The sequence below is a fragment of the Hemitrygon akajei genome, chromosome 16 (assembly GCF_048418815.1).
Source record: "Hemitrygon akajei chromosome 16, sHemAka1.3, whole genome shotgun sequence".
NCBI classification, from domain to species: domain Eukaryota; kingdom Metazoa; phylum Chordata; class Chondrichthyes; order Myliobatiformes; family Dasyatidae; genus Hemitrygon; species Hemitrygon akajei.
This window is the reverse complement of record NC_133139.1, coordinates 31,895,053-31,967,141: the sequence shown is the minus strand read 5'-3', so window position 1 is coordinate 31,967,141 and position 72,089 is coordinate 31,895,053.

Below are 72,089 nucleotides of genomic sequence, written 5' to 3'. Positions count from 1 at the left end.
CCAAACAGTTCATGTCCAGTCACTGCAAGCTCAAACAGTTCATGTCTAGTCACAACAAGCCCAGTCAGTTCATGTCCAGTCATTGCAAGTCCAAACAGTTCATGTCCAGTCACTAAAAATCCAAACATTTCATGTCCAGTCACTACAGATCCAAACAGTTCATGTCCAGTCACTACAAATCCAAACAGATTATGTCCAGTCACTGCAAGTCTAAACAGTTCATGTCCAGTCACTGCAAGCTCAAACAGTTCATGTCTAGTCACGACAAGCCCAGTCAGTTCATGTCCAGTCATTGCAAGTCCAAACAGTTCATGTCCAGTCACTAAAAATCCAAACATTTCATGTCCAGTCACTACAGATCCAAACAGTTCATGTCCAGTCACTACAAATCCAAACAGATTATGTCCAGTCACTGCAAGTCTAAACTGTTCATGTCCAGTCACTACAAGTCCAAACATTTCATGTCCAGTCACTAAAAATCCAAACATTTCATGTCCAGTCACTACAGATCCAAACATTTCATGTCCAGTCACTACAGATCCAAACAGTTCATGTCCAGTCACTACAAATCCAAACAGATTATGTCCAGTCACTGCAAGTCTAAACAGTTCATGTCCAGTCACTGCAAGCTCAAACAGTTCATGTCTAGTCACGACAAGCCCAGTCAGTTCATGTCCAGTCATTGCAAGTCCAAACAGTTCATGTCCAGTCACTAAAAATCCAAACATTTCATGTCCAGTCACTACAGATCCAAACAGTTCATGTCCAGTCACTACAAATCCAAACAGATTATGTCCAGTCACTGCAAGTCTAAACTGTTCATGTCCAGTCACTACAAGTCCAAACATTTCATGTCCAGTCACTAAAAAGCCAAACAGTTCATGTCCAGTCACGACAAGTCCAAACATTTCATTTCCAGTCACTAAAAAGCCAAACAGTTCATGTCCAGTCACTACAATCTCTAACAGTTCATGTCCAGTCAGTACAAGTCCAAACAGTTCATGTCCAGTCACTAAAAATCCAAACATTTTATGTCCAGTCACTACAAGTCCAAACATTTCATGTCCAGTCACTACAAATCCAAACAGTTCATGTCCAGTCACTACAAATCCAAACAGATTATGTCCAGTCACTGCAAGTCTAAACTGTTCATGTCCAGTCACTACAAGTCCAAACATTTCATGTCCAGTCACTAAAAATCCAAACAGTTCATATTCAGTCACTAAAAATCCAAACATTTCATGTCCAGTCACTACAGATGCAAACAGTTCATGTCCAGTCACTGCAAATCCAAACTGTTCATGTCCAGTCACTACAAGTCCAAACATTTCATGTCCAGTCACTAAAAATCCAAACAGTTCATATTCAGTCACTAAAAATCCAAACATTTCATGTCCAGTCACTACAGATCCAAACAGTTCATGTCCAGTCACTACAAGTCCAAACATTTCATGTCCAGTCACTACAAATCCAAACAGTTCATGTCCAGTTACTACAAGTACAAACAGTTCATGTCCAGTCACTGCAAGCTCAAACAGTTCATGTCTAGTCACGACAAGCCCAGCCAGTTCATGTCCAGTCATTGCAATTCCAAACAGTTCATGTCCAGTCACTGCAAGTCCAAACATTTCATGTCCAGTCACGAAAAAGACAAACAGTTCATGTCCAGACACTACAATCTCTAACAGTTCATGTCCAGTCAGTACAAGTCTGAACTGTTCATGTCCAGTCACTACAAGTCCAAACATTTCATGTCCAGTCACTAAAAATCCAAACAGTTCATATTCAGTCACAAAAAATCCAAACATTTCATGTCCAGTCACTACAGATCCAAACAGTTCATGTCCAGTCACTGCAAGTCCAAACATTCATGCCCAGTCACTACAAGTCCAAATAGTTCATGCCCAGTCACTACAAGTCCATACATTTCATGTCCAGTCACTAAAAATCCAAACAGTTCATGTCCAGTCACTACAAGTCCAAACAGTTCATGTCCAGTCACTGCAAGCTCAAACAGTTCATGTCCAGTCACGACATGCCCAGTCAGTTCATGTCCTGTCATTGCAAGTCCAAACAGTTCATGTCCAGACACTGCAAGTAGAAACAGTTCATGTCCAGTCACTACAAGTCCAAACAGTTCATGCCCAGTCACTACAAGTCCAAACAGTTCATGCCCAGTCACTACAAGTCCATACATTTCATGTCCAGTCACTAAAAATCCAAACAGTTCATGTCCAGTCACTAAAAATCCAAACATTTCATGTCCAGTCACGACAAGTCCAAACATTTCATTTCCAGTCACTAAAAAGCCAAACAGTTCATGTCCAGTCACTACAATCTCTAACAGTTCATGTCCAGTCAGTACGTCCAAACAGTTCATGTCCAGTCACTACAAGTCGAAACATTTCATGTCCAGTCACCACAAGTCCAAACAGATCAGTTCCAGTCACTACAAGTCCAAACATTTGATGTCCAGCCACTAAAAAACCAAACAGTTCATGTCCAGTCACTACAAATCCAAACAGTTCATGTCCAGTCACTGCAAGCTCAAACAGTTCATGTCTAGTCACAACAAGCCCAGTCAGTTCATGTCCAGTCATTGCAAGTCCAAACAGTTCATGTCCAGTCACTAAAAATCCAAACATTTCATGTCCAGTCACTACAGATCCAAACAGTTCATGTCCAGTCACTACAAATCCAAACAGATTATGTCCAGTCACTGCAAGTCTAAACAGTTCATGTCCAGTCACTGCAAGCTCAAACAGTTCATGTCTAGTCACGACAAGCCCAGTCAGTTCATGTCCAGTCATTGCAAGTCCAAACAGTTCATGTCCAGTCACTAAAAATCCAAACATTTCATGTCCAGTCACTACAGATCCAAACAGTTCATGTCCAGTCACTACAAATCCAAACAGATTATGTCCAGTCACTGCAAGTCTAAACTGTTCATGTCCAGTCACTACAAGTCCAAACATTTCATGTCCAGTCACTAAAAATCCAAACATTTCATGTCCAGTCACTACAGATCCAAACATTTCATGTCCAGTCACTACAGATCCAAACAGTTCATGTCCAGTCACTACAAATCCAAACAGATTATGTCCAGTCACTGCAAGTCTAAACAGTTCATGTCCAGTCACTGCAAGCTCAAACAGTTCATGTCTAGTCACGACAAGCCCAGTCAGTTCATGTCCAGTCATTGCAAGTCCAAACAGTTCATGTCCAGTCACTAAAAATCCAAACATTTCATGTCCAGTCACTACAGATCCAAACAGTTCATGTCCAGTCACTACAAATCCAAACAGATTATGTCCAGTCACTGCAAGTCTAAACTGTTCATGTCCAGTCACTACAAGTCCAAACATTTCATGTCCAGTCACTAAAAAGCCAAACAGTTCATGTCCAGTCACGACAAGTCCAAACATTTCATTTCCAGTCACTAAAAAGCCAAACAGTTCATGTCCAGTCACTACAATCTCTAACAGTTCATGTCCAGTCAGTACAAGTCCAAACAGTTCATGTCCAGTCACTAAAAATCCAAACATTTTATGTCCAGTCACTACAAGTCCAAACATTTCATGTCCAGTCACTACAAATCCAAACAGTTCATGTCCAGTCACTACAAATCCAAACAGATTATGTCCAGTCACTGCAAGTCTAAACTGTTCATGTCCAGTCACTACAAGTCCAAACATTTCATGTCCAGTCACTAAAAATCCAAACAGTTCATATTCAGTCACTAAAAATCCAAACATTTCATGTCCAGTCACTACAGATGCAAACAGTTCATGTCCAGTCACTGCAAATCCAAACTGTTCATGTCCAGTCACTACAAGTCCAAACATTTCATGTCCAGTCACTAAAAATCCAAACAGTTCATATTCAGTCACTAAAAATCCAAACATTTCATGTCCAGTCACTACAGATCCAAACAGTTCATGTCCAGTCACTACAAGTCCAAACATTTCATGTCCAGTCACTACAAATCCAAACAGTTCATGTCCAGTTACTACAAGTACAAACAGTTCATGTCCAGTCACTGCAAGCTCAAACAGTTCATGTCTAGTCACGACAAGCCCAGCCAGTTCATGTCCAGTCATTGCAATTCCAAACAGTTCATGTCCAGTCACTGCAAGTCCAAACATTTCATGTCCAGTCACGAAAAAGACAAACAGTTCATGTCCAGACACTACAATCTCTAACAGTTCATGTCCAGTCAGTACAAGTCCAAACAGTTCATGTCCAGTCACTACAAATCCAAACAGTTCATGTCCTGTCACTACAAATCCAAACAGTTCATGTCCAGTCACTACAAACTCAAACAGTTCATGTCCAGTCAACCACAAGTCCAGTGAGTTCATGTCCAGTCACTTCAAGCTCAAACAGTTCATGTCCAGTCAGTACAAATCAAAACATTTCATGTCCAGTCACTACAAGTCCAAACAGTTCATGTCCAGTCACTGCAAGCTCAAACAGTTCATGTCCAGTCACGACATGCCCAGTCAGTTCATGTCCTGTCACTGCAAGTCCAAACAGTTCATGTCCAGACACTGCAAGTAGAAACAGTTCATGTCCAGTCACTACAAGTCCAAACAGTTCATGCCCAGTCACTACAAGTCCAAACAGTTCATGCCCAGTCACTACAAGTCCATACATTTCATGTCCAGTCAGTAAAAATCCAAACAGTTCATGTCCAGTCACTAAAAATCCAAACATTTCATGTCCAGTCACGACAAGTCCAAACATTTCATTTCCAGTCACTAAAAAGCCAAACAGTTCATGTCCAGTCACTACATGCCTCTAACAGTTCATGTCCAGTCAGTACAAGTCCAAACAGTTCATGTCCAGTCACTACAAGTCGAAACATTTCATGTCCAGTCACCACAAGTCCAAACAGATCAGTTCCAGTCACTACAAGTCCAAACATTTGATGTCCAGTCACTAAAAAACCAAACAGTTCATGTCCAGTCACTACAAATCCAAACAGTTCATGTCCAGTCACTGCAAGCTCAAACAGTTCATGTCTAGTCACAACAAGCCCAGTCAGTTCATGTCCAGTCATTGCAAGTCCAAACAGTTCATGCCCAGTCACTAAAAATCCAAACATTTCATGTCCAGTCACTACAGATCCAAACAGTTCATGTCCAGTCACTACAAATCCAAACAGATTATGTCCAGTCACTGCAAGTCTAAACAGTTCATGTCCAGTCACTGCAAGCTCAAACAGTTCATGTCTAGTCACGACAAGCCCAGTCAGTTCATGTCCAGTCATTGCAAGTCCAAACAGTTCATGTCCAGTCACTAAAAATCCAAACAGTTCATATTCAGTCACTAAAAATCCAAACAGTTCATGTCCAGTCACTGCAAGTCCAAACATTCATGCCCAGTCACTACAAGTCCAAATAGTTCATGCCCAGTCACTACAAGTCCATACATTTCATGTCCAGTCACTAAAAATCCAAACAGTTCATGTCCAGTCACTAAAAATCCAAACATTTCATGTCCAGTCACGACAAGTCCAAACATTTAATTTCCAGTCACTAAAAAGCCAAACAGTTCATGTCCAGTCACTACAATCTCTAACAGTTCATGTCCAGTCACTACAAATCCAAACAGTTCATGTCCAGTCACTACAAATCCAAACAGATTATGTCCAGTCACTGCAAGTCTAAACTGTTCATGTCCAGTCACTACAAGTCCAAACATTTCATGTCCAGTCACTAAAAATCCAAACAGTTCATATTCAGTCACTAAAAATCCAAACATTTCATGTCCAGTCACTACAGATCCAAACAGTTCATGTCCAGTCACTGCAAATCTAAACTGTTCATGTCCAGTCACTACAAGTCCAAACATTTCATGTCCAGTCACTAAAAATCCAAACAGTTCATATTCAGTCACTAAAAATCCAAACATTTCATGTCCAGTCACTACAGATCCAAACAGTTCATGTCCAGTCACTACAAGTCCAAACATTTCATGTCCAGTCACTACAAATCCAGACAGTTCATGTCCAGTTACTACAAGTACAAACAGTTCATGTCCAGTCACTGCAAGCTCAAACAGTTCATGTCTAGTCACGACAAGCCCAGCCAGTTCATGTCCAGTCATTGCAATTCCAAACAGTTCATGTCCAGTCACTGCAAGTCCAAACATTTCATGTCCAGTCACGAAAAAGACAAACAGTTCATGTCCAGACACTACAATCTCTAACAGTTCATGTCCAGTCACTACAAGTCCAAACAGTTCAAATCCAGTCAATACAAGTCCAAACAGTTCATGCCCAGTCACTACAAACCCAAACAGTTCATTTCCAGTCACTGCAAGTCCAAACGTTCATGTCCAGACACTACAAGCTCAAACAATTCATGTCCAGTCTCCACAAGCTCAAACAGTTCATGTCCAGTCACTACAAATCCAAACAGTTCATGTCCAGTCACTACAAGTCCAAACAGTTCATGTCCAGTCACTACAAGTCCAAACATTTCATGCACAGTCACTAAAAAACCAAACATTTCATGTCCAGTCACTAAAGATCCAAACAGTTCATGTCCAGGCACAGCAAGTCCAAAATGTTCATGTCCAGTCACTACAAACTCAAACAGTTCATGTCCAGTCAACCACAAGTCCAGTGAGTTCATGTCCAGTCACTTCAAGCTCAAACAGTTCATGTCCAGTCAGTACAAATCAAAACATTTCATGTCCAGTCACTACAAGTCCAAACAGTTCATGTCCAGTCACTGCAAGCTCAAACAGTTCATGTCCAGTCACGACATGCCCAGTCAGTTCATGTCCTGTCATTGCAAGTCCAAACAGTTCATGTCCAGACACTGCAAGTAGAAACAGTTCATGTCCAGTCACTACAAGTCCAAACAGTTCATGCCCAGTCACTACAAGTCCAAACAGTTCATGCCAAGTCACTACAAGTCCATACATTTCATGTCCAGTCACTAAAAATCCAAACAGTTCATGTCCAGTCACTAAAAATCCAAACATTTCATGTCCAGTCACGACAAGTCCAAACATTTCATTTCCAGTCACTAAAAAGCCAAACAGTTCATGTCCAGTCACTACAATCTCTAACAGTTCATGTCCAGTCAGTACAAGTCCAAACAGTTCATGTCCAGTCACTACAAGTCGAAACATTTCATGTCCAGTCACCACAAGTCCAAACAGATCAGTTCCAGTCACTACAAGTCCAAACATTTGATGTCCAGTCACTAAAAAACCAAACAGTTCATGTCCAGTCACTACAAATCCTAACAGTTCATGTCCAGTCACTGCAAGCTCAAACAGTTCATGTCTAGTGACAACAAGCCCAGTCAGTTCATGTCCAGTCATTGCAAGTCCAAACAGTTCATGCCCAGTCACTAAAAATCCAAACATTTCATGTCCAGTCACTACAGATCCAAACAGTTCATGTCCAGTCACTACAAATCCAAACAGATTATGTCCAGTCACTGCAAGTCTAAACAGTTCATGTCCAGTCACTGCAAGCTCAAACAGTTCATGTCTAGTCACGACAAGCCCAGTCAGTTCATGTCCAGTCATTGCAAGTCCAAACAGTTCATGTCCAGTCACTAAAAATCCAAACATTTCATGTTCAGTCACTACAGATCCAAACAGTTCATGTCCAGTCACTACAAATCCAAACAGATTATGTCCAGTCACTGCAAGTCTGAACTGTTCATGTCCAGTCACTACAAGTCCAAACATTTCATGTCCAGTCACTAAAAATCCAAACAGTTCATATTCAGTCACAAAAAATCCAAACATTTCATGTCCAGTCACTACAGATCCAAACAGTTCATGTCCAGTCACTGCAAGTCCAAACATTCATGCCCAGTCACTACAAGTCCAAATAGTTCATGCCCAGTCACTACAAGTCCATACATTTCATGTCCAGTCACTAAAAATCCAAACAGTTCATGTCCAGTCACTAAAAATCCAAACATTTCATGTCCAGTCACGACAAGTCCAAACATTTCATTTCCAGTCACTAAAAAGCCAAACAGTTCATGTCCAGTCACTACAATCTCTAACAGTTCATGTCCAGTCAGTACAAGTCCAAACAGTTCATGTCCAGTCACTACAAGTCCAAACATTTCATGTCCAGTCACTAAAAATCCAAACATTTCATGTCCAGTCACTACAGATCCAAACATTTCATGTCCAGTCACTACAGATCCAAACAGTTCATGTCCAGTCACTACAAATCCAAACAGATTATGTCCAGTCACTGCAAGTCTAAACAGTTCATGTCCAGTCACTGCAAGCTCAAACAGTTCATGTCTAGTCACGACAAGCCCAGTCAGTTCATGTCCAGTCATTGCAAGTCCAAACAGTTCATGTCCAGTCACTAAAAATCCAAACATTTCATGTCCAGTCACTACAGATCCAAACAGTTCATGTCCAGTCACTACAAATCCAAACAGATTATGTCCAGTCACTGCAAGTCTAAACTGTTCATGTCCAGTCACTACAAGTCCAAACATTTCATGTCCAGTCACTAAAAAGCCAAACAGTTCATGTCCAGTCACGACAAGTCCAAACATTTCATTTCCAGTCACTAAAAAGCCAAACAGTTCATGTCCAGTCACTACAATCTCTAACAGTTCATGTCCAGTCAGTACAAGTCCAAACAGTTCATGTCCAGTCACTAAAAATCCAAACATTTTATGTCCAGTCACTACAAGTCCAAACATTTCATGTCCAGTCACTACAAATCCAAACAGTTCATGTCCAGTCACTACAAATCCAAACAGATTATGTCCAGTCACTGCAAGTCTAAACTGTTCATGTCCAGTCACTACAAGTCCAAACATTTCATGTCCAGTCACTAAAAATCCAAACAGTTCATATTCAGTCACTAAAAATCCAAACATTTCATGTCCAGTCACTACAGATGCAAACAGTTCATGTCCAGTCACTGCAAATCCAAACTGTTCATGTCCAGTCACTACAAGTCCAAACATTTCATGTCCAGTCACTAAAAATCCAAACAGTTCATATTCAGTCACTAAAAATCCAAACATTTCATGTCCAGTCACTACAGATCCAAACAGTTCATGTCCAGTCACTACAAGTCCAAACATTTCATGTCCAGTCACTACAAATCCAAACAGTTCATGTCCAGTTACTACAAGTACAAACAGTTCATGTCCAGTCACTGCAAGCTCAAACAGTTCATGTCTAGTCACGACAAGCCCAGCCAGTTCATGTCCAGTCATTGCAATTCCAAACAGTTCATGTCCAGTCACTGCAAGTCCAAACATTTCATGTCCAGTCACGAAAAAGACAAACAGTTCATGTCCAGACACTACAATCTCTAACAGTTCATGTCCAGTCAGTACAAGTCCAAACAGTTCATGTCCAGTCACTACAAATCCAAACAGTTCATGTCCTGTCACTACAAATCCAAACAGTTCATGTCCAGTCACTACAAACTCAAACAGTTCATGTCCAGTCAACCACAAGTCCAGTGAGTTCATGTCCAGTCACTTCAAGCTCAAACAGTTCATGTCCAGTCAGTACAAATCAAAACATTTCATGTCCAGTCACTACAAGTCCAAACAGTTCATGTCCAGTCACTGCAAGCTCAAACAGTTCATGTCCAGTCACGACATGCCCAGTCAGTTCATGTCCTGTCACTGCAAGTCCAAACAGTTCATGTCCAGACACTGCAAGTAGAAACAGTTCATGTCCAGTCACTACAAGTCCAAACAGTTCATGCCCAGTCACTACAAGTCCAAACAGTTCATGCCCAGTCACTACAAGTCCATACATTTCATGTCCAGTCAGTAAAAATCCAAACAGTTCATGTCCAGTCACTAAAAATCCAAACATTTCATGTCCAGTCACGACAAGTCCAAACATTTCATTTCCAGTCACTAAAAAGCCAAACAGTTCATGTCCAGTCACTACATGCCTCTAACAGTTCATGTCCAGTCAGTACAAGTCCAAACAGTTCATGTCCAGTCACTACAAGTCGAAACATTTCATGTCCAGTCACCACAAGTCCAAACAGATCAGTTCCAGTCACTACAAGTCCAAACATTTGATGTCCAGTCACTAAAAAACCAAACAGTTCATGTCCAGTCACTACAAATCCAAACAGTTCATGTCCAGTCACTGCAAGCTCAAACAGTTCATGTCTAGTCACAACAAGCCCAGTCAGTTCATGTCCAGTCATTGCAAGTCCAAACAGTTCATGCCCAGTCACTAAAAATCCAAACATTTCATGTCCAGTCACTACAGATCCAAACAGTTCATGTCCAGTCACTACAAATCCAAACAGATTATGTCCAGTCACTGCAAGTCTAAACAGTTCATGTCCAGTCACTGCAAGCTCAAACAGTTCATGTCTAGTCACGACAAGCCCAGTCAGTTCATGTCCAGTCATTGCAAGTCCAAACAGTTCATGTCCAGTCACTAAAAATCCAAACAGTTCATATTCAGTCACTAAAAATCCAAACAGTTCATGTCCAGTCACTGCAAGTCCAAACATTCATGCCCAGTCACTACAAGTCCAAATAGTTCATGCCCAGTCACTACAAGTCCATACATTTCATGTCCAGTCACTAAAAATCCAAACAGTTCATGTCCAGTCACTAAAAATCCAAACATTTCATGTCCAGTCACGACAAGTCCAAACATTTAATTTCCAGTCACTAAAAAGCCAAACAGTTCATGTCCAGTCACTACAATCTCTAACAGTTCATGTCCAGTCACTACAAATCCAAACAGTTCATGTCCAGTCACTACAAATCCAAACAGATTATGTCCAGTCACTGCAAGTCTAAACTGTTCATGTCCAGTCACTACAAGTCCAAACATTTCATGTCCAGTCACTAAAAATCCAAACAGTTCATATTCAGTCACTAAAAATCCAAACATTTCATGTCCAGTCACTACAGATCCAAACAGTTCATGTCCAGTCACTGCAAATCTAAACTGTTCATGTCCAGTCACTACAAGTCCAAACATTTCATGTCCAGTCACTAAAAATCCAAACAGTTCATATTCAGTCACTAAAAATCCAAACATTTCATGTCCAGTCACTACAGATCCAAACAGTTCATGTCCAGTCACTACAAGTCCAAACATTTCATGTCCAGTCACTACAAATCCAGACAGTTCATGTCCAGTTACTACAAGTACAAACAGTTCATGTCCAGTCACTGCAAGCTCAAACAGTTCATGTCTAGTCACGACAAGCCCAGCCAGTTCATGTCCAGTCATTGCAATTCCAAACAGTTCATGTCCAGTCACTGCAAGTCCAAACATTTCATGTCCAGTCACGAAAAAGACAAACAGTTCATGTCCAGACACTACAATCTCTAACAGTTCATGTCCAGTCACTACAAGTCCAAACAGTTCAAATCCAGTCAATACAAGTCCAAACAGTTCATGCCCAGTCACTACAAACCCAAACAGTTCATTTCCAGTCACTGCAAGTCCAAACGTTCATGTCCAGACACTACAAGCTCAAACAATTCATGTCCAGTCTCCACAAGCTCAAACAGTTCATGTCCAGTCACTACAAATCCAAACAGTTCATGTCCAGTCACTACAAGTCCAAACAGTTCATGTCCAGTCACTACAAGTCCAAACATTTCATGCACAGTCACTAAAAAACCAAACATTTCATGTCCAGTCACTAAAGATCCAAACAGTTCATGTCCAGGCACAGCAAGTCCAAAATGTTCATGTCCAGTCACTACAAACTCAAACAGTTCATGTCCAGTCAACCACAAGTCCAGTGAGTTCATGTCCAGTCACTTCAAGCTCAAACAGTTCATGTCCAGTCAGTACAAATCAAAACATTTCATGTCCAGTCACTACAAGTCCAAACAGTTCATGTCCAGTCACTGCAAGCTCAAACAGTTCATGTCCAGTCACGACATGCCCAGTCAGTTCATGTCCTGTCATTGCAAGTCCAAACAGTTCATGTCCAGACACTGCAAGTAGAAACAGTTCATGTCCAGTCACTACAAGTCCAAACAGTTCATGCCCAGTCACTACAAGTCCAAACAGTTCATGCCAAGTCACTACAAGTCCATACATTTCATGTCCAGTCACTAAAAATCCAAACAGTTCATGTCCAGTCACTAAAAATCCAAACATTTCATGTCCAGTCACGACAAGTCCAAACATTTCATTTCCAGTCACTAAAAAGCCAAACAGTTCATGTCCAGTCACTACAATCTCTAACAGTTCATGTCCAGTCAGTACAAGTCCAAACAGTTCATGTCCAGTCACTACAAGTCGAAACATTTCATGTCCAGTCACCACAAGTCCAAACAGATCAGTTCCAGTCACTACAAGTCCAAACATTTGATGTCCAGTCACTAAAAAACCAAACAGTTCATGTCCAGTCACTACAAATCCTAACAGTTCATGTCCAGTCACTGCAAGCTCAAACAGTTCATGTCTAGTGACAACAAGCCCAGTCAGTTCATGTCCAGTCATTGCAAGTCCAAACAGTTCATGTCCAGTCACTAAAAATCCAAACATTTCATGTCCAGTCACTACAGATCCAAACAGTTCATGTCCAGTCACTACAAATCCAAACAGATTATGTCCAGTCACTGCAAGTCTAAACAGTTCATGTCCAGTCACTGCAAGCTCAAACAGTTCATGTCTAGTCACGACAAGCCCAGTCAGTTCATGTCCAGTCATTGCAAGTCCAAACAGTTCATGTCCAGTCACTAAAAATCCAAACATTTCATGTTCAGTCACTACAGATCCAAACAGTTCATGTCCAGTCACTACAAATCCAAACAGATTATGTCCAGTCACTGCAAGTCTGAACTGTTCATGTCCAGTCACTACAAGTCCAAACATTTCATGTCCAGTCACTAAAAATCCAAACAGTTCATATTCAGTCACAAAAAATCCAAACATTTCATGTCCAGTCACTACAGATCCAAACAGTTCATGTCCAGTCACTGCAAGTCCAAACATTCATGCCCAGTCACTACAAGTCCAAATAGTTCATGCCCAGTCACTACAAGTCCATACATTTCATGTCCAGTCACTAAAAATCCAAACAGTTCATGTCCAGTCACTAAAAATCCAAACATTTCATGTCCAGTCACGACAAGTCCAAACATTTCATTTCCAGTCACTAAAAAGCCAAACAGTTCATGTCCAGTCACTACAATCTCTAACAGTTCATGTCCAGTCAGTACAAGTCCAAACAGTTCATGTCCAGTCACTACAAGTCGAAACATTTCATGTCCAGTCACCACAAGTCCAAACAGATCAGTTCCAGTCACTACAAGTCCAAACATTTGATGTCCAGTCACTAAAAAACCAAACAGTTCATGTCCAGTCACTACAAATCCAAACAGTTCATGTCCAGTCACTGCAAGCTCAAACAGTTCATGTCTAGTCACAACAAGCCCAGTCAGTTCATGTCCAGTCCTTGCAAGTCCAAACAGTTCATGTCCAGTCACTAAAAATCCAAACATTTCATGTCCAGTCACTACAGATCCAAACAGTTCATGTCCAGTCACTACAAATCCAAACAGATTATGTCCAGTCACTGCAAGTCTAAACAGTTCATGTCCAGTCACTGCAAGCTCAAACAGTTCATGTCTAGTCACGACAAGCCCAGTCAGTTCATGTCCAGTCATTGCAAGTCCAAACAGTTCATGTCCAGTCACTAAAAATCCAAACATTTCATGTCCAGTCACTACAGATCCAAACAGTTCATGTCCAGTCACTACAAATCCAAACAGATTATGTCCAGTCACTGCAAGTCTAAACTGTTCATGTCCAGTCACTACAAGTCCAAACATTTCATGTCCAGTCACTAAAAATCCAAACATTTCATGTCCAGTCACTACAGATCCAAACAGTTCATGTCCAGTCACTACAAATCCAAACAGATTATGTCCAGTCACTGCAAGTCTAAACAGTTCATGTCCAGTCACTGCAAGCTCAAACAGTTCATGTCTAGTCACGACAAGCCCGGTCAGTTCATGTCCAGTCATTGCAAGTCCAAACAGTTCATGTCCAGTCACTAAAAATCCAAACATTTCATGTCCAGTCACTACAGATCCAAACGGTTCATGTCCAGTCACTACAAATCCAAACAGATTATGTCCAGTCACTGCAAGTCTAAACTGTTCATGTCCAGTCACTACAAGTCCAAACATTTCATGTCCAGTCACTAAAAATCCAAACAGTTCATATTCAGTCACTAAAAATCCAAACAGTTCATGTCCAGTCACTGCAAGTCCAAACATTCATGCCCAGTCACTACAAGTCCAAATAGTTCATGCCTAGTCACTACAAGTCCATACATTTCATGTCCAGTCACTAAAAATCCAAACAGTTCATGTCCAGTCACTAAAAATCCAAACATTTCATGTCCAGTCACGACAAGCCCAAACATTTCATTTCCAGTCACTAAAAAGCCAAACAGTTCATGTCCAGTCACTACAATCTCTAACAGTTCATGTCCAGTCAGTACAAGTCCAAACAGTTCATGTCCAGTCACTAAAAATCCAAACATTTTATGTCCAGTCACTACAAGTCCAAACATTTCATGTCCAGTCACTACAAATCCAAACAGTTCATGTCCAGTTACTACAAGTACAAACAGTTCATGTCCAGTCACTGCAAGCTCAAACAGTTCATGTCTAGTCACGACAAGCCCAGCCAGTTCATGTCCAGTCATTGCAATTCCAAACAGTTCATGTCCAGTCACTGCAAGTCCAAACAGTTCATGTCCAGTCTCTACAAGTCCAAACATTTCATGTCCAGTCACGACAAGTCCAAACATTTCATGTCCAGTCACGAAAAAGACAAACAGTTCATGTCCAGACACTACAATCATTAACAGTTCATGTCCAGTCAGTACAAGTCCAAACAGTTCATGTCCAGTCACTACAAGTCCAAACATTTCATGTCCAGTCACTGCAAGCTCAAACAGTTCATGTCCAGTCACTACAAGTCCAAACATTTCATGTCCAGTCACTAAAAATCCAAACAGTTCATGTCCAGTCACTACAAATCCAAACAGATTATGTCCAGTCACTGCAAGTCTAAACTGTTCATGTCCAGTCACTACAAGTCCAAACATTTCATGTCCAGTCACTAAAAATCCAAACAGTTCATATTCAGTCACTAAAAATCCAAACATTTCATGTCCAGTCACTACAGATCCAAACAGTTCATGTCCAGTCACTGCAAATCCAAACTGTTCATGTCCAGTCACTACAAGTCCAAACATTTCATGTCCAGTCACTAAAAATCCAAACAGTTCATATTCAGTCACTAAAAATCCAAACATTTCATGTCCAGTCACTAAAAATCCAAACATTTCATGTCCAGTCACTACAGATCCAAACAGTTCATGTCCAGTCACTACAAATCCAAACAGATTATGTCCAGTCACTGCAAGTCTAAACAGTTCATGTCCAGTCACTGCAAGCTCAAACAGTTCATGTCTAGTCACGACAAGCCCAGTCAGTTCATGTCCAGTCATTGCAAGTCCAAACAGTTCATGTCCAGTCACTAAAAATCCAAACATTTCATGTCCAGTCACTACAGATCCAAACAGTTCATGTCCAGTCACTACAAATCCAAACAGATTATGTCCAGTCACTGCAAGTCTAAACTGTTCATGTCCAGTCACTACAAGTCCAAACATTTCATGTCCAGTCACTAAAAATCCAAACAGTTCATATTCAGTCACTAAAAATCCAAACAGTTCATGTCCAGTCACTGCAAGTCCAAACATTCATGCCCAGTCACTACAAGTCCAAATAGTTCATGCCCAGTCACTACAAGTCCATACATTTCATGTCCAGTCACTAAAAATCCAAACAGTTCATGTCCAGTCACTACAAGTCCAAACAGTTCATGTCCAGTCACTGCAAGCTCAAACAGTTCATGTCCAGTCACGACATGCCCAGTCAGTTCATGTCCTGTCATTGCAAGTCCAAACAGTTCATGTCCAGACACTGCAAGTAGAAACAGTTCATGTCCAGTCACTACAAGTCCAAACAGTTCATGCCCAGTCACTACAAGTCCAAACAGTTCATGCCCAGTCACTACAAGTCCATACATTTCATGTCCAGTCACTAAAAATCCAAACAGTTCATGTCCAGTCACTAAAAATCCAAACATTTCATGTCCAGTCACGACAAGTCCAAACATTTCATTTCCAGTCACTAAAAAGCCAAACAGTTCATGTCCAGTCACTACAATCTCTAACAGTTCATGTCCAGTCAGTACAAGTCCAAACAGTTCATGTCCAGTCACTACAAGTCGAAACATTTCATGTCCAGTCACCACAAGTCCAAACAGATCAGTTCCAGTCACTACAAGTCCAAACATTTGATGTCCAGCCACTAAAAAACCAAACAGTTCATGTCCAGTCACTACAAATCCAAACAGTTCATGTCCAGTCACTGCAAGCTCAAACAGTTCATGTCTAGTCACAACAAGCCCAGTCAGTTCATGTCCAGTCATTGCAAGTCCAAACAGTTCATGTCCAGTCACTAAAAATCCAAACATTTCATGTCCAGTCACTACAGATCCAAACAGTTCATGTCCAGTCACTACAAATCCAAACAGATTATGTCCAGTCACTGCAAGTCTAAACAGTTCATGTCCAGTCACTGCAAGCTCAAACAGTTCATGTCTAGTCACGACAAGCCCAGTCAGTTCATGTCCAGTCATTGCAAGTCCAAACAGTTCATGTCCAGTCACTAAAAATCCAAACATTTCATGTCCAGTCACTACAGATCCAAACAGTTCATGTCCAGTCACTACAAATCCAAACAGATTATGTCCAGTCACTGCAAGTCTAAACTGTTCATGTCCAGTCACTACAAGTCCAAACATTTCATGTCCAGTCACTAAAAAGCCAAACAGTTCATGTCCAGTCACGACAAGTCCAAACATTTCATTTCCAGTCACTAAAAAGCCAAACAGTTCATGTCCAGTCACTACAATCTCTAACAGTTCATGTCCAGTCAGTACAAGTCCAAACAGTTCATGTCCAGTCACTAAAAATCCAAACATTTTATGTCCAGTCACTACAAGTCCAAACATTTCATGTCCAGTCACTACAAATCCAAACAGTTCATGTCCAGTCACTACAAATCCAAACAGATTATGTCCAGTCACTGCAAGTCTAAACTGTTCATGTCCAGTCACTACAAGTCCAAACATTTCATGTCCAGTCACTAAAAATCCAAACTGTTCATATTCAGTCACTAAAAATCCAAACATTTCATGTCCAGTCACTACAGATGCAAACAGTTCATGTCCAGTCACTGCAAATCCAAACTGTTCATGTCCAGTCACTACAAGTCCAAACATTTCATGTCCAGTCACTAAAAATCCAAACAGTTCATATTCAGTCACTAAAAATCCAAACATTTCATGTCCAGTCACTACAGATCCAAACAGTTCATGTCCAGTCACTACAAGTCCAAACATTTCATGTCCAGTCACTACAAATCCAAACAGTTCATGTCCAGTTACTACAAGTACAAACAGTTCATGTCCAGTCACTGCAAGCTCAAACAGTTCATGTCTAGTCACGACAAGCCCAGCCAGTTCATGTCCAGTCATTGCAATTCCAAACAGTTCATGTCCAGTCACTGCAAGTCCAAACATTTCATGTCCAGTCACGAAAAAGACAAACAGTTCATGTCCAGACACTACAATCTCTAACAGTTCATGTCCAGTCAGTACAAGTCCAAACAGTTCATGTCCAGTCACTACAAATCCAAACAGTTCATGTCCTGTCACTACAAATCCAAACAGTTCATGTCCAGTCACTACAAACTCAAACAGTTCATGTCCAGTCAACCACAAGTCCAGTGAGTTCATGTCCAGTCACTTCAAGCTCAAACAGTTCATGTCCAGTCAGTACAAATCAAAACATTTCATGTCCAGTCACTACAAGTCCAAACAGTTCATGTCCAGTCACTGCAAGCTCAAACAGTTCATGTCCAGTCACGACATGCCCAGTCAGTTCATGTCCTGTCACTGCAAGTCCAAACAGTTCATGTCCAGACACTGCAAGTAGAAACAGTTCATGTCCAGTCACTACAAGTCCAAACAGTTCATGCCCAGTCACTACAAGTCCAAACAGTTCATGCCCAGTCACTACAAGTCCATACATTTCATGTCCAGTCAGTAAAAATCCAAACAGTTCATGTCCAGTCACTAAAAATCCAAACATTTCATGTCCAGTCACGACAAGTCCAAACATTTCATTTCCAGTCACTAAAAAGCCAAACAGTTCATGTCCAGTCACTACATGCCTCTAACAGTTCATGTCCAGTCAGTACAAGTCCAAACAGTTCATGTCCAGTCACTACAAGTCGAAACATTTCATGTCCAGTCACCACAAGTCCAAACAGATCAGTTCCAGTCACTACAAGTCCAAACATTTGATGTCCAGTCACTAAAAAACCAAACAGTTCATGTCCAGTCACTACAAATCCAAACAGTTCATGTCCAGTCACTGCAAGCTCAAACAGTTCATGTCTAGTCACAACAAGCCCAGTCAGTTCATGTCCAGTCATTGCAAGTCCAAACAGTTCATGCCCAGTCACTAAAAATCCAAACATTTCATGTCCAGTCACTACAGATCCAAACAGTTCATGTCCAGTCACTACAAATCCAAACAGATTATGTCCAGTCACTGCAAGTCTAAACAGTTCATGTCCAGTCACTGCAAGCTCAAACAGTTCATGTCTAGTCACGACAAGCCCAGTCAGTTCATGTCCAGTCATTGCAAGTCCAAACAGTTCATGTCCAGTCACTAAAAATCCAAACAGTTCATATTCAGTCACTACAGATCCAAACAGTTCATGTCCAGTCACTGCAAGTCCAAACATTCATGCCCAGTCACTACAAGTCCAAATAGTTCATGCCCAGTCACTACAAGTCCATACATTTCATGTCCAGTCACTAAAAATCCAAACAGTTCATGTCCAGTCACTAAAAATCCAAACATTTCATGTCCAGTCACGACAAGTCCAAACATTTAATTTCCAGTCACTAAAAAGCCAAACAGTTCATGTCCAGTCACTACAATCTCTAACAGTTCATGTCCAGTCACTACAAATCCAAACAGTTCATGTCCAGTCACTACAAATCCAAACAGATTATGTCCAGTCACTGCAAGTCTAAACTGTTCATGTCCAGTCACTACAAGTCCAAACATTTCATGTCCAGTCACTAAAAATCCAAACAGTTCATATTCAGTCACTAAAAATCCAAACATTTCATGTCCAGTCACTACAGATCCAAACAGTTCATGTCCAGTCACTGCAAATCCAAACTGTTCATGTCCAGTCACTACAAGTCCAAACATTTCATGTCCAGTCACTAAAAATCCAAACAGTTCATATTCAGTCACTAAAAATCCAAACATTTCATGTCCAGTCACTACAGATCCAAACAGTTCATGTCCAGTCACTACAAGTCCAAACATTTCATGTCCAGTCACTACAAATCCAAACAGTTCATGTCCAGTTACTACAAGTACAAACAGTTCATGTCCAGTCACTGCAAGCTCAAACAGTTCATGTCTAGTCACGACAAGCCCAGCCAGTTCATGTCCAGTCATTGCAATTCCAAACAGTTCATGTCCAGTCACTGCAAGTCCAAACATTTCATGTCCAGTCACGAAAAAGACAAACAGTTCATGTCCAGACACTACAATCTCTAACAGTTCATGTCCAGTCACTACAAGTCCAAACAGTTCAAATCCAGTCAATACAAGTCCAAACAGTTCATGCCCAGTAACTACAAACCCAAACAGTTCATTTCCAGTCACTGCAAGTCCAAACGTTCAAGTCCAGACACTACAAGCTCAAACAATTCATGTCCAGTCTCCACAAGCTCAAACAGTTCATGTCCAGTCACTACAAATCCAAACAGTTCATGTCCAGTCACTACAAGTCCAAACAGTTCATGTCCAGTCACTACAAGTCCAAACATTTCATGCACAGTCACTAAAAAACCAAACATTTCATGTCCAGTCACTAAAGATCCAAACAGTTCATGTCCAGGCACAGCAAGTCCAAAATGTTCATGTCCAGTCACTACAAACTCAAACAGTTCATGTCCAGTCAACCACAAGTCCAGTGAGTTCATGTCCAGTCACTTCAAGCTCAAACAGTTCATGTCCAGTCAGTACAAATCAAAACATTTCATGTCCAGTCACTACAAGTCCAAACAGTTCATGTCCAGTCACTGCAAGCTCAAACATTTCATGTCCAGTCACGACATGCCCAGTCAGTTCATGTCCTGTCATTGCAAGTCCAAACAGTTCATGTCCAGACACTGCAAGTAGAAACAGTTCATGTCCAGTCACTACAAGTCCAAACAGTTCATGCCCAGTCACTACAAGTCCAAACAGTTCATGCCCAGTCACTACAAGTCCATACATTTCATGTCCAGTCACTAAAAATCCAAACAGTTCATGTCCAGTCACTAAAAATCCAAACATTTCATGTCCAGTCACGACAAGTCCAAACATTTCATTTCCAGTCACTAAAAAGCCAAACAGTTCATGTCCAGTCACTACAATCTCTAACAGTTCATGTCCAGTCAGTACAAGTCCAAACAGTTCATGTCCAGTCACTACAAGTCGAAACATTTCATGTCCAGTCACCACAAGTCCAAACAGATCAGTTCCAGTCACTACAAGTCCAAACATTTGATGTCCAGTCACTAAAAAACCAAACAGTTCATGTCCAGTCACTACAAATCCTAACAGTTCATGTCCAGTCACTGCAAGCTCAAACAGTTCATGTCTAGTGACAACAAGCCCAGTCAGTTCATGTCCAGTCATTGCAAGTCCAAACAGTTCATGTCCAGTCACTAAAAATCCAAACATTTCATGTCCAGTCACTACAGATCCAAACAGTTCATGTCCAGTCACTACAAATCCAAACAGATTATGTCCAGTCACTGCAAGTCTAAACAGTTCATGTCCAGTCACTGCAAGCTCAAACAGTTCATGTCTAGTCACGACAAGCCCAGTCAGTTCATGTCCAGTCATTGCAAGTCCAAACAGTTCATGTCCAGTCACTAAAAATCCAAACATTTCATGTTCAGTCACTACAGATCCAAACAGTTCATGTCCAGTCACTACAAATCCAAACAGATTATGTCCAGTCACTGCAAGTCTGAACTGTTCATGTCCAGTCACTACAAGTCCAAACATTTCATGTCCAGTCACTAAAAATCCAAACAGTTCATATTCAGTCACAAAAAATCCAAACATTTCATGTCCAGTCACTACAGATCCAAACAGTTCATGTCCAGTCACTGCAAGTCCAAACATTCATGCCCAGTCACTACAAGTCCAAATAGTTCATGCCCAGTCACTACAAGTCCATACATTTCATGTCCAGTCACTAAAAATCCAAACAGTTCATGTCCAGTCACTAAAAATCCAAACATTTCATGTCCAGTCACGACAAGTCCAAACATTTCATTTCCAGTCACTAAAAAGCCAAACAGTTCATGTCCAGTCACTACAATCTCTAACAGTTCATGTCCAGTCAGTACAAGTCCAAACAGTTCATGTCCAGTCACTACAAGTCGAAACATTTCATGTCCAGTCACCACAAGTCCAAACAGATCAGTTCCAGTCACTACAAGTCCAAACATTTGATGTCCAGTCACTAAAAAACCAAACAGTTCATGTCCAGTCACTACAAATCCAAACAGTTCATGTCCAGTCAGTGCAAGCTCAAACAGTTCATGTCTAGTCACAACAAGCCCAGTCAGTTCATGTCCAGTCCTTGCAAGTCCAAACAGTTCATGTCCAGTCACTAAAAATCCAAACATTTCATGTCCAGTCACTACAGATCCAAACAGTTCATGTCCAGTCACTACAAATCCAAACAGATTATGTCCAGTCACTGCAAGTCTAAACAGTTCATGTCCAGTCACTGCAAGCTCAAACAGTTCATGTCTAGTCACGACAAGCCCAGTCAGTTCATGTCCAGTCATTGCAAGTCCAAACAGTTCATGTCCAGTCACTAAAAATCCAAACATTTCATGTCCAGTCACTACAGATCCAAACAGTTCATGTCCAGTCACTACAAATCCAAACAGATTATGTCCAGTCACTGCAAGTCTAAACTGTTCATGTCCAGTCACTACAAGTCCAAACATTTCATGTCCAGTCACTAAAAATCCAAACATTTCATGTCCAGTCACTACAGATCCAAACAGTTCATGTCCAGTCACTACAAATCCAAACAGATTATGTCCAGTCACTGCAAGTCTAAACAGTTCATGTCCAGTCACTGCAAGCTCAAACAGTTCATGTCTAGTCACGACAAGCCCAGTCAGTTCATGTCCAGTCATTGCAAGTCCAAACAGTTCATGTCCAGTCACTAAAAATCCAAACATTTCATGTCCAGTCACTACAGATCCAAACGGTTCATGTCCAGTCACTACAAATCCAAACAGATTATGTCCAGTCACTGCAAGTCTAAACTGTTCATGTCCAGTCACTACAAGTCCAAACATTTCATGTCCAGTCACTAAAAATCCAAACAGTTCATATTCAGTCACTAAAAATCCAAACAGTTCATGTCCAGTCACTGCAAGTCCAAACATTCATGCCCAGTCACTACAAGTCCAAATAGTTCATGCCCAGTCACTACAAGTCCATACATTTCATGTCCAGTCACTAAAAATCCAAACAGTTCATGTCCAGTCACTAAAAATCCAAACATTTCATGTCCAGTCACGACAAGTCCAAACATTTAATTTCCAGTCACTAAAAAGCCAAACAGTTCATGTCCAGTCACTACAATCTCTAACAGTTCATGTCCAGTCACTACAAATCCAAACAGTTCATGTCCAGTCACTACAAATCCAAACAGATTATGTCCAGTCACTGCAAGTCTAAACTGTTCATGTCCAGTCACTACAAGTCCAAACATTTCATGTCCAGTCACTAAAAATCCAAACAGTTCATATTCAGTCACTAAAAATCCAAACATTTCATGTCCAGTCACTACAGATCCAAACAGTTCATGTCCAGTCACTGCTAATCCAAACTGTTCATGTCCAGTCACTACAAGTCCAAACATTTCATGTCCAGTCACTAAAAATCCAAACAGTTCATATTCAGTCACTAAAAATCCAAACATTTCATGTCCAGTCACTACAGATCCAAACAGTTCATGTCCAGTCACTACAAGTCCAAACATTTCATGTCCAGTCACTACAAATCCAAACAGTTCATGTCCAGTTACTACAAGTACAAACAGTTCATGTCCAGTCACTGCAAGCTCAAACAGTTCATGTCTAGTCACGACAAGCCCAGCCAGTTCATGTCCAGTCATTGCAATTCCAAACAGTTCATGTCCAGTCACTGCAAGTCCAAACATTTCATGTCCAGTCACGAAAAAGACAAACAGTTCATGTCCAGACACTACAATCTCTAACAGTTCATGTCCAGTCACTACAAGTCCAAACAGTTCAAATCCAGTCAATACAAGTCCAAACAGTTCATGCCCAGTCACTACAAACCCAAACAGTTCATTTCCAGTCACTGCAAGTCCAAACGTTCATGTCCAGACACTACAAGCTCAAACAATTCATGTCCAGTCTCCACAAGCTCAAACAGTTCATGTCCAGTCACTACAAATCCAAACAGTTCATGTCCAGTCACTACAAGTCCAAACAGTTCATGTCCAGTCACTACAAGTCCAAACATTTCATGCACAGTCACTAAAAAACCAAACATTTCATGTCCAGTCACTAAAGATCCAAACAGTTCATGTCCAGGCACAGCAAGTCCAAAATGTTCATGTCCAGTCACTACAAGCTCAAACAATTCATGTCCAGTCACTACAAGCTCAAACAGTTCATGTCCATTCACTACAAATCCAAACAGTTCATGTCCTGTCACTACAAATCCAAACAGTTCATGTCCAGTCACTACAAACTCAAACAGTTCATGTCCAGTCAACCACAAGTCCAGTGAGTTCATGTCCTGTCAACCACAAGTCCAGTGAGTTCATGTCCAGTCACTTCAAGCTCAAACAGTTCATGTCCAGTCACTACAAGTCCAAACAGTTCATGTCCAGTCACTGCAAGCTCAAACAGTTCATGTCCAGTCACGACATGCCCAGGCAGTTCATGTCCTGTCATTGCAAGTCCAAACAGTTCATGCCCAGTCACTACAAGTCCATACATTTTATGTCCAGTCACTAAAAATCCAAACAGTTCATGTCCAGTCACTACAAACTCAAACAGTTCATGTCCAGTCAACCACAAGTCCAGTGAGTTCATGTCCTGTCAACCACAAGTCCAGTGAGTTCATGTCCAGTCACTTCAAGCTCAAACAGTTCATGTCCAGTCACTACAAGTCCAAACAGTTCATGTCCAGACACTGCAAGTAGAAACAGTTCATGTCCAGTCACTACAAGTCCAAACAGTTCATGCCCAGTCACTACAAGTCCAAACAGTTCATGCCCAGTCACTACAAGTCCATACATTTTATGTCCAGTCACTAAAAATCCAAACAGTTCATGTCCAGTCACTAAAAATCCAAACATTTCATGTCCAGTCACGACAAGTCCAAACATTTCATTTCCAGTCACTAAAAAGCCAAACAGTTCATGTCCAGTCACTACAATCTCTAACAGTTCATGTCCAGTCAGTACAAGTCCAAACAGTTCATGTCCAGTCACTACAAGTCGAAACATTTCATGTCCAGTCACCACAAGTCCAAACAGATCAGTTCCAGTCACTACAAGTCCAAACATTTGATGTCCAGTCACTAAAAAACCAAACAGTTCATGTCCAGTCACTACAAATCCAAACAGTTCATGTCCAGTCACTGCAAGCTCAAACAGTTCATGTCTAGTCACAACAAGCCCAGTCAGTTCATGTCCAGTCATTGCAAGTCCAAACAGTTCATGTCCAGTCACTAAAAATCCAAACATTTCATGTCCAGTCACTACAGATCCAAACAGATTATGTCCAGTCACTGCAAGTCTAAACAGTTCATGTCCAGTCACTGCAAGCTCAAACAGTTCATGTCTAGTCACGACAAGCCCAGTCAGTTCATGTCCAGTCATTGCAAGTCCAAACAGTTCATGTCCAGTCACTAAAAATCCAAACATTTCGTGTCCAGTCACTACAAATCCAAACAGATTATGTCCAGTCACTGCAAGTCTAAACAGTTCATGTCCAGTCACTGCAAGCTCAAACAGTTCATGTCTAGTCACGACAAGCCCAGTCAGTTCATGTCCAGTCATTGCAAGTCCAAACAGTTCATGTCCAGTCACTAAAAATCCAAACATTTCATGTCCAGTCACTACAGATCCAAACAGTTCATGTCCAGTCACTACAAATCCAAACAGATTATGTCCAGTCACTGCAAGTCTAAACTGTTCATGTCCAGTCACTACAAGTCCAAACATTTCATGTCCAGTCACTAAAAATCCAAACATTTCATGTCCAGTCACTACAGATCCAAACAGTTCATGTCCAGTCACTACAAATCCAAACAGATTATGTCCAGTCACTGCAAGTCTAAACAGTTCATGTCCAGTCACTGCAAGCTCAAACAGTTCATGTCTAGTCACGACAAGCCCAGTCAGTTCATGTCCAGTCATTGCAAGTCCAAACAGTTCATGTCCAGTCACTAAAAATCCAAACATTTCATGTCCAGTCACTACAGATCCAAACAGTTCATGTCCAGTCACTACAAATCCAAACAGATTATGTCCAGTCACTGCAAGTCTAAACTGTTCATGTCCAGTCACTACAAGTCCAAACATTTCATGTCCAGTCACTAAAAATCCAAACAGTTCATATTCAGTCACTAAAAATCCAAACAGTTCATGTCCAGTCACTGCAAGTCCAAACATTCATGCCCAGTCACTACAAGTCCAAATAGTTCATGCCCAGTCACTACAAGTCCATACATTTCATTTCCAGTCACTAAAAATCCAAACAGTTCATGTCCAGTCACTAAAAATCCAAACATTTCATGTCCAGTCACGACAAGTCCAAACATTTCATTTCCAGTCACTAAAAAGCCAAACAGTTCATGTCCAGTCACTACAATCTCTAACAGTTCATGTCCAGTCAGTACAAGTCCAAACAGTTCATGTCCAGTCACTACAAGTCGAAACATTTCATGTCCAGTCACCACAAGTCCAAACAGATCAGTTCCAGTCACTACAAGTCCAAACATTTCATGTCCAGTCACTAAAAATCCAAACATTTTATGTCCAGTCACTACAAGTCCAAACATTTCATGTCCAGTCACTACAAATCCAAACAGTTCATGTCCAGTTACTACAAGTACAAACAGTTCATGTCCAGTCACTGCAAGCTCAAACAGTTCATGTCTAGTCACGACAAGCCTAGCCAGTTCATGTCCAGTCATTGCAATTCCAAACAGTTCATGTCCAGTCACTGCAAGTCCAAACAGTTCATGTCCAGTCTCTACAAGTCCAAACATTTCATGTCCAGTCACGACAAGTCCAAACATTTCATGTCCAGTCACGAAAAAGACAAACAGTTCATGTCCAGACACTACAATCTCTAACAGTTCATGTCCAGTCAGTACAAGTCCAAACAGTTCATGTCCAGTCACTACAAGTCCAAACATTTCATGTCCAGTCACTACAAATCCAAACAGTTCATGTCCAGTCACTACAAATCCAAACAGATTATGTCCAGTCACTGCAAGTCTAAACTGTTCATGTCCAGTCACTACAAGTCCAAACATTTCATGTCCAGTCACTAAAAATCCAAACAGTTCATATTCAGTCACTAAAAATCCAAACATTTCATGTCCAGTCACTACAGATCCAAACAGTTCATGTCCAGTCACTGCAAATCCAAACTGTTCATGTCCAGTCACTACAAGTCCAAACATTTCATGTCCAGTCACTAAAAATCCAAACAGTTCATATTCAGTCACTAAAAATCCAAACATTTCATGTCCAGTCACTACAGATCCAAACAGTTCATGTCCAGTCACGACAAGTCCAAACATTTCATGTCCAGTCACTACAAATCCAAACAGTTCATGTCCAGTTACTACAAGTACAAACAGTTCATGTCCAGTCACTGCAAGCTCAAACAGTTCATGTCTAGTCACGACAAGCCCAGCCAGTTCATGTCCAGTCATTGCAATTCCAAACAGTTCATGTCCAGTCACTGCAAGTCCAAACATTTCATGTCCAGTCACGAAAAAGACAAACAGTTCATGTCCAGACACTACAATCTCTAACAGTTCATGTCCAGTCAGTACAAGTCCAAACAGTTCATGTCCAGTCACTACAAATCCAAACAGTTCATGTCCTGTCACTACAAATCCAAACAGTTCATGTCCAGTCACTACAAACTCAAACAGTTCATGTCCAGTCAACCACAAGTCCAGTGAGTTCATGTCCAGTCACTTCAAGCTCAAACAGTTCATGTCCAGTCAGTACAAATCAAAACATTTCATGTCCAGTCACTACAAGTCCAAACAGTTCATGTCCAGTCACTGCAAGCTCAAACAGTTCATGTCCAGTCACGACATGCCCAGTCAGTTCATGTCCTGTCATTGCAAGTCCAAACAGTTCATGTCCAGACACTGCAAGTAGAAACAGTTCATGTCCAGTCACTACAAGTCCAAACAGTTCATGCCCAGTCACTACAAGTCCAAACAGTTCATGCCCAGTCACTACAAGTCCATACATTTCATGTCCAGTCACTAAAAATCCAAACAGTTCATGTCCAGTCACTAAAAATCCAAACATTTCATGTCCAGTCACGACAAGTCCAAACGTTTCATTTCCAGTCACTAAAAAGCCAAACAGTTCATGTCCAGTCACTACAATCTCTAACAGTTCATGTCCAGTCAGTACAAGTCCAAACAGTTCATGTCCAGTCACTACAAGTCGAAACATTTCATGTCCAGTCACCACAAGTCCAAACAGATCAGTTCCAGTCACTACAAGTCCAAACATTTGATGTCCAGTCACTAAAAAACCAAACAGTTCATGTCCAGTCACTACAAATCCAAACAGTTCATGTCCAGTCACTGCAAGCTCAAACAGTTCATGTCTAGTCACAACAAGCCCAGTCAGTTCATGTCCAGTCATTGCAACTCCAAACAGTTCATGTCCAGTCACTAAAAATCCAAAAATTTCATGTCCAGTCACTACAGATCCAAACAGTTCATGTCCAGTCACTACAAATCCAAACAGATTATGTCCAGTCACTGCAAGTCTAAACAGTTCATGTCCAGTCACTGCAAGCTCAAACAGTTCATGTCTAGTCACGACAAGCCCAGTCAGTTCATGTCCAGTCATTGCAAGTCCAAACAGTTCATGTCCAGTCACTAAAAATCCAAACATTTCATGTTCAGTCACTACAGATCCAAACAGTTCATGTCCAGTCACTACAAATCCAAACAGATTATGTCCAGTCACTGCAAGTCTAAACTGTTCATGTCCAGTCACTACAAGTCCAAACATTTCATGTCCAGTCACTAAAAATCCAAACAGTTCATATTCAGTCACTAAAAATCCAAACATTTCATGTCCAGTCACTACAGATCCAAACAGTTCATGTCCAGTCACTGCAAGTCCAAACATTCATGCCCAGTCACTACAAGTCCAAATAGTTCATGCCCAGTCACTGCAAGTCCATACATTTCATGTCCAGTCACTAAAAATCCAAACAGTTCATGTCCAGTCACTAAAAATCCAAACATTTCATGTCCAGTCACGACAAGTCCAAACATTTCATGTCCAGTCACGACAAGTCCAAACATTTCATGTCCAGTCACGAAAAAGACAAACAGTTCATGTCCAGACACTACAATCTCTAACAGTTCATGTCCAGTCAGTACAAGTCCAAACAGTTCATGTCCAGTCACTACAAGTCCAAACATTTCATGTCCAGTCACTGCAAGCTCAAACAGTTCATGTCCAGTCACGACATGCCCAGTCAGTTCATGTCCAGTCATTGCATGTCCAAACAGTTCATGTCCAGTCTCTACAAACCCAAACAGTTCATTTCCAGTCACTGCAAGTCCAAACGTTCATGTCCAGACACTACAAGCTCAAACAATTCATGTCCAGTCTCCACAAGCTCAAACAGTTCATGTCCAGTCACTACAAATCCAAACAGTTCATGTCCAGTCACTACAAGTCCAAACAGTTCATGTCCAGTCACTAGAAGTCCAAACATTTCATGCCCAGTCACTAAAAAACCAAACATTTCATGTCCAGTCACTAAAGATCCAAACAGTTCATGTCCAGGCACAGCAAGTCCAAAATGTTCATGTCCAGTCACTACAAGCTCAAACAATTCATGTCCAGTCACTACAAGCTCAAACAGTTCATGTCCATTCACTACAAATCCAAACAGTTCATGTCCTGTCACTACAAATCCAAACAGTTCATGTCCAGTCACTACAAACTCAAACAGTTCATGTCCAGTCAACCACAAGACCAGTGAGTTCATGTCCAGTCACTTCAAGCTCAAACAGTTCATGTCCAGTCAGTACAAATCAAAACATTTCATGTCCAGTCACTACAAGTCCAAACAGTTCATGTCCAGTCACTGCAAGCTCAAACAGTTCATGTCCAGTCACGACATGCCCAGTCAGTTCATGTCCTGTCATTGCAAGTCCAAACAGTTCATGTCCAGACACTGCAAGTAGAAACAGTTCATGTCCAGTCACTACAAGTCCAAACAGTTCATGCCCAGTCACTACAAGTCCAAACAGTTCATGCCCAGTCACTACAAGTCCATACATTTCATGTCCAGTTACTAAAAATCCAAACAGTTCATGTCCAGTCACTAAAAATCCAAACATTTCATGTCCAGTCACGACATGTCCAAACATTTCATTTCCAGTCACTAAAAAGCCAAACAGTTCATGTCCAGTCACTACAATCTCTAACAGTTCATGTCCAGTCAGTACAAGTCCAAACAGTTCATGTCCAGTCACTACAAGTCGAAACATTTCATGTCCAGTCACCACAAGTCCAAACAGATCAGTTCCAGTCACTACAAGTCCAAACATTTGATGTCCAGTCACTAAAAAACCAAACAGTTCATGTCCAGTCACTACAAGTCCAAACATTTCATGTCCAGTCACTACAAATCCAAACAGTTCATGTCCAGTCACTGCAAGCTCAAACAGTTCATGTCTAGTCACAACAAGCCCAGTCAGTTCATGTCCAGTCATTGCAAGTCCAAACAGTTCATGTCCAGTCACTAAAAATCCAAACATTTCATGTCCAGTCACTACAGATCCAAACAGTTCATGTCCAGTCACTACAAATCCAAACAGATTATGTCCAGTCACTGCAAGTCTAAACAGTTCATGTCCAGTCACTGCAAGCTGAAACAGTTCATGTCTAGTCACGACAAGCCCAGTCAGTTCATGTCCAGTCATTGCAAGTCCAAACAGGTCATGTCCAGTCACTAAAAATCCAAACATTTCATGTCCAGTCACTACAGATCCAAACAGTTCATGTCCAGTCACTACAAATCCAAACAGATTATGTCCAGTCACTGCAAGTCTAAACTGTTCATGTCCAGTCACTACAAGTCCAAACATTTCATGTCCAGTCACTAAAAATCCAAACAGTTCATATTCAGTCACTAAAAATCCAAACATTTCATGTCCAGTCACTACAGATCCAAACAGTTCATGTCCAGTCTCTGCAAGTCCAAACATTCATGCCCAGTCACTACAAGTCCAAATAGTTCATGCCCAGTCACTACAAGTCCATACATTTCATGTCCAGTCACTAAAAATCCAAACAGTTCATGTACAGTCACTAAAAATCCAAACATTTCATGTCCAGTCACGACAAATCCAAACATTTCATTTCCAGTCACTAAAAAGCCAAACAGTTCATGTCCAGTCACTACAATCTCTAACAGTTCATGTCCAGTCAGTACAAGTCCAAACAGTTCATGTCCAGTCACTACAAGTCGAAACATTTCATGTCCAGTCACCACAAGTCCAAACAGATCAGTTCCAGTCACTACAAGTCCAAACATTTCATGTCCAGTCACTAAAAATCCAAACAGTTCATATTCAGTCACTAAAAATCCAAACATTTCATGTCCAGTCACTACAGATCCAAACAGTTTATGTCCAGTCACTACAAGTCCAAACATTTCATGTCCAGTCACTACAAATCCAAACAGTTCATGTCCAGTTACTACAAGTACAAACAGTTCATGTCCAGTCACTGCAAGCTCAAACAGTTCATGTCTAGTCACGACAAGCCCAGCCAGTTCATGTTCAGTCATTGCAATTCCAAACAGTTCATGTCCAGTCACTGCAAGTCCAAACAGTTCATGTCCAGTCTCTACAAGTCCAAACATTTCATGTCCAGTCAAGACAAGTCCAAACATTTCATGTCCAGTCACGAAAAAGACAAACAGTTCATGTCCAGACAGTACAATCTCTAACAGTTCATGTCCAGTCAGTACAAGTCCAAACAGTTCATGTCCAGTCACTACAAGTCCAAACATTTCATGTCCAGTCACTGCAAGCTCAAACAGTTCATGTCCAGTCACGACATGCCCAGTCAGTTCATGTCCAGTCATTGCAAGTCCAAACAGTTCATGCCCAGTCACTACAAGTCCAAACAGTTCATGCCCAGTCACTACAAGTCCATACATTTCATGTCCAGTTACTAAAAATCCAAACAGTTCATGTCCAGTCACTAAAAATCCAAACATTTCATGTCCAGTCACGACATGTCCAAACATTTCATTTCCAGTCACTAAAAAGCCAAACAGTTCATGTCCAGTCACTACAATCTCTAACAGTTCATGTCCAGTCAGTACAAGTCCAAACAGTTCATGTCCAGTCACTACAAGTCGAAACATTTCATGTCCAGTCACCACAAGTCCAAACAGATCAGTTCCAGTCACTACAAGTCCAAACATTTGATGTCCAGTCACTAAAAAACCAAACAGTTCATGTCCAGTCACTACAAGTCCAAACATTTCATGTCCAGTCACTACAAATCCAAACAGTTCATGTCGAGTCACTGCAAGCTCAAACATTTCATGTCTAGTCACAACAAGCCCAGTCAGTTGATGTCCAGTCATTGCAAGTCCAAACAGTTCATGTCCAGTCACTAAAAATCCAAACATTTCATGTCCAGTCACTACAGATCCAAACAGTTCATGTCCAGTCACTACAAATCCAAACAGATTATGTCCAGTCACTGCAAGTCTAAACAGTTCATGTCCAGTCACTGCAAGCTCAAACAGTTCATGTCTAGTCACGAGAAGCCCAGTCAGTTCATGTCCAGTCATTGCAAGTCCAAACAGGTCATGTCCAGTCACTAAAAATCCAAACATTTCATGTCCAGTCACTACAGATCCAAACAGTTCATGTCCAGTCACTACAAATCCAAACAGATTATGTCCAGTCACTGCAAGTCTAAACTGTTCATGTCCAGTCACTACAAGTCCAAACATTTCATGTCCAGTCACTAAAAATCCAAACAGTTCATATTCAGTCACTAAAAATCCAAACATTTCATGTCCAGTCACTACAGATCCAAACAGTTCATGTCCAGTCACTGCAAGTCCAAACATTCATGCCCAGTCACTACAAGTCCAAATAGTTCATGCCCAGTCACTACAAGTCCATACATTTCATGTCAAGTCACTAAAAATCCAAACAGTTCATGTACAGTCACTAAAAATCCAAACATTTCATGTCCAGTCACGACAAATCCAAACATTTCATTTCCAGTCACTAAAAAGCCAAACAGTTCATGTCCAGTCACTACAATCTCTAACAGTTCATGTCCAGTCAGTACAAGTCCAAACAGTTCATGTCCAGTCACTACAAGTCGAAACATTTCATGTCCAGTCACCACAAGTCCAAACAGATCAGTTCCAGTCACTACAAGTCCAAACATTTCATGTCAAGTCACTAAAAATCCAAACAGTTCATATTCAGTCACTAAAAATCCAAACATTTCATGTCCAGTCACTACAGATCCAAACAGTTTATGTCCAGTCACTACAAGTCCAAACATTTCATGTCCAGTCACTACAAATCCAAACAGTTCATGTCCAGTTACTACAAGTACAAACAGTTCATGTCCAGTCACTGCAAGCTCAAACAGTTCATGTCTAGTCACGACAAGCCCAGCCAGTTCATGTTCAGTCATTGCAATTCCAAACAGTTCATGTCCAGTCACTGCAAGTCCAAACAGTTCATGTCCAGTCTCTACAAGTCCAAACATTTCATGTCCAGTCAAGACAAGTCCAAACATTTCATGTCCAGTCACGAAAAAGACAAACAGTTCATGTCCAGACACTACAATCTCTAACAGTTCATGTCCAGTCAGTACAAGTCCAAACAGTTCATGTCCAGTCACTACAAGTCCAAACATTTCATGTCCAGTCACTGCAAGCTCAAACAGTTCATGTCCAGTCACGACATGCCCAGTCAGTTCATGTCCAGTCATTGCATGTCCAAACAGTTCATGTCCAGACACTGCAAGTCCAAACAGTTCATGTCCAGTCACTACAAGTCCAAACAGTTCAAATCCAGTCACTACAAGTCCAAACAGTTCATGCCCAGTCACTACAAACCCAAACAGTTCATTTCCAGTCACTGCAAGTCCAAACGTTCATGTCCAGACACTACAAGCTCAAACAATTCATGTCCAGTCTCCACAAGCTCAAACAGTTCATGTCCAGTCACTACAAATCCAAACAGTTCATGTCCAGTCACTACAAGTCCAAACATTTCATGTCCAGTCACTACAAATCCAAACAGTTCATGTCCAGTCACTGCAAGCTCAAACAGTTCATGTCTAGTCACAACAAGCCCAGTCAGTTCATGTCCAGTCATTGCAAGTCCAAACAGTTCATGTCCAGTCACTAAAAATCCAAACATTTTATGTCCAGTCACTACAGATCCAAACAGTTCATGTCCAGTCACTACAAGTCCAAACAGTTCATGTCCAGTCACTACAAGTCCAAACATTTCATGCGCAGTCACTAAAAAACCAAACATTTCATGTCCAGTCACTAAAGATCCAAACAGTTCATGTCCAGGCACAGCAAGTCCAAAATGTTCATGTCCAGTCACTACAAGCTCAAACAATTCATGTCCAGTCACTACAAGCTCAAACAGTTCATGTCCATTCACTACAAATCCAAACAGTTCATGTCCTGTCACTACAAATCCAAACAGTTCATGTCCAGTCACTACAAACTCAAACAGTTCATGTCCAGTCAACCACAAGACCAGTGAGTTCATGTCCAGTCACTTCAAGCTCAAACAGTTCATGTCCAGTCAGTACAAATCAAAACATTTCATGTCCAGTCACTACAAATCCAAACAGTTCATGTCCAGTCACTGCAAGCTCAAACAGTTCATGTCTAGTCACAACAAGCCCAGTCAGTTCATGTCCAGTCATTGCAAGTCCAAACAGTTCATGTCCAGTCACTAAAAATCCAAACATTTCATGTCCAGTCACTACAGATCCAAACAGTTCATGTCCAGTCACTACAAATCCAAACAGATTATGTCCAGTCACTGCAAGTCTAAACAGTTCATGTCCAGTCACTGCAAGCTCAAACAGTTCATGTCTAGTCACGACAAGCCCAGTCAGTTCATGTCCAGTCATTGCAAGTCCAAACAGTTCATGTCCAGTCACTAAAAATCCAAACATTTCATGTTCAGTCACTACAGATCCAAACAGTTCATGTCCAGTCACTACAAATCCAAACAGATTATGTCCAGTCACTGCAAGTCTAAACTGTTCATGTCCAGTCACTACAAGTCCAAACATTTCATGTCCAGTCACTAAAAATCCAAACAGTTCATATTCAGTCACTAAAAATCCAAACATTTCATGTCCAGTCACTACAGATCCAAACAGTTCATGTCCAGTCACTGCAAGTCCAAACATTCATGCCCAGTCACTACAAGTCCAAATAGTTCATGCCCAGTCACTACAAGTCCATACATTTCATGTCCAGTCACTAAAAATCCAAACAGTTCATGTCCAGTCACTAAAAATCCAAACATTTCATGTCCAGTCACGACAAGTCCAAACATTTCATGTCCAGTCACGACAAGTCCAAACATTTCATGTCCAGTCACGAAAAAGACAAACAGTTCATGTCCAGACACTACAATCTCTAACAGTTCATGTCCAGTCAGTACAAGTCCAAACAGTTCATGTCCAGTCACTACAAGTCCAAACATTTCATGTCCAGTCACTGCAAGCTCAAACAGTTCATGTCCAGTCACGACATGCCCAGTCAGTCATGTCCAGTCATTGCATGTCCAAACAGTTCATGTCCAGACACTGCAAGTCCAAACAGTTCATGTCCAGTCTCTACAAACCCAAACAGTTCATTTCCAGTCACTGCAAGTCCAAACGTTCATGTCCAGACACTACAAGCTCAAACAATTCATGTCCAGTCTCCACAAGCTCAAACAGTTCATGTCCAGTCACTACAAATCCAAACAGTTCATGTCCAGTCACTACAAGTCCAAACAGTTCATGTCCAGTCACTAGAAGTCCAAACATTTCATGCCCAGTCACTAAAAAACCAAACATTTCATGTCCAGTCACTAAAGATCCAAACAGTTCATGTCCAGGCACAGCAAGTCCAAAATGTTCATGTCCAGTCACTACAAGCTCAAACAATTCATGTCCAGTCACTACAAGCTCAAACAGTTCATGTCCATTCACTACAAATCCAAACAGTTCATGTCCTGTCACTACAAATCCAAACAGTTCATGTCCAGTCACTACAAACTCAAACAGTTCATGTCCAGTCAACCACAAGACCAGTGAGTTCATGTCCAGTCACTTCAAGCTCAAACAGTTCATGTCCAGTCAGTACAAATCAAAACATTTCATGTCCAGTCACTACAAGTCCAAACAGTTCATGTCCAGTCACTGCAAGCTCAAACAGTTCATGTCCAGTCACGACATGCCCAGTCAGTTCATGTCCTGTCATTGCAAGTCCAAACAGTTCATGTCCAGACACTGCAAGTAGAAACAGTTCATGTCCAGTCACTACAAGTCCAAACAGTTCATGCCCAGTCACTACAAGTCCAAACAGTTCATGCCCAGTCACTACAAGTCCATACATTTCATGTCCAGTTACTAAAAATCCAAACAGTTCATGTCCAGTCACTAAAAATCCAAACATTTCATGTCCAGTCACGACATGTCCAAACATTTCATTTCCAGTCACTAAAAAGCCAAACAGTTCATGTCCAGTCACTACAATCTCTAACAGTTCATGTCCAGTCAGTACAAGTCCAAACAGTTCATGTCCAGTCACTACAAGTCGAAACATTTCATGTCCAGTCACCACAAGTCCAAACAGATCAGTTCCAGTCACTACAAGTCCAAACATTTGATGTCCAGTCACTAAAAAACCAAACAGTTCATGTCCAGTCACTACAAGTCCAAACATTTCATGTCCAGTCACTACAAATCCAAACAGTTCATGTCCAGTCACTGCAAGCTCAAACAGTTCATGTCTAGTCACAACAAGCCCAGTCAGTTCATGTCCAGTCATTGCAAGTCCAAACAGTTCATGTCCAGTCACTAAAAATCCAAACATTTCATGTCCAGTCACTACAGATCCAAACAGTTCATGTCCAGTCACTACAAATCCAAACAGATTATGTCCAGTCACTGCAAGTCTAAACAGTTCATGTCCAGTCACTGCAAGCTCAAACAGTTCATGTCTAGTCACGACAAGCCCAGTCAGTTCATGTCCAGTCATTGCAAGTCCAAACAGGTCATGTCCAGTCACTAAAAATCCAAACATTTCATGTCCAGTCACTACAGATCCAAACAGTTCATGTCCAGTCACTACAAATCCAAACAGATTATGTCCAGTCACTGCAAGTCTAAACTGTTCATGTCCAGTCACTACAAGTCCAAACATTTCATGTCCAGTCACTAAAAATCCAAACAGTTCATATTCAGTCACTAAAAATCCAAACATTTCATGTCCAGTCACTACAGATCCAAACAGTTCATGTCCAGTCACTGCAAGTCCAAACATTCATGCCCAGTCACTACAAGTCCAAATAGTTCATGCCCAGTCACTACAAGTCCATACATTTCATGTCCAGTCACTAAAAATCCAAACAGTTCATGTACAGTCACTAAAAATCCAAACATTTCATGTCCCGTCACGACAAATCCAAACATTTCATTTCCAGTCACTAAAAAGCCAAACAGTTCATGTCCAGTCACTACAATCTCTAACAGTTCATGTCCAGTCAGTACAAGTCCAAACAGTTCATGTCCAGTCACTACAAGTCGAAACATTTCATGTCCAGTCACCACAAGTCCAAACAGATCAGTTCCAGTCACTACAAGTCCAAACATTTCATGTCCAGTCACTAAAAATCCAAACAGTTCATATTCAGTCACTAAAAATCCAAACATTTCATGTCCAGTCACTACAGATCCAAACAGTTTATGTCCAGTCACTACAAGTCCAAACATTTCATGTCCAGTCACTACAAATCCAAACAGTTCATGTCCAGTTACTACAAGTACAAACAGTTCATGTCCAGTCACTGCAAGCTCAAACAGTTCATGTCTAGTCACGACAAGCCCAGCCAGTTCATGTCCAGTCATTGCAATTCCAAACAGTTCATGTCCAGTCACTGCAAGTCCAAACAGTTCATGTCCAGTCTCTACAAGTCCAAACATTTCATGTCCAGTCAAGACAAGTCCAAACATTTCATGTCCAGTCACGAAAAAGACAAACAGTTCATGTCCAGTTACTACAAGTACAAACAGTTCATGTCCAGTCACTGCAAGCTCAAACAGTTCATGTCTAGTCACGACAAGCCCAGCCAGTTCATGTCCAGTCATTGCAATTCCAAACAGTTCATGTCCAGTCACTGCAAGTCCAAACAGTTCATGTCCAGTCTCTACAAGTCCAAACATTTCATGTCCAGACACTACAAGCTCAAACAATTCATGTCCAGTCTCCACAAGCTCAAACAGTTCATGTCCAGTCACTACAAATCCAAACAGTTCATGTCCAGTCACTACAAGTCCAAACAGTTCATGTGCAGTCACTAGAAGTCCAAACATTTCATGTCCAGTCACTAAAGATCCAAACAGTTCATGTCCAGGCACAGCAAGTCCAAAATGTTCATGTCCAGTCACTACAAGCTCAAACAATTCATGTCCAGTCACTACAAGCTCAAACAGTTCATGTCCATTCACTACAAATCCAAACAGTTCATGTCCTGTCACTACAAATCCAAACAGTTCATGTCCAGTCACTACAAACTCAAACAGTTCATGTCCAGTCAACCACAAGACCAGTGAGTTCATGTCCAGTCACTTCAAGCTCAAACAGTTCATGTCCAGTCAGTACAAATCAAAACATTTCATGTCCAGTCACTACAAGTCCAAACAGTTCATGTCCAGTCACTGCAAGCTCAAACAGTTCATGTCCAGTCACGACATGCCCAGTCAGTTCATGTCCTGTCATTGCAAGTCCAAACAGTTCATGTCCAGACACTGCAAGTAGAAACAGTTCATGTCCAGTCACTACAAGTCCAAACAGTTCATGCCCAGTCACTACAAGTCCAAACAGTTCATGCCCAGTCACTACAAGTCCATACATTTCATGTCCAGTTACTAAAAATCCAAACAGTTCATGTCCAGTCACTAAAAATCCAAACATTTCATGTCCAGTCACGACATGTCCAAACATTTCATTTCCAGTCACTAAAAAGCCAAACAGTTCATGTCCAGTCACTACAATCTCTAACAGTTCATGTCCAGTCAGTACAAGTCCAAACAGTTCATGTCCAGTCACTACAAGTCGAAACATTTCATGTCCAGTCACCACAAGTCCAAACAGATCAGTTCCAGTCACTACAAGTCCAAACATTTGATGTCCAGTCACTAAAAAACCAAACAGTTCATGTCCAGTCACTACAAGTCCAAACATTTCATGTCCAGTCACTACAAATCCAAACAGTTCATGTCCAGTCACTGCAAGCTCAAACAGTTCATGTCCAGTCACGACATGCCCAGTCAGTTCATGTCCTGTCATTGCAAGTCCAAACAGTTCATGTCCAGACACTGCAAGTAGAAACAGTTCATGTCCAGTCACTACAAGTCCAAACAGTTCATGCCCAGTCACTACAAGTCCAAACAGTTCATGCCCAGTCACTACAAGTCCATACATTTCATGTCCAGTTACTAAAAATCCAAACAGTTCATGTCCAGTCACTAAAAATCCAAACATTTCATGTCCAGTCATGACATGTCCAAACATTTCATTTCCAGTCACTAAAAAGCCAAACAGTTCATGTCCAGTCACTACAATCTCTAACAGTTCATGTCCAGTCAGTACAAGTCCAAACAGTTCATGTCCAGTCACTACAAGTCGAAACATTTCATGTCCAGTCACCACAAGTCCAAACAGATCAGTTCCAGTCACTACAAGTCCAAACATTTGATGTCCAGTCACTAAAAAACCAAACAGTTCATGTCCAGTCACTACAAGTCCAAACATTTCATGTCCAGTCACTACAAATCCAAACAGTTCATGTCCAGTCACTGCAAGCTCAAACAGTTCATGTCTAGTCACAACAAGCCCAGTCAGTTCATGTCCAGTCATTGCAAGTCCAAACAGTTCATGTCCAGTCACTAAAAATCCAAACATTTCATGTCCAGTCACTACAGATCCAAACAGTTCATGTCCAGTCACTACAAATCCAAACAGATTATGTCCAGTCACTGCAAGTCTAAACAGTTCATGTCCAGTCACTACAGATCCAAACAGTTCATGTCCAGTCACTACAAATCCAAACAGATTATGTCCAGTCACTGCAAGTCTAAACTGTTCATGTCCAGTCACTACAAGTCCAAACATTTCATGTCCAGTCACTAAAAATCCAAACAGTTCATATTCAGTCACTAAAAATCCAAACATTTCATGTCCAGTCACTACAGATCCAAACAGTTCATGTCCAGTCACTGCAAGTCCAAACATTCATGCCCAGTCACTACAAGTCCAAATAGTTCATGCCCAGTCACTGCAAGTCCATACATTTCATGTCCAGTCACTAAAAATCCAAACAGTTCATGTACAGTCACTAAAAATCCAAACATTTCATGTCCCGTCACGACAAATCCAAACATTTCATTTCCAGTCACTAAAAAGCCAAACAGTTCATGTCCAGTCACTACAATCTCTAACAGTTCATGTCCAGTCAGTACAAGTCCAAACAGTTCATGTCCAGTCACTACAAGTCGAAACATTTCATGTCCAGTCACCACAAGTCCAAACAGATCAGTTCCAGTCACTACAAGTCCAAACATTTCATGTCCAGTCACTAAAAATCCAAACAGTTCATATTCAGTCACTAAAAATCCAAACATTTCATGTCCAGTCACTACAGATCCAAACAGTTTATGTCCAGTCACTACAAGTCCAAACATTTCATGTCCAGTCACTACAAATCCAAACAGTTCATGTCCAGTTACTACAAGTACAAACAGTTCATGTCCAGTCACTGCAAGCTCAAACAGTTCATGTCTAGTCACGACAAGCCCAGCCAGTTCATGTCCAGTCATTGCAATTCCAAACAGTTCATGTCCAGTCACTGCAAGTCCAAACAGTTCATGTCCAGTCTCTACAAGTCCAAACATTTCATGTCCAGTCAAGACAAGTCCAAACATTTCATGTCCAGTCACGAAAAAGACAAACAGTTCATGTCCAGACACTACAATCTCTAACAGTTCATGTCCAGTCAGTACAAGTCCAAACAGTTCATGTCCAGTCACTACAAGTCCAAACATTTCATGTCCAGTCACTGCAAGCTCAAACAGTTCATGTCCAGTCACGACATGCCCAGTCAGTTCATGTCCAGTCATTGCATGTCCAAACAGTTCATGTCCAGACACTGCAAGTCCAAACAGTTCATGTCCAGTCACTACAAGTCCAAACAGTTCAAATCCAGTCACTACAAGTCCAAACAGTTCATGCCCAGTCACTACAAACCCAAACAGTTCATTTCCAGTCACTGCAAGTCCAAACGTTCATGTCCAGACACTACAAGCTCAAACAATTCATGTCCAGTCTCCACAAGCTCAAACAGTTCATGTCCAGTCACTACAAATCCAAACAGTTCATGTCCAGTCACTACAAGTCCAAACATTTCATGTCCAGTCACTACAAATCCAAACAGTTCATGTCCAGTCACTGCAAGCTCAAACAGTTCATGTCTAGTCACAACAAGCCCAGTCAGTTCATGTCCAGTCATTGCAAGTCCAAACAGTTCATGTCCAGTCACTAAAAATCCAAACATTTTATGTCCAGTCACTACAGATCCAAACAGTTCATGTCCAGTCACTACAAGTCCAAACAGTTCATGTCCAGTCACTACAAGTCCAAACATTTCATGCCCAGTCACTAAAAAACCAAACATTTCATGTCCAGTCAGTAAAGATCCAAACAGTTCATGTCCAGGCACAGCAAGTCCAAAATGTTAAGGTCCAGTCACTACAAGCTCAAACAATTCATGTCCAGTCACTACAAGCTCAAACAGTTCATGTCCATTCACTACAAATCCAAACAGTTCATGTCCTGTCACTACAAATCCAAACAGTTCATGTCCAGTCACTACAAACGCAAACAGTTCATGTCCAGTCAACCACAAGTCCAGTGAGTTCATGTCCAGTCACTTCAAGCTCAAACAGTTCATGTCCAGTCAGTACAAACCAAAACATTTCATGTCCAGTCACTACAAGTCCAAACAGTTCATGTCCAGTCACTGCAAGCTCAAACAGTTCATGTCCAGTCACGACATGCCCAGTCAGTTCATGTCCTGTCATTGCAAGTCCAAACAGTTCATGTCCAGACACTGCAAGTAGAAACAGTTCATGTCAAGTCACTACAAGTCCAAACAGTTCATGCCCAGTCACTACAAGACCAAACAGTTCATGCCCAGTCACTACAAGTCCATACATTTCATGTCCAGTCACTAAAAATCCAAACATTTCATGTCCAGTCACGACAAGTCCAAACATTTCATTTCCAGTCACTAAAAAGCCAAACAGTTCATGTCCAGTCACTACAATCTCTAACAGTTCATGTCCAGTCAGTACAAGTCCAAACAATTCATGTCCAGTCACTACAAGTCGAAACATTTCATGTCCAGTCACCACAAGTCCAAACAGATCAGTTCCAGTCACTACAAGTCCAAACATTTGATGTCCAGTCACTAAAAAACCAAACAGTTCATGTCCAGTCACTACAAATCCAAACAGTTCATGTCCAGTCACTGCAAGCTCAAACAGTTCATGTCTAGTCACAACAAGCACAGTCAGATCATGTCCAGTCTTTGCAAGTCCAAACAGTTCATGTCCAGTCACTAAAAATCCAAACATTTCATGTCCAGTCACTACAGATCCAAACAGTTCATGTCCAGTCACTATAAATCCAAACAGATTATGTCCAGTCACTGCAAGTCTAAACAGTCCATGTCCAGTCACTGCAAGCTCAAACAGTTCATGTCTAGTCACGACAAGCCCAGTCAGTTCATGTCCAGTCATTGCAAATCCAAACAGTTCATGTCCAGTCACTAAAAATCCAAACATTTCATGTCCATTCACTACAGATCCAAACAGTTCATGTCCAGTCACTACAAATCCAAACAGATTATGTCCAGTCACTGCAAGTCTAAACTGTTCATGTCCAGTCACTACAAGTCCAAACATTTCATGTCCAGTCACTAAAAATCCAAACAGTTCATATTCAGTCACTAAAAATCCAAACATTTCATGTCCAGTCACTACAGATCCAAACAGTTCATGTCCAGTCACTGCAAGTCCAAACATTCATGCCCAGTCACAACAAGTCCAAATAGTTCATGCCCAGTCACTACAAGTCCATACATTTCATGTCCAGTCACTAAAAATCCAAACAGTTCATGTCCAGTCACTAAAAATCCAAACATTTCATGTCCAGTCACGACAAGTCCAAACATTTCATTTCCAGTCACTAAAAAGCCAAACAGTTCATGTCCAGTCACTACAATCTCTAACAGTTCATGTCCAGTCAGTACAAGTCCAAACAGTTCATGTCCAGTCACTACAAGTCGAAACATTTCATGTCCAGTCACCACAAGTCCAATCAGATCAGTTCCAGTCACTACAAGTCCAAACAGTTCATGTCCAGTCACTAAAAATCCAAACATTTCATGTCCAGTCACTACAAGTCCAAACATTTCATGTCCAGTCACTACAAATCCAAACAGTTCATGTCCAGTTACTACAATTACAAACAGTTCATGTCCAGTCACTGCAAGCTCAAACAGTTCATGTCTAGTCACGAGAAGCCCAGCCAGTTCATGTCCAGTCATTGCAATTCCAAACAGTTCATGTCCAGTCACTGCAAGTCCAAACAGTTCATGTCCAGTCTCTACAAGTCCAAACATTTCATGTCCAGTCACGACAAGTCCAAACATTTCATGTCCAGTCACGACAAGTCCAAACATTTCATGTCCAGTCACGAAAAAGACAAACAGTTCATGTCCAGACACTACAATCTCTAACAGTTCATGTCCAGTCAGTACAAGTCCAAACAGTTCATGTCCAGTCACTACAAGTCCAAACATTTCATGTCCAGTCACTGCAAGCTCAAACAGTTCATGTCCAGTCACTACAAATCCAAACAGTTCATGTCCAGTCACTACAAGTCCAAACAGTTCATGTCCAGTGACTACAAGTCCAAACATTTCATGCCCAGTCACTAAAAAACCAAACATTTCATGTCCAGTCACTAAAGATCCAAACAGTTCATGTCCAGACACTGCAAGTAGAAACAGTTCATGTCAAGTCACTACAAGTCCAAACAGTTCATGCCCAGTCACTACAAGACCAAACAGTTCATGCCCAGTCACTACAAGTCCATACATTTCATGTCCAGTCACTAAAAATCCAAACAGTTCATGTCCAGTCACTAAAAATCCAAACATTTCATGTCCAGTCACGACAAGTCCAAACATTTCATTTCCAGTCACTAAAAAGCCAAACAGTTCATGTCCAGTCACTACAATCTCTAACAGTTCATGTCCAGTCAGTACAAGTCCAAACAGTTCATGTCCAGTCACTACAAGTCGAAACATTTCATGTCCAGTCACCACAAGTCCAAACAGATCAGTTCCAGTCACTACAAGTCCAAACATTTGATGTCCAGTCACTAAAAAACCAAACAGTTCATGTCCAGTCACTACAAATCCAAACAGTTCATATTCAGTCACTAAAAATCCAAACATTTCATGTCCAGTCACTACAGATCCAAACAGTTTATGTCCAGTCACTACAAGTCCAAACATTTCATGTCCAGTCACTACAAATCCAAACAGTTCATGTCCAGTTACTACAAGTACAAACAGTTCATGTCCAGTCACTGCAAGCTCAAACAGTTCATGTCTAGTCACGACAAGCCCAGCCAGTTCATGTCCAGTCATTGCAATTCCAAACAGTTCATGTCCAGTCACTGCAAGTCCAAACAGTTCATGTCCAGTCTCTACAAGTCCAAACATTTCATGTCCAGTCAAGACAAGTCCAAACATTTCATGTCCAGTCACGAAAAAGACAAACAGTTCATGTCCAGACACTACAATCTCTAACAGTTCATGTCCAGTCAGTACAAGTCCAAACAGTTCATGTCCAGTCACTACAAGTCCAAACATTTCATGTCCAGTCACTGCAAGCTCAAACAGTTCATGTCCAGTCACGACATGCCCAGTCAGTTCATGTCCAGTCATTGCATGTCCAAACAGTTCATGTCCAGACACTGCAAGTCCAAACAGTTCATGTCCAGTCACTACAAGTCCAAACAGTTCAAATCCAGTCACTACAAGTCCAAACAGTTCATGCCCAGTCACTACAAACCCAAACAGTTCATTTCCAGTCACTGCAAGTCCAAACGTTCATGTCCAGACACTACAAGCTCAAACAATTCATGTCCAGTCTCCACAAGCTCAAACAGTTCATGTCCAGTCACTACAAATCCAAACAGTTCATGTCCAGTCACTACAAGTCCAAACATTTCATGTCCAGTCACTACAAATCCAAACAGTTCATGTCCAGTCACTGCAAGCTCAAACAGTTCATGTCTAGTCACAACAAGCCCAGTCAGTTCATGTCCAGTCATTGCAAGTCCAAACAGTTCATGTCCAGTCACTAAAAATCCAAACATTTTATGTCCAGTCACTACAGATCCAAACAGTTCATGTCCAGTCACTACAAGTCCAAACAGTTCATGTCCAGTCACTACAAGTCCAAACATTTCATGCCCAGTCACTAAAAAACCAAACATTTCATGTCCAGTCAGTAAAGATCCAAACAGTTCATGTCCAGGCACAGCAAGTCCAAAATGTTAAGGTCCAGTCACTACAAGCTCAAACAATTCATGTCCAGTCACTACAAGCTCAAACAGTTCATGTCCATTCACTACAAATCCAAACAGTTCATGTCCTGTCACTACAAATCCAAACAGTTCATGTCCAGTCACTACAAACGCAAACAGTTCATGTCCAGTCAACCACAAGTCCAGTGAGTTCATGTCCAGTCACTTCAAGCTCAAACAGTTCATGTCCAGTCAGTACAAACCAAAACATTTCATGTCCAGTCACTACAAGTCCAAACAGTTCATGTCCAGTCACTGCAAGCTCAAACAGTTCATGTCCAGTCACGACATGCCCAGTCAGTTCATGTCCTGTCATTGCAAGTCCAAACAGTTCATGTCCAGACACTGCAAGTAGAAACAGTTCATGTCAAGTCACTACAAGTCCAAACAGTTCATGCCCAGTCACTACAAGACCAAACAGTTCATGCCCAGTCACTACAAGTCCATACATTTCATGTCCAGTCACTAAAAATCCAAACATTTCATGTCCAGTCACGACAAGTCCAAACATTTCATTTCCAGTCACTAAAAAGCCAAACAGTTCATGTCCAGTCACTACAATCTCTAACAGTTCATGTCCAGTCAGTACAAGTCCAAACAATTCATGTCCAGTCACTACAAGTCGAAACATTTCATGTCCAGTCACCACAAGTCCAAACAGATCAGTTCCAGTCACTACAAGTCCAAACATTTGATGTCCAGTCACTAAAAAACCAAACAGTTCATGTCCAGTCACTACAAATCCAAACAGTTCATGTCCAGTCACTGCAAGCTCAAACAGTTCATGTCTAGTCACAACAAGCACAGTCAGATCATGTCCAGTCTTTGCAAGTCCAAACAGTTCATGTCCAGTCACTAAAAATCCAAACATTTCATGTCCAGTCACTACAGATCCAAACAGTTCATGTCCAGTCACTATAAATCCAAACAGATTATGTCCAGTCACTGCAAGTCTAAACAGTCCATGTCCAGTCACTGCAAGCTCAAACAGTTCATGTCTAGTCACGACAAGCCCAGTCAGTTCATGTCCAGTCATTGCAAATCCAAACAGTTCATGTCCAGTCACTAAAAATCCAAACATTTCATGTCCATTCACTACAGATCCAAACAGTTCATGTCCAGTCACTACAAATCCAAACAGATTATGTCCAGTCACTGCAAGTCTAAACTGTTCATGTCCAGTCACTACAAGTCCAAACATTTCATGTCCAGTCACTAAAAATCCAAACAGTTCATATTCAGTCACTAAAAATCCAAACATTTCATGTCCAGTCACTACAGATCCAAACAGTTCATGTCCAGTCACTGCAAGTCCAAACATTCATGCCCAGTCACAACAAGTCCAAATAGTTCATGCCCAGTCACTACAAGTCCATACATTTCATGTCCAGTCACTAAAAATCCAAACAGTTCATGTCCAGTCACTAAAAATCCAAACATTTCATGTCCAGTCACGACAAGTCCAAACATTTCATTTCCAGTCACTAAAAAGCCAAACAGTTCATGTCCAGTCACTACAATCTCTAACAGTTCATGTCCAGTCAGTACAAGTCCAAACAGTTCATGTCCAGTCACTACAAGTCGAAACATTTCATGTCCAGTCACCACAAGTCCAATCAGATCAGTTCCAGTCACTACAAGTCCAAACAGTTCATGTCCAGTCACTAAAAATCCAAACATTTCATGTCCAGTCACTACAAGTCCAAACATTTCATGTCCAGTCACTACAAATCCAAACAGTTCATGTCCAGTTACTACAATTACAAACAGTTCATGTCCAGTCACTGCAAGCTCAAACAGTTCATGTCTAGTCACGAGAAGCCCAGCCAGTTCATGTCCAGTCATTGCAATTCCAAACAGTTCATGTCCAGTCACTGCAAGTCCAAACAGTTCATGTCCAGTCTCTACAAGTCCAAACATTTCATGTCCAGTCACGACAAGTCCAAACATTTCATGTCCAGTCACGACAAGTCCAAACATTTCATGTCCAGTCACGAAAAAGACAAACAGTTCATGTCCAGACACTACAATCTCTAACAGTTCATGTCCAGTCAGTACAAGTCCAAACAGTTCATGTCCAGTCACTACAAGTCCAAACATTTCATGTCCAGTCACTGCAAGCTCAAACAGTTCATGTCCAGTCACTACAAATCCAAACAGTTCATGTCCAGTCACTACAAGTCCAAACAGTTCATGTCCAGTGACTACAAGTCCAAACATTTCATGCCCAGTCACTAAAAAACCAAACATTTCATGTCCAGTCACTAAAGATCCAAACAGTTCATGTCCAGACACTGCAAGTAGAAACAGTTCATGTCAAGTCACTACAAGTCCAAACAGTTCATGCCCAGTCACTACAAGACCAAACAGTTCATGCCCAGTCACTACAAGTCCATACATTTCATGTCCAGTCACTAAAAATCCAAACAGTTCATGTCCAGTCACTAAAAATCCAAACATTTCATGTCCAGTCACGACAAGTCCAAACATTTCATTTCCAGTCACTAAAAAGCCAAACAGTTCATGTCCAGTCACTACAATCTCTAACAGTTCATGTCCAGTCAGTACAAGTCCAAACAGTTCATGTCCAGTCACTACAAGTCGAAACATTTCATGTCCAGTCACCACAAGTCCAAACAGATCAGTTCCAGTCACTACAAGTCCAAACATTTGATGTCCAGTCACTAAAAAACCAAACAGTTCATGTCCAGTCACTACAAATCCAAACAGTTCATGTCCAGTCACTGCAAGCTCAAACAGTTCATGTCTAGTCACAACAAGCACAGTCAGATCATGTCCAGTCTTTGCAAGTCCAAACAGTTCATGTCCAGTCACTAAAAATCCAAACATTTCATGTCCAGTCACTACAGATCCAAACAGTTCATGTCCAGTCACTATAAATCCAAACAGATTATGTCCAGTCACTGCAAGTCTAAACAGTTCATGTCCAGTCACTGCAAGCTCAAACAGTTCATGTCTAGTCACGACAAGCCCAGTCAGTTCATGTCCAGTCATTGCAAATCCAAACAGTTCATGTCCAGTCACTAAAAATCCAAACATTTCATGTCCATTCACTACAGATCCAAACAGTTCATGTCCAGTCACTACAAATCCAAACAGATTATGTCCAGTCACTGCAAGTCTAAACTGTTCATGTCCAGTCACTACAAGTCCAAACATTTCATGTCCAGTCACTAAAAATCCAAACAGTTCATATTCAGTCACTAAAAATCCAAACAGATTATGTCCAGTCACTGCAAGTCTAAACTGTTCATGTCCAGTCACTACAAGTCCAAACATTTCATGTCCATTCACTACAGATCCAAACAGTTCATGTCCAGTCACTACAAATCCAAACAGATTATGTCCAGTCACTGCAAGTCTAAACTGTTCATGTCCAGTCACTACAGATCCAAACAGTTCATGTCCAGTCACTGCAAGTCCAAACATTCATGCCCAGTCACAACAAGTCCAAATAGTTCATGCCCAGTCACTACAAGTCCATACATTTCATGTCCAGTCACTAAAAATCCAAACAGTTCATGTCCAGTCACTAAAAATCCAAACATTTCATGTCCAGTCACGACAAGTCCAAACATTTCATTTCCAGTCACTAAAAAGCCAAACAGTTCATGTCCAGTCACTACAATCTCTAACAGTTCATGTCCAGTCAGTACAAGTCCAAACAGTTCATGTCCAGTCACTACAAGTCGAAACATTTCATGTCCAGTCACCACAAGTCCAATCAGATCAGTTCCAGTCACTACAAGTCCAAACAGTTCATGTCCAGTCACTAAAAATCCAAACATTTCATGTCCAGTCACTACAAGTCCAAACATTTCATGTCCAGTCACTACAAATCCAAACAGTTCATGTCCAGTTACTACAAGTACAAACAGTTCATGTCCAGTCACTGCAAGCTCAAACAGTTCATGTCTAGTCACGAGAAGCCCAGCCAGTTCATGTCCAGTCATTGCAATTCCAAACAGTTCATGTCCAGTCACTGCAAGTCCAAAGAGTTCATGTCCAGTCTCTACAAGTCCAAACATTTCATGTCCAGTCACGACAAGTCCAAACATTTCATGTCCAGTCACGACAAGTCCAAACATTTCATGTCCAGTCACGAAAAAGACAAACAGTTCATGTCCAGACACTACAATCTCTAACAGTTCATGTCCAGTCAGTACAAGTCCAAACAGTTCATGTCCAGTCACTACAAGTCCAAACATTTCATGTCCAGTCACTGCAAGCTCAAACAGTTCATGTCCAGTCACTACAAATCCAAACAGTTCATGTCCAGTCACTACAAGTCCAAACAGTTCATGTCCAGTGACTACAAGTCCAAACATTTCATGCCCAGTCACTAAAAAACCAAACATTTCATGTCCAGTCACTAAAGATCCAAACAGTTCATGTCCAGGCACAGCAAGTCCAAAATGTTCATGTCCAGTCACTACAAGCTCAAACAATTCATGTCCAGTCACTACAAGCTCAAACAGTTCATGTCCATTCACTACAAATCCAAACAGTTCATGTCCTGTCACTACAAATCCAAACATTTCATGTCCAGTCACTAAAAATCCAAACAGTTCATATTCAGTCACTAAAAATCCAAACATTTCATGTCCAGTCACTACAGATCCAAACAGTTCATGTCCAGTCACTGCAAGTCCAAACATTCATGCCCAGTCACTACAAGTCCAAATAGTTCATGCCCAGTCACTACAAGTCCATACATTTCATGTCCAGTCATTAAAAATCCAAACAGTTCATGTCCAGTCACTAAAAATCCAAACATTTCATGTCCAGTCACGACAAGTCCAAACATTTCATTTCCAGTCACTAAAAAGCCAAACAGTTCATGTCCAGTCACTACAATCTCTAACAGTTCATGTCCAGTCAGTACAAGTCCAAACAGTTCATGTCCAGTCACTACAAGTCGAAACATTTCATGTCCAGTCACCACAAGTCCAAACAGATCAGTTCCAGTCACTACAAGTCCAAACATTTCATGTCCAGTCACTAAAAAACCAAACAGTTCATATTCAGTCACTAAAAATCCAAACATTTCATGTCCAGTCACTACAGATCCAAACAGTTCATGTCCAGTCACTACAAGTCCAAACATTTCATGTCCAGTCACTACAAATCCAAACAGTTCATGTCCAGTTACTACAAGTACAAACAGTTCATGTCCAGTCACTTCAAGCTCAAACAGTTCATGTCCAGTCAGTACAAATCAAAACATTTCATGTCCAGTCACTACAAGTCCAAACAGTTCATGTCCAGTCACTGCAAGCTCAAACAGTTCATGTCCAGTCACGACATGCCCAGTCAGTTCATGTCCTGTCATTGCAAGTCCAAACAGTTCATGTCCAGACACTGCAAGTAGAAACAGTTCATGTCCAGTCACTACAAGTCCAAACAGTTCATGCCCAGTCACTACAAGTCCAAACAGTTCATGCCCAGTCACTACAAGTCCATACATTTCATGTCCAGTTACTAAAAATCCAAACAGTTCATGTCCAGTCACTAAAAATCCAAACATTTCATGTCCAGTCACGACATGTCCAAACATTTCATTTCCAGTCACTAAAAAGCCAAACAGTTCATGTCCAGTCACTACAATCTCTAACAGTTCATGTCCAGTCAGTACAAGTCCAAACAGTTCATGTCCAGTCACTACAAGTCGAAACATTTCATGTCCAGTCACCACAAGTCCAAACAGATCAGTTCCAGTCACTACAAGTCCAAACATTTGATGTCCAGTCACTAAAAAACCAAACAGTTCATGTCCAGTCACTACAAGTCCAAACATTTCATGTCCAGTCACTACAAATCCAAACAGTTCATGTCCAGTCACTGCAAGCTCAAACAGTTCATGTCTAGTCACAACAAGCCCAGTCAGTTCATGTCCAGTCATTGCAAGTCCAAACAGTTCATGTCCAGTCATTAAAAATCCAAACATTTCATGTCCAGTCACTACAGATCCAAACAGTTCATGTCCAGTCACTACAAATCCAAACAGATTATGTCCAGTCACTGCAAGTCTAAACAGTTCATGTCCAGTCACTGCAAGCTCAAACAGTTCATGTCTAGTCACGACAAGCCCAGTCAGTTCATGTCCAGTCATTGCAAGTCCAAACAGGTCATGTCCAGTCACTAAAAATCCAAACATTTCATGTCCAGTCACTACAGATCCAAACAGTTCATGTCCAGTCACTACAAATCCAAACAGATTATGTCCAGTCACTGCAAGTCTAAACTGTTCATGTCCAGTCACTACAAGTCCAAACATTGCATGTCCAGTCACTAAAAATCCAAACAGTTCATATTCAGTCACTAAAAATCCAAACATTTCATGTCCAGTCACTACAGATCCAAACAGTTCATGTCCAGTCACTGCAAGTCCAAACATTCATGCCCAGTCACTACAAGTCCAAATAGTTCATGCCCAGTCACTACAAGTCCATACATTTCATGTCCAGTCACTAAAAATCCAAACAGTTCATGTACAGTCACTAAAAATCCAAACATTTCATGTCCAGTCACGACAAATCCAAACATTTCATTTCCAGTCACTAAAAAGCCAAACAGTTCATGTCCAGTCACTACAATCTCTAACAGTTCATGTCCAGTCAGTACAAGTCCAAACAGTTCATGTCCAGTCACTACAAGTCGAAACATTTCATGTCCAGTCACCACAAGTCCAAACAGATCAGTTCCAGTCACTACAAGTCCAAACATTTCATGTCCAGTCACTAAAAATCCAAACAGTTCATATTCAGTCACTAAAAATCCAAACATTTCATGTCCAGTCACTACAGATCCAAACAGTTTATGTCCAGTCACTACAAGTCCAAACATTTCATGTCCAGTCACTACAAATCCAAACAGTTCATGTCCAGTTACTACAAGTACAAACAGTTCATGTCCAGTCACTGCAAGCTCAAACAGTTCATGTCTAGTCACGACAAGCCCAGCCAGTTCATGTCCAGTCATTGCAATTCCAAACAGTTCATGTCCAGTCACTGCAAGTCCAAACAGTTCATGTCCAGTCTCTACAAGTCCAAACATTTCATGTCCAGTCAAGACAAGTCCAAACATTTCATGTCCAGTCACGAAAAAGACAAACAGTTCATGTCCAGACACTACAATCTCTAACAGTTCATGTCCAGTCAGTACAAGTCCAAACAGTTCATGTCCAGTCACTACAAGTCCAAACATTTCATGTCCAGTCACTGCAAGCTCAAACAGTTCATGTCCAGTAACGACATGCCCAGTCAGTTCATGTCCTGTCATTGCATGTCCAAACAGTTCATGTCCAGACACTGCAAGTCCAAACAGTTCATGTCCAGTCACTACAAGTCCAAACAGTTCAAATCCAGTCACTACAAGTCCAAACAGTTCATGCCCAGTCACTACAAACCCAAACAGTTCATTTCCAGTCACTGCAAGTCCAAACGTTCATGTCCAGACACTACAAGCTCAAACAATTCATGTCCAGTCTCCACAAGCTCAAACAGTTCATGTCCAGTCACTACAAATCCAAACAGTTCATGTCCAGTCACTACAAGTCCAAACATTTCATGTCCAGTCACTACAAATCCAAACAGTTCATGTCCAGTCACTGCAAGCTCAAACAGTTCATGTCTAGTCACAACAAGCCCAGTCAGTTCATGTCCAGTCATTGCAAGTCCAAACAGTTCATGTCCAGTCACTAAAAATCCAAACATTTTATGTCCAGTCACTACAGATCCAAACAGTTCATGTCCAGTCACTACAAGTCCAAACAGTTCATGTCCAGTCACTACAAGTCCAAACATTTCATGCCCAGTCACTAAAAAACCAAACATTTCATGTCCAGTCACTAAAGATCCAAACAGTTCATGTCCAGGCACAGCAAGTCCAAAATGTTCAGGTCCAGTCACAACAAGCTCAAACAATTCATGTCCAGTCACTACAAGCTCAAACAGTTCATGTCCATTCACTACAAATCCAAACAGTTCATGTCCTGTCACTACAAATCCAAACAGTTCATGTCCAGTCACTACAAACTCAAACAGTTCATGTCCAGTCAACCACAAGTCCAGTGAGTTCATGTCCAGTCACTTCAAGCTCAAACAGTTCATGTCCAGTCAGTACAAATCAAAACATTTCATGTCCAGTCACTACAAGTCCAAACAGTTCATGTCCAGTCACTGCAAGCTCAAACAGTTCATGTCCAGTCACGACATGCCCAGTCAGTTCATGTCCTGTCATTGCAAGTCCAAACAGTTCATGTCCAGACACTGCAAGTAGAAACAGTTCATGTCAAGTCACTACAAGTCCAAACAGTTCATGCCCAGTCACTACAAGACCAAACAGTTCATGCCCAGTCACTACAAGTCCATACATTTCATGTCCAGTCACTAAAAATCCAAACAGTTCATGTCCAGTCACTAAAAATCCAAACATTTCATGTCCAGTCACGACAAGTCCAAACATTTCATTTCCAGTCACTAAAAAGCCAAACAGTTCATGTCCAGTCACTACAATCTCTAACAGTTCATGTCCAGTCAGTACAAGTCCAAACAGTTCATGTCCAGTCACTACAAGTCGAAACATTTCATGTCCAGTCACCACAAGTCCAAACAGATCAGTTCCAGTCACTACAAGTCCAAACATTTGATGTCCAGTCACTAAAAAACCAAACAGTTCATGTCCAGTCACTACAAATCCAAACAGTTCATGTCCAGTCACTGCAAGCTCAAACAGTTCATGTCTAGTCACAACAAGCACAGTCAGATCATGTCCAGTCAATGCAAGTCCAAACAGTTCATGTCCAGTCACTAAAAATCCAAACATTTCATGTCCAGTCACGACAGATCCAAACAGTTCATGTCCAGTCACTATAAATCCAAACATATTATGTCCAGTCACTGCAAGTCTAAACAGTTCATGTCCAGTCACTGCAAGCTCAAACAGTTCATGTCTAGTCACGACAAGCCCAGTCAGTTCATGTCCAGTCATTGCAAATCCAAACAGTTCATGTCCAGTCACTAAAAATCCAAACATTTCATGTCCATTCACTACAGATCCAAACAGTTCATGTCCAGTCACTACAAATCCAAACAGATTATGTCCAGTCACTGCAAGTCTAAACTGTTCATGTCCAGTCACTACAAGTCCAAACATTTCATGTCCAGTCACTAAAAATCCAAACAGTTCATATTCAGTCACTAAAAATCCAAACATTTCATGTCCAGTCACTACAGATCCAAACAGTTCATGTCCAGTCACTGCAAGTCCAAACATTCATGCCCAGTCACAACAAGTCCAAATAGTTCATGCCCAGTCACTACAAGTCCATACATTTCATGTCCAGTCACTAAAAATCCAAACAGTTCATGTCCAGTCACTAAAAATCCAAACATTTCATGTCCAGTCACGACAAGTCCAAACATTTCATTTCCAGTCACTAAAAAGCCAAACAGTTCATGTCCAGTCACTACAATCTTTAACAGTTCATGTCCAGTCAGTACAAGTCCAAACAGTTCATGTCCAGTCACTACAAGTCGAAACATTTCATGTCCAGTCACCACAAGTCCAATCAGATCAGTTCCAGTCACTACAAGTCCAAACAGTTCATGTCCAGTCACTAAAAATCCAAACATTTCATGTCCAGTCACTACAAGTCCAAACATTTCATGTCCAGTCACTACAAATCCAAACAGTTCATGTCCAGTTACTACAAGTACAAACAGTTCATGTCCAGTCACTGCAAGCTCAAACAGTTCATGTCTAGTCACGACAAGCCCAGCCAGTTCATGTCCAGTCATTGCAATTCCAAACAGTTCATGTCCAGTCACTGCAAGTCCAAACAGTTCATGTCCAGTCTCTACAAGTCCAAACATTTCATGTCCAGTCACTGCAAGCTCAAACAGTTCATGTCCAGTCACTACAAATCCAAACAGTTCATGTCCAGTCACTACAAGTCCAAACAGTTCATGTCCAGTGACTACAAGTCCAAACATTTCATGCCCAGTCACTAAAAAACCAAACATTTCATGTCCAGTCACTAAAGATCCAAACAGTTCATGTCCAGGCACAGCAAGTCCAAAATGTTCATGTCCAGTCACTACAAGCTCAAACAATTCATGTCCAGTCACTACAAGCTCAAACAGTTCATGTCCATTCACTACAAATCCAAACAGTTCATGTCCTGTCACTACAAATCCAAACATTTCATGTCCAGTCACTAAAAATCCAAACAGTTCATATTCAGTCACTAAAAATCCAAACATTTCATGTCCAGTCACTACAGATCCAAACAGTTCATGTCCAGTCACTGCAAGTCCAAACATTCATGCCCAGTCACTACAAGTCCAAATAGTTCATGCCCAGTCACTACAAGTCCATACATTTCATGTCCAGTCATTAAAAATCCAAACAGTTCATGTCCAGTCACTAAAAATCCAAACATTTCATGTCCAGTCACGACAAGTCCAAACATTTCATTTCCAGTCACTAAAAAGCCAAACAGTTCATGTCCAGTCACTACAATCTCTAACAGTTCATGTCCAGTCAGTACAAGTCCAAACAGTTCATGTCCAGTCACTAGAATTCGAACCATTTCATGTCCAGTCACCACAAGTCCAAACAGATCAGTTCCAGTCACTACAAGTCCAAACATTTCATGTCCAGTCACTAAAAAACCAAACAGTTCATATTCAGTCACTAAAAATCCAAACATTTCATGTCCAGTCACTACAGATCCAAACAGTTCATGTCCAGTCACTACAAGTCCAAACATTTCATGTCCAGTCACTACAAATCCAAACAGTTCATGTCCAGTCACTAAAAATCCAAACATTTCATGTCCAGTCACGACAAGTCCAAACATTTCATTTCCAGTCACTAAAAAGCCAAACAGTTCATGTCCAGTCACTACAATCTCTAACAGTTCATGTCCAGTCAGTACAAGTCCAAACAGTTCATGTCCAGTCACTACAAGTCGAACCATTTCATGTCCAGTCACCACAAGTCCAAACAGATCAGTTCCAGTCACTACAAGTCCAAACATTTCATGTCCAGTCACTAAAAAACCAAACAGTTCATATTCAGTCACTAAAAATCCAAACATTTCATGTCCAGTCACTACAGATCCAAACAGTTCATGTCCAGTCACTACAAGTCCAAACATTTCATGTCCAGTCACTACAAATCCAAACAGTTCATGTCCAGTTACTACAAGTACAAACAGTTCATGTCCAGTCACTGCAAGCTCAAACAGTTCATGTCTAGTCACGACAAGTCCAGCCAGTTCATGTCCAGTCATTGCAATTCCAAACAGTTCATGTCCAGTCACTGCAAGTCCAAACAGTTCATGTCCAGTCTCTACAAGTCCAAACATTTCATGTCCAGTCACGACAAGTCCAAACATTTCATGTCCAGTCACGAAAAAGACAAACAGTTCATGTCCAGACACTACAATCTCTAACAGTTCATGTCCAGTCAGTACAAGTCCAAACAGTTCATGTCCAGTCACTACAAGTCCAAACATTTCATGTCCAGTCACTGCAAGCTCAAACAGTTCATGTCCAGTCACGACATGCCCAGTCAGTTCATGTCCAGTCATTGCATGTCCAAACAGTTCATGTCCAGACACTGCAAGTCCAAACAGTTCATGTCCAGTCACTACAAGTCCAAACAGTTCATGCCCAGTCACTACAAACCCAAACAGTTCATTTCCAGTCACTGCAAGTCCAAACGTTCATGTCCAGACACTACAAGCTCAAACAATTCATGTCCAGTCTCCACAAGCTCAAACAGTTCATGTCCAGTCACTACAAATCCAAACAGTTCATGTCCAGTCACTACAAGTCCAAACATTTCATGTCCAGTCACTACAAATCCAAACAGTTCATGTCCAGTCACTGCAAGATCAAACAGTTCATTTCTAGTCACAACAAGCCCAGTCAGTTCATGTCCAGACATTGCAAGTCCAAACAGTTCATGTCCAGTCACTAAAAATCCAAACATTTTATGTCCAGTCACTACAGATCCAAACAGTTCATGTCCAGTCACTACAAGTCCAAACAGTTCATGTCCAGTCACTACAAGTCCAAACATTTCATGCCCAGTCACTAAAAAACCAAACATTTCATGTCCAGTCACTAAAGATCCAAAGAGTTCATGTCCAGGCACAGCAAGTCCAAAATGTTCATGTCCAGTCACTACAAGCTCAAACAATTCATGTCCAGTCACTACAAGCTCAAACAGTTCATGTCCATTCACTACAAATCCAAACAGTTCATGTCCTGTCACTACAAATCCAAACAGTTCATGTCCAGTCACTACAAACTCAAACAGTTCATGTCCAGTCAACCACAAGTCCAGTGAGTTCATGTCCAGTCACTTCAAGCTCAAACAGTTCATGTCCAGTCAGTACAAATCAAAACATTTCATGTCCAGTCACGACATGCCCAGTCAGTTCATGTCCTGTCATTGCAAGTCCAAACAGTTCATGTCCAGACACTGCAAGTAGAAAAAGTTCATGTCCAGTCACTACAAGTCCAAACAGTTCATGCCCAGTCACTACAAGTCCAAACACTTCATGCCCAGTCACTACAAGTCCATACATTTCATGTCCAGTCACTAAAAATCCAAACAGTTCAAGTCCAGTCACTAAAAATCCAAACATTTCATGTCCAGTCACGACAAGTCCAAACATTTCATTTCCAGTCACTAAAAAGCCAAACAGTTCATGTCCAGTCACTACAATCTCTAACAGTTCATGTCCAGTCAGTACATGCCCAGTCAGTTCATGTCCTGTCATTGCAAGTCCAAACAGTTCATGTCCAGACACTGCAAGTAGAATCAGTTCATGTCCAGTCACTACAAGTCCAAACAGATCAGTTCCAGTCACTACAAGTCCAAACATTTGATGTCCAGTCACTAAAAAACCAAACAGTTCATGTCCAGTCACTACAAATCCAAACAGTTCATGTCCAGTCACTGCAAGCTCAAACAGTTCATGTCTAGTCACAACAAGCCCAGTCAGATCATGTCCAGTCATTGCAAGTCCAAACATTTCATGTCCAGTCACTACAGATGCAAACAGTTCATGTCCAGTCACTACAATTCCAAACAGACTATGTCCAGTCACTGCAAGTCTAAACAGTTCATGTCCAGTCACTGCAAGCTCAAACAGTTCATGTCTAGTCACGACAAGCCCAGTCAGTTCATGTCCAGTCATTGCAAGTCCAAACAGTTCATGTCCAGTCACTAAAAATCCAAACATTTCATGTCCAGTCACTACAGATCCAAACAGTTCGTGTCCAGTCACTACAAATCCAAACAGATTATGTCCAGTCACTGCAAGTCTAAACTGTTCATGTCCAGTCACTACAAGTCCAAACATTTCATGTCCAGTCACTAAAAATCCAAACAGTTCATATTCAGTTACTAAAAATCCAAACATTTCATGTCCAGTCACTACAGATCCAAACAGTTCATGTCCAGTCACTGCAAGTCCAAACATTCATGCCCAGTCACTACAAGTCCAAATAGTTCATGCCCAGTCACTACAAGTCCATACATTTCATGTCCAGTCACTAAAAATCCAAACAGTTCATGTCCAGTCACTAAAAATCCAAACATTTCATGTCCAGTCACGACAAGTCCAAACATTTCATTTCCAGTCACTAAAAAGCCAAACAGTTCATGTCCAGTCACTACAAGTCCAAACATTTCACGTCCAGTCACTACAAATCCAAACAGTTCATGTCCAGTTACTACAAGTACAAACAGTTCATGTCCAGTCACTGCAAGCTCAAACAGTTCATGTCTAGTCACGACAAGCCCAGCCAGTTCATGTCCAGTCATTGCAATTCCAAACAGTTCATGTCCAGTCACTGCAAGTCCAAACAGTTCATGTCCAGTCTCTACAAGTCCAAACATTTCATGTCCAGTCACGACAAGTCCAAACATTTAATGTCCAGTCACGACAAGTCCAAACATTTCATGTCCAGTCACGAAAAAGACAAACAGTTCATGTCCAGACACAGCAAGTCCAAAATGTTCATGTCCAGTCAACCACAAGTCCAGTGAGTTCATGTCCAGTCACTACAAGTCCAAACATTTCATGTCCAGTCAATGCAAACTCAAACAGTTCATGTCCAGTCAACCACAAGACCAGTGAGTTCATGTCCAGTCACTTCAAGCTCAAACAGTTCATGTCCAGTCAGTACAAATCAAAACATTTCATGTCCAGTCACTACAAGTCCAAACAGTTCATGTCCAGTCACTGCAAGCTCAAACAGTTCATGTCCAGTCACGACATGCCCAGTCAGTTCATGTCCTGTCATTGCAAGTCCAAACAGTTCATGTCCAGACACTGCAAGTAGAAACAGTTCATGTCCAGTCACTACAAGTCCAAACAGTTCATGCCCAGTCACTACAAGTCCAAACAGTTCATGCCCAGTCACTACAAGTCCAAACATTTCATGCCCAGTCACTAAAAAACCAAACATTTCATGTCCAGTCACTAAAGATCCAAACAGTTCATGTCCAGGCACAGCAAATCCAAAATGTTCATGTCCAGTCACTACAAGCTCAAACAATTCATGTCCAGTCACTACAAGCTCAAACAGTTCATGTCCATTCACTACAAATCCAAACAGTTCATGTCCTGTCACTACAAATCCAAACAGTTCATGTCCAGTCACTACAAACTCAAACAGTTCATGTCCAGTCAACCACAAGTCCAGTGAGTTCATGTCCAGTCACTTCAAGCTCAAACAGTTCATGTCCAGTCAGTACAAATCCAAACAGTTCATGTCCTGTCACTACAAATCCAAACAGTTCATGTCCAGTCACTACAAACTCAAACAGTTCATGTCCAGTCAACCACAAGTCCAGTGAGTTCATGTCCAGTCACTTCAAGCTCAAACAGTTCATGTCCAGTCAGTACAAATCAAAACATTTCATGTCCAGTCACTACAAGTCCAAACAGTTCATGTCCAGTCACTGCAAGCTCAAACAGTTCATGTCCAGTCACGACATGCCCAGTCAGTTCATGTCCTGTCATTGCAAGTCCAAACAGTTCATGTCCAGACACTGCAAGTAGAAACAGTTCATGTCCAGTCACTACAAGTCCAAACAGTTCATGCCCAGTCACTACAAGTCCAAACAGTTCATGCCCAGTCACTACAAGTCCATACATTTCATGTCCAGTCACTAAAAATCCAAACAGTTCATGTCCAGTCACTAAAAATCCAAACATTTCATGTCCAGTCACGACAAGTCCAAACATTTCATTTCCAGTCACTAAAAAGCCAAACAGTTCATGTCCAGTCATTGCAAGTCCAAACAGTTCATGTCCAGACACTGCAAGTAGAAACAGTTCATGTCCAGTCACTACAAGTCCAAACATTTCATGTCCAGTCACCACAAGTCCAAACAGATCAGTTCCAGTCACTACAAGTCCAAACATTTGATGTCCAGTCACTAAAAAACCAAACAGTTCATGTCCAGTCACTACAAATCCAAACAGTTCATGTCCAGTCACTGCAAGCTCAAACAGTTCATGTCTAGTCACAACAAGCCCAGTCAGATCATGTCCAGTCATTGCAAGTCCAAACAGTTCATGTCCAGTCACTAAAAATCCAAACATTTCATGTCCAGTCACTAGAGATCCAAACAGTTCATGTCCAGTCACTACAAATCCAAACAGACTATGTCCAGTCACTGCAAGTCTAAACAGTTCATGTCCAGTCACTGCAAGCTCAAACAGTTCATGTCTAGTCACGACAAGCCCAGTCAGTTCATGTCAGGTCATTGCAAGTCCAAACAGTTCATGTCCAGTCACTAAAAATCCAAACATTTCATGTCCAGTCACTACAGATCCAAACAGTTCATGTCCAGTCACTACAAATCCAAACAGATTATGTCCAGTCACTGCAAGTCTAAACTGTTCATGTCCAGTCACTACAAGTCCAAACATTTCATGTCCAGTCACTGAAAATCCAAACAGTTCATATTCAGTCACTAAAAATCCAAACATTTCATGTCCAGTCACTACAGATCCAAACAGTTCATGTCCAGTCGCTACAAATCCAAACAGTTCATGTCCAGTCACTGCAAGCTCAAACAGTTCATGTCTAGTCACAACAAGCCCAGTCAGATCATGTCCAGTCACTGCAGGTCCAAACAGTTCATGTCCAGTCTCTACAAGTCCAAACATTTCATGTCCAGTCACGACAAGTCCAAACATTTAATGTCCAGGCACAGCAAGTCCAAAATGTTCATGTCCAGTCACTACAAGCTCAAACAATTCATGTCCAGTCACTACAAGCTCAAACAGTTCATGTCCATTCACTACAAATCCAAAGAGTTCATGTCCTGTCACTACAAATCCAAACATTTCATGTCCAGTCACTACAATTCCAAACAGTTCATGTCCAGTCACTGCAAGCTCAAACAGTTCATGTCCAGTCACGACATGCCCAGTCAGTTCATGTCCTGTCATTGCAAGTCCAAACAGTTCATGTCCAGACACTGCAAGTAGAAACAGTTCATGTCCAGTCACTACAAGTCCAAACAGTTCATGCCCAGTCACTACAAGTCCAAACATTTCATGTCCAGTCACTAAAAATCCAAACAGTTCATATTCAGTCACTAAAAATCCAAACATTTCATGTCCAGTCACTACAGATCCAAACAGTTTATGTCCAGTCACTACAAGTCGAAACATTTCATGTCCAGTCACTACAAATCCAAACAGTTCATGTCCAGTTACTACAAGTACAAACAGTTCATGTCCAGTCACTGCAAGCTCAAACAGTTCATGTCTAGTCACGACAAGCCCAGCCAGTTCATGTCCAGTCATTGCAATTCCAAACAGTTCATGTCCAGTCACTGCAAGTCCAAACAGTTCATGTCCAGTCTCTACAAGTCCAAACATTTCATGTCCAGTCAAGACAAGTCCAAACATTTCATGTCCAGTCACGAAAAAGACAAACAGTTCATGTCCAGACACTACAATCTCTAACAGTTCATGTCCAGTCAGTACAAGTCCAAACAGTTCATGTCCAGTCACTACAAGTCCAAACATTTCATGTCCAGTCACTGCAAGCTCAAACAGTTCATGTCCAGTCACGACATGCCCAGTCAGTTCATGTCCAGTCATTGCATGTCCAAACAGTTCATGTCCAGACACTGCAAGTCCAAACAGTTCATGTCCAGTCACTACAAGTCCAAACAGTTCAAATCCAGTCACTACAAGTCCAAACAGTTCATGCCCAGTCACTACAAACCCAAACAGTTCATTTCCAGTCACTGCAAGTCCAAACGTTCATGTCCAGATACTACAAGCTCAAACAATTCATGTCCAGTCTCCACAAGCTCAAACAGTTCATGTCCAGTCACTACAAATCCAAACAGTTCATGTCCAGTCACTACAAGTCCAAACATTTCATGTCCAGTCACTACAAATCCAAACAGTTCATGTCCAGTCACTGCAAGCTCAAACAGTTCATGTCTAGTCACAACAAGCCCAGTCAGTTCATGTCCAGTCATTGCAAGTCCAAACAGTTCATGTCCAGTCACTAAAAATCCAAACATTTTATGTCCAGTCACTACAGATCCAAACAGTTCATGTCCAGTCACTACAAGTCCAAACAGTTCATGTCCAGTCACTACAAGTCCAAACATTTCATGCCCAGTCACTAAAAAACCAAACATTTCATGTCCAGTCACTAAAGATCCAAACAGTTCATGTCCAGGCACAGCAAGTCCAAAATGTTCATGTCCAGTCACTACAAGCTCAAACAATTCATGTCCAGTCACTACAAGCTCAAACAGTTCATGTCCATTCACTACAAATCCAAACAGTTCATGTCCTGTCACTACAAATCCAAACAGTTCATGTCCAGTCACTACAAACTCAAACAGTTCATGTCCAGTCAACCACAAGTCCAGTGAGTTCATGTCCAGTCACTTCAAGCTCAAACAGTTCATGTCCAGTCAGTACAAATCAAAACATTTCATGTCCAGTCACTACAAGTCCAAACAGTTCATGTCCAGTCACTGCAAGCTCAAACAGTTCATGTCCAGTCACGACATGCCCAGTCAGTTCATGTCCTGTCATTGCAAGTCCAAACAGTTCATGTCCAGACACTGCAAGTAGAAACAGTTCATGTCAAGTCACTACAAGTCCAAACAGTTCATGCCCAGTCACTACAAGACCAAACAGTTCATGCCCAGTCACTACAAGTCCATACATTTCATGTCCAGTCACTAAAAATCCAAACAGTTCATGTCCAGTCACTAAAAATCCAAACATTTCATGTCCAGTCACGACAAGTCCAAACATTTCATTTCCAGTCACTAAAAAGCCAAACAGTTCATGTCCAGTCACTACAATCTCTAACAGTTCATGTCCAGTCAGTACAAGTCCAAACAGTTCATGTCCAGTCACTACAAGTCGAAACATTTCAAGTCCAGTCACCACAAGTCCAAACAGATCAGTTCCAGTCACTACAAGTCCAAACATTTGATGTCCAGTCACTAAAAAACCAAACAGTTCATGTCCAGTCACTACAAATCCAAACAGTTCATGTCCAGTCACTGCAAGCTCAAACAGTTCATGTCTAGTCACAACAAGCACAGTCAGATCATGTCCAGTCATTGCAAGTCCAAACAGTTCATGTCCAGTCACTAAAAATCCAAACATTTCATGTCCAGTCACTACAGATCCAAACAGTTCATGTCCAGTCACTATAAATCCAAACAGACTATGTCCAGTCACTGCAAGTCTAAACAGTTCATGTCCAGTCACTGCAAGCTCAAACAGTTCATGTCTAGTCACGACAAGCCCAGTCAGTTCATGTCCAGTCATTGCAAATCCAAACAGTTCATGTCCAGTCACTAAAAATCCAAACATTTCATGTCCAGTCACTACAGATCCAAACAGTTCATGTCCAGTCACTACAAATCCAAACAGATTATGTCCAGTCACTGCAAGTCTAAACTGTTCATGTCCAGTCACTAAAAATCCAAACAGTTCATATTCAGTCACTAAAAATCCAAACATTTCATGTCCAGTCACTAAAGATCCAAACAGTTCATGTCCAGTCACTGCAAGTCCAAACATTCATGCCCAGTCACAACAAGTCCAAATAGTTCATGCCCAGTCACTACAAGTCCATACATTTCATGTCCAGTCACTAAAAATCCAAACAGTTCATGTCCAGTCACTAAAAATCCAAACATTTCATGTCCAGTCACGACAAGTCCAAACATTTCATTTCCAGTCACTAAAAAGCCAAACAGTTCATGTCCAGTCACTACAATCTCTAACAGTTCATGTCCAGTCAGTACAAGTCCAAACAATTCATGTCCAGTCACTACAAGTCGAAACATTTCATGTCCAGTCACCACAAGTCCAAACAGATCAGTTCCAGTCACTACAAGTCCAAACAGTTCATGTCCAGTCACTAAAAATCCAAACATTTCATGTCCAGTCACTACAAGTCCAAACATTTCATGTCCAGTCACTACAAATCCAAACAGTTCATGTCCAGTTACTACAAGTACAAACAGTTCATGTCCAGTCACTGCAAGCTCAAACAGTTCATGTCTAGTCACGACAAGCCCAGCCAGTTCATGTCCAGTCATTGCAATTCCAAACAGTTCATGTCCAGTCACTGCAAGTCCAAACAGTTCATGTCCAGTCTCTACAAGTCCAAACATTTCATGTCCAGTCACGACAAGTCCAAACATTTCATGTCCAGTCACGACAAGTCCAAACATTTCATGTCCAGTCACGAAAAAGACAAACAGTTCATGTCCAGACACTACAATCTCTAACAGTTCATGTCCAGTCAGTACAAGTCCAAACAGTTCATGTCCAGTCACTACAAGTCGAAACATTTCATGTCCAGTCACCACAAGTCCAAACAGATCAGTTCCAGTCACTACAAGTCCAAACAGTTCATGTCCAGTCACTAAAAATCCAAACATTTCATGTCCAGTCACTACAAGTCCAAACATTTCATGTCCAGTCACTACAAATCCAAACAGTTCATGTCCAGTTACTACAAGTACAAACAGTTCATGTCCAGTCACTGCAAGCTCAAACAGTTCATGTCTAGTCACGACAAGCCCAGCCAGTTCATGTCCAGTCATTGCAATTCCAAACAGTTCATGTCCAGTCACTGCAAGTCCAAACAGTTCATGTCCAGTCACTACAAATCCAAACAGTTCATGTCCAGTCACTACAAGTCCAAACAGTTCATGTCCAGTGACTACAAGTCCAAACATTTCATGCCCAGTCACTAAAAAACCAAACATTTCATGTCCAGTCACTAAAGATCCAAACAGTTCATGTCCAGGCACAGCAAGTCCAAAATGTTCATGTCCAGTCACTACAAGCTCAAACAATTCATGTCCAGTCACTACAAGCTCAAACAGTTCATGTCCATTCACTACAAATCCAAACAGTTCATGTCCTGTCACTACAAATCCAAACATTTCATGTCCAGTCACTAAAAATCCAAACAGTTCATATTCAGTCACTAAAAATCCAAACATTTCATGTCCAGTCACTACAGATCCAAACAGTTCATGTCCAGTCACTGCAAGTCCAAACATTCATGCCCAGTCACTACAAGTCCAAATAGTTCATGCCCAGTCACTACAAGTCCATACATTTCATGTCCAGTCATTAAAAATCCAAACAGTTCATGTCCAGTCACTAAAAATCCAAACATTTCATGTCCAGTCACGACAAGTCCAAACATTTCATTTCCAGTCACTAAAAAGCCAAACAGTTCATGTCCAGTCACTACAATCTCTAACAGTTCATGTCCAGTCAGTACAAGTCCAAACAGTTCATGTCCAGTCACTACAAGTCGAAACATTTCATGTCCAGTCACCACAAGTCCAAACAGATCAGTTCCAGTCACTACAAGTCCAAACATTTCATGTCCAGTCACTAAAAATCCAAACAGTTCATATTCAGTCACTAAAAATCCAAACATTTCATGTCCAGTCACTACAGATCCAAACAGTTCATGTCCAGTCACTACAAGTCCAAACATTTCATGTCCAGTCACTACAAATCCAAACAGTTCATGTCCAGTTACTACAAGTACAAACAGTTCATGTCCAGTCACTGCAAGCTCAAACAGTTCATGTCTAGTCACGACAAGTCCAGCCAGTTCATGTCCAGTCATTGCAATTCCAAACAGTTCATGTCCAGTCACTGCAAGTCCAAACAGTTCATGTCCAGTCTCTACAAGTCCAAACATTTCATGTCCAGTCACGACAAGTCCAAACATTTCATGTCCAGTCACGAAAAAGACAAACAGTTCATGTCCAGACACTACAATCTCTAACAGATCATGTCCAGTCAGTACAAGTCCAAACAGTTCATGTCCAGTCACTACAAGTCCAAACATTTCATGTCCAGTCACTGCAAGCTCAAACAGTTCATGTCCAGTTACTACAAGTACAAACAGTTCATGTCCAGTCACTGCAAGCTCAAACAGTTCATGTCCAGTCACGACATGCCCAGTCAGTTCATGTCCAGTCATTGCATGTCCAAACAGTTCATGTCCAGACACTGCAAGTCCAAACAGTTCATGTCCAGTCACTACAAGTCCAAACAGTTCATGCCCAGTCACTACAAACCCAATCAGTTCATTTCCAGTCACTGCAAGTCCAAACGTTCATGTCCAGACACTACAATCTCAAACAATTCATGTCCAGTCTCCACAAGCTCAAACAGTTCATGTCCAGTCACTACAAATCCAAACAGTTCATGTCCAGTCACTACAAGTCCAAACATTTCATGTCCAGTCACTACAAATCCAAACAGTTCATGTCCAGTCACTGCAAGATCAAACAGTTCATTTCTAGTCACAACAAGCCCAGTCAGTTCATGTCCAGTCATTGCAAGTCCAAACAGTTCATGTCCAGTCACTAAAAATCCAAACATTTTATGTCCAGTCACTACAGATCCAAACAGTTCATGTCCAGTCACTACAAGTCCAAACAGTTCATGTCCAGTCACTACAAGTCCAAACATTTCATGCCCAGTCACTAAAAAACCAAACATTTCATGTCCAGTCACTAAAGATCCAAACAGTTCATGTCCAGGCACAGCAAGTCCAAAATGTTCATGTCCAGTCACTACAAGCTCAAACAATTCATGTCCAGTCACTACAAGCTCAAACAGTTCATGTCCATTCACTACAAATCCAAACAGTTCATGTCCTGTCACTACAAATCCAAACAGTTCATGTCCAGTCACTACAAACTCAAACAGTTCATGTCCAGTCAACCACAAGTCCAGTGAGTTCATTTCCAGTCACTTCAAGCTCAAACAGTTCATGTCCAGTCAGTACAAATCAAAACATTTCATGTCCAGTCACTACAAGTCCAAACAGTTCATGTCCAGTCACTGCAAGCTCAAACAGTTCATGTCCAGTCACGACATGCCCAGTCAGTTCATGTCCTGTCATTGCAAGTCCAAACAGTTCATGTCCAGACACTGCAAGTAGAAAAAGTTCATGTCCAGTCACTACAAGTCCAAACAGTTCATGCCCAGTCACTACAAGTCCAAACAGTTCATGCCCAGTCACTACAAGTCCATACATTTCATGTCCAGTCACTAAAAATCCAAACAGTTCATGTCCAGTCACTAAAAATCCAAACATTTCATGTCCTGTCACGACAAGTCCAAACATTTCATTTCCAGTCACTAAAAAGCCAAACAGTTCATGTCCAGTCACTACAATCTCTAACAGTTCATGTCCAGTCAGTACATGCCCAGTCAGTTCATGTCCTGTCATTGCAAGTCCAAACAGTTCATGTCCAGACACTGCAAGTAGAAACAGTTCATGTCCAGTCACTACAAGTCCAAACAGATCAGTTCCAGTCACTACAAGTCCAAACATTTGATGTCCAGTCACTAAAAAACCAAACAGTTCATGTCCAGTCACTACAAATCCAAACAGTTCATGTCCAGTCACTGCAAGCTCAAACAGTTCATGTCTAGTCACAACAAGCCCAGTCAGATCATGTCCAGTCATTGCAAGTCCAAACATTTCATGTCCAGTCACTACAGATCCAAACAGTTCATGTCCAGTCAATACAATTCCAAACAGACTATGTCCAGTCACTGCAAGTCTAAACAGTTCATGTCCAGTCACTGCAAGCTCAAACAGTTCATGTCTAGTCACGACAAGCCCAGTCAGTTCATGTCCAGTCATTGCAAGTCCAAACAGTTCATGTCCAGTCACTAAAAATCCAAACATTTCATGTCCAGTCACTACAGATCCAAACAGTTCATGTCCAGTCACTACAAATCCAAACAGATTATGTCCAGTCACTGCAAGTCTAAACTGTTCATGTCCAGTCACTACAAGTCCTAACATTTCATGTCCAGTCACTAAAAATCCAAACAGTTCATATTCAGTTACTAAAAATCCAAACATTTCATGTCCAGTCACTACAGATCCAAACAGTTCATGTCCAGTCACTGCAAGTCCAAACATTCATGCCCAGTCACTACAAGTCCAAATAGTTCATGCCCAGTCACTACAAGTCCATACATTTCATGTCCAGTCACTAAAAATCCAAACAGTTCATGTCCAGTCACTAAAAATCCAAACATTTCATGTCCAGTCACGACAAGTCCAAACATTTCATTTCCAGTCACTAAAAAGCCAAACAGTTCATGTCCAGTCACTACAAGTCCAAACATTTCATGTCCAGTCACTACAAATCCAAACAGTTCATGTCCAGTTACTACAAGTACAAACAGTTCATGTCCAGTCACTGCATCTCAAACAGTTCATGTCTAGTCACGACAAGCCCAGCCAGTTCATGTCCAGTCATTGCAATTCCAAACAGTTCATGTCCAGTCACTACAAGTCCAAACAGTTCATGCCCAGTCACTACAAGTCCAAACATTTCATGTCCAGTCACTAAAAATCCAAACATTTTATGTCCAGTCACTACAGATCCAAACAGTTCATGTCCAGTCACTACAAGTCCAAACAGTTCATGTCCAGTCACTACAAGTCCAAACATTTCATGCCCAGTCACTAAAAAACCAAACATTTCATGTCCAGTCACTAAAGATCCAAACAGTTCATGTCCAGGCACAGCAAGTCCAAAATGTTCATGTCCAGTCACTACAAGCTCAAACAATTCATGTCCTGTCACTACAAGCTCAAACAGTTCATGTCCATTCACTACAAATCCAAACAGTTCATGTCCTGTCACTACAAATCCAAACAGTTCATGTCCAGTCACTACAAACTCAAACAGTTCATGTCCAGTCAACCACAAGTCCAGTGAGTTCATTTCCAGTCACTTCAAGCTCAAACAGTTCATGTCCAGTCAGTACAAATCAAAACATTTCATGTCCAGTCACTACAAGTCCAAACAGTTCATGTCCAGTCACTGCAAGCTCAAACAGTTCATGTCCAGTCACGACATGCCCAGTCAGTTCATGTCCTGTCATTGCAAGTCCAAACAGTTCATGTCCAGTCACTACAAGTGCAAACAGTTCATGCCCAGTCACTACAAGTCCAAACAGTTCATGCCCAGTCACTACAAGTCCATACATTTCATGTCCAGTCACTAAAAATCCAAACAGTTCATGTCCAGTCACTAAAAATCCAAACATTTCATGTCCTGTCACGACAAGTCCAAACATTTCATTTCCAGTCACTAAAAAGCCAAACAGTTCATGTCCAGTCACTACAATCTGTAACAGTTCATGTCCAGTCAGTACATGCCCAGTCAGTTCATGTCCTGTCATTGCAAGTCCAAACAGTTCATGTCCAGACACTGCAAGTAGAAACAGTTCATGTCCAGTCACTACAAGTCCAAACAGATCAGTTCCAGTCACTACAAGTCCAAACATTTGATGTCCAGTCACTAAAAAACCAAACAGTTCATGTCCAGTCACTACAAATCCAAACAGTTCATGTCCAGTCACTGCAAGCTCAAACAGTTCATGTCTAGTCACAACAAGCCCAGTCAGATCATGTCCAGTCATTGCAAGTCCAAACATTTCATGTCCAGTCACTACAGATCCAAACAGTTCATGTCCAGTCAATACAATTCCAAACAGACTATGTCCAGTCACTGCAAGTCTAAACAGTTCATGTCCAGTCACTGCAAGCTCAAACAGTTCATGTCTAGTCACGACAAGCCCAGTCAGTTCATGTCCAGTCATTGCAAGTCCAAACAGTTCATGTCCAGTCACTAAAAATCCAAACATTTCATGTCCAGTCACTACAGATCCAAACAGTTCATGTCCAGTCACTACAAATCCAAACAGATTATGTCCAGTCACTGCAAGTCTAAACTGTTCATGTCCAGTCACTACAAGTCCAAACATTTCATGTCCAGTCACTAAAAATCCAAACAGTTCATATTCAGTTACTAAAAATCCAAACATTTCATGTCCAGTCACTACAGATCCAAACAGTTCATGTCCAGTCACTGCAAGTCCAAACATTCATGCCCAGTCACTACAAGTCCAAATAGTTCATGCCCAGTCACGACAAGTCCAAACATTTCATTTCCAGTCACTAAAAAGCCAAACAGTTCATGTCCAGTCACTACAAGTCCAAACATTTCATGTCCAGTCACTACAAATCCAAACAGTTCATGTCCAGTTACTACAAGTACAAACAGTTCATGTCCAGTCACTGCATCTCAAACAGTTCATGTCTAGTCACGACAAGCCCAGCCAGTTCATGTCCAGTCATTGCAATTCCAAACAGTTCATGTCCAGTCACTACAAGTCCAAACAGTTCATGCCCAGTCACTACAAGTCCAAACATTTCATGTCCAGTCACTAAAAATCCAAACAGTTCATATTCAGTCACTAAAAATCCAAACATTTCATGTCCAGTCACTACAGATCCAAACAGTTTATGTCCAGTCACTACAAGTCCAAACATTTCATGTCCAGTCACTACAAATCCAAACAGTTCATGTCCAGTTACTACAAGTACAAACAGTTCATGTCCAGTCACTGCAAGCTCAAACAGTTCATGTCTAGTCACGACAAGCCCAGCCAGTTCATGTCCAGTCATTGCAATTCCAAACAGTTCATGTCCAGTCACTGCAAGTCCAAACAGTTCATGTCCATTCTCTACAAGTCCAAACATTTCATGTCCAGTCAAGACAAGTCCAAACATTTCATGTCCAGTCACGAAAAAGACAAACAGTTCATGTCCAGACACTACAATCTCTAACAGTTCATGTCCAGTCAGTACAAGTCCAAACAGTTCATGTCCAGTCACTACAAGTCCAAACATTTCATGTCCAGTCACTGCAAGCTCAAACAGTTCATGTCCAGTCACGACATGCCCAGTCAGTTCATGTCCAGTCATTGCATGTCCAAACAGTTCATGTCCAGACACTGCAAGTCCAAACAGTTCATGTCCAGTCACTACAAGTCCAAACAGTTCAAATCCAGTCACTACAAGTCCAAACAGTTCATGCCCAGTCACTACAAACCCAAACAGTTCATTTCCAGTCACTGCAAGTCCAAACGTTCATGTCCAGACACTACAAGCTCAAACAATTCATGTCCA